General features: G+C 52.5%; 12 protein-coding genes across 12 annotated transcripts; 6 read left to right on the forward strand and 6 right to left on the reverse strand.

Moving 5' to 3' along the window:
• Positions 1 to 7800: 7800 nt before the first annotated feature.
• On the reverse strand, positions 7801 to 8900 carry UCRPA7_4417 (putative class ii aldolase protein; the record flags this gene model as incomplete). Its single annotated transcript, XM_007917002.1, has 2 exons — positions 7801 to 8615; positions 8771 to 8900. 2 exons carry the CDS (start codon positions 8898 to 8900, stop codon positions 7801 to 7803), a joined length of 945 nt encoding a protein of 314 aa, XP_007915193.1.
• Positions 8901 to 10645: 1745 nt separating this feature from the next.
• On the reverse strand, positions 10646 to 11952 carry UCRPA7_4418 (putative mitochondrial carrier protein; the record flags this gene model as incomplete). Its single annotated transcript, XM_007917054.1, has 5 exons — positions 10646 to 10857; positions 10912 to 11064; positions 11126 to 11314; positions 11371 to 11589; positions 11685 to 11952. 5 exons carry the CDS (start codon positions 11950 to 11952, stop codon positions 10646 to 10648), a joined length of 1041 nt encoding a protein of 346 aa, XP_007915245.1.
• Positions 11953 to 14007: 2055 nt separating this feature from the next.
• UCRPA7_4419 (putative mitochondrial carrier protein) lies at positions 14008 to 14476 on the reverse strand (the record flags this gene model as incomplete). Its single annotated transcript, XM_007917015.1, has 2 exons — positions 14008 to 14092; positions 14145 to 14476. 2 exons carry the CDS (start codon positions 14474 to 14476, stop codon positions 14008 to 14010), a joined length of 417 nt encoding a protein of 138 aa, XP_007915206.1.
• A 585-nt stretch (positions 14477 to 15061) lies between these two features.
• On the reverse strand, positions 15062 to 17828 carry UCRPA7_4420 (putative hexose transporter protein; the record flags this gene model as incomplete). The annotated part of the gene is made up of 6 exons (XM_007916986.1): positions 15062 to 15456; positions 15512 to 16224; positions 16277 to 16759; positions 16820 to 16897; positions 16955 to 17352; positions 17730 to 17828. 6 exons carry the CDS (start codon positions 17826 to 17828, stop codon positions 15062 to 15064), a joined length of 2166 nt encoding a protein of 721 aa, XP_007915177.1.
• A 4491-nt stretch (positions 17829 to 22319) lies between these two features.
• Positions 22320 to 23491, forward strand: UCRPA7_4421 (putative chitin synthase export chaperone protein; the record flags this gene model as incomplete). Its single annotated transcript, XM_007917016.1, has 5 exons — positions 22320 to 22350; positions 22398 to 22433; positions 22656 to 22743; positions 22797 to 22890; positions 22943 to 23491. The coding sequence occupies 5 exons, from the start codon at positions 22320 to 22322 to the stop codon at positions 23489 to 23491; spliced, it is 798 nt and encodes a 265-aa protein (XP_007915207.1).
• Positions 23492 to 24216: 725 nt separating this feature from the next.
• Positions 24217 to 25784, forward strand: UCRPA7_4422 (putative tfiih basal transcription factor complex p47 subunit protein; the record flags this gene model as incomplete). The annotated part of the gene is made up of 2 exons (XM_007917001.1): positions 24217 to 24827; positions 24902 to 25784. 2 exons carry the CDS (start codon positions 24217 to 24219, stop codon positions 25782 to 25784), a joined length of 1494 nt encoding a protein of 497 aa, XP_007915192.1.
• A 308-nt stretch (positions 25785 to 26092) lies between these two features.
• On the reverse strand, positions 26093 to 27169 carry UCRPA7_4423 (putative 4-hydroxyphenylpyruvate dioxygenase protein; the record flags this gene model as incomplete). Its single annotated transcript, XM_007917004.1, has 1 exon — positions 26093 to 27169. The coding sequence occupies one exon, from the start codon at positions 27167 to 27169 to the stop codon at positions 26093 to 26095; it is 1077 nt and encodes a 358-aa protein (XP_007915195.1).
• A 1189-nt stretch (positions 27170 to 28358) lies between these two features.
• Positions 28359 to 29168, forward strand: UCRPA7_4424 (hypothetical protein; the record flags this gene model as incomplete). Its single annotated transcript, XM_007917041.1, has 1 exon — positions 28359 to 29168. The coding sequence occupies one exon, from the start codon at positions 28359 to 28361 to the stop codon at positions 29166 to 29168; it is 810 nt and encodes a 269-aa protein (XP_007915232.1).
• Positions 29169 to 30005: 837 nt separating this feature from the next.
• UCRPA7_4425 (putative 60s ribosomal protein l27 protein) lies at positions 30006 to 30811 on the forward strand (the record flags this gene model as incomplete). Its single annotated transcript, XM_007917055.1, has 4 exons — positions 30006 to 30068; positions 30246 to 30484; positions 30642 to 30739; positions 30804 to 30811. 4 exons carry the CDS (start codon positions 30006 to 30008, stop codon positions 30809 to 30811), a joined length of 408 nt encoding a protein of 135 aa, XP_007915246.1.
• Positions 30812 to 31720: 909 nt separating this feature from the next.
• Positions 31721 to 33161, reverse strand: UCRPA7_4426 (putative triose-phosphate transporter protein; the record flags this gene model as incomplete). The annotated part of the gene is made up of 5 exons (XM_007917039.1): positions 31721 to 32095; positions 32149 to 32556; positions 32611 to 32843; positions 32894 to 32961; positions 33022 to 33161. The coding sequence occupies 5 exons, from the start codon at positions 33159 to 33161 to the stop codon at positions 31721 to 31723; spliced, it is 1224 nt and encodes a 407-aa protein (XP_007915230.1).
• Positions 33162 to 37727: 4566 nt separating this feature from the next.
• On the forward strand, positions 37728 to 39698 carry UCRPA7_4427 (putative udp-galactopyranose mutase protein; the record flags this gene model as incomplete). The annotated part of the gene is made up of 6 exons (XM_007917058.1): positions 37728 to 37738; positions 37834 to 37903; positions 37970 to 38050; positions 38117 to 38467; positions 38523 to 38948; positions 39006 to 39698. 6 exons carry the CDS (start codon positions 37728 to 37730, stop codon positions 39696 to 39698), a joined length of 1632 nt encoding a protein of 543 aa, XP_007915249.1.
• A 2394-nt stretch (positions 39699 to 42092) lies between these two features.
• On the forward strand, positions 42093 to 43564 carry UCRPA7_4428 (putative histidine kinase hhk1p protein; the record flags this gene model as incomplete). Its single annotated transcript, XM_007917005.1, has 3 exons — positions 42093 to 42208; positions 42269 to 43442; positions 43562 to 43564. The coding sequence occupies 3 exons, from the start codon at positions 42093 to 42095 to the stop codon at positions 43562 to 43564; spliced, it is 1293 nt and encodes a 430-aa protein (XP_007915196.1).
• Between the last annotated feature and the right edge of the window lie 14928 nt (positions 43565 to 58492).

A 58492-nucleotide genomic window follows, 5' to 3' on the forward strand; every position in this document is an offset into this window, starting at 1 on the left:
GGGGGGGGGGGGGGGGGGCCAGGCTGTGTGACCCATCCACCTTCCAAGCCATCCAGACATACAAAAGAACCATGCCTCCTCCTCTCTTCTCCTCCATATCAACCTCCTCAACTTCGCTCTCCAACAGGCCTTGGATTCGTCTCGGGCCCCTTCACTCTGCTCACCAACAACTCGCAAGTGATATCTTCGCCTGCAATCCCTTTTCATCTTCGACTCTTAGTCTGCCTCGCAGTTCTTCACCTTCGGTCCAGCCTGATTGAGTGTCTCTCACCAGCCTGCTTCCCTCGACACCCTCGCCGGCGTCGACGACAACTAGCTCTTTGAGTTGAGAACGACTTCTACTGTGTAGGAGCCTTCGTACTTGACTCGACAAACTCCATTTATCAACTCTACTCTCTTCACACACCAACACATCAATACTCTCCTCACAATGTCTTCCGACTGGGCACACGCTTTCTGCTTGACCTGCGACAAGCAGACGGATGGTACTACGTACTGTTCCGAGTCTTGCAGGCTCGCCGACTACGAGACCACCTCGTCAACAACGAGCTCGGGGCCGAGCTCGCCATCTTTCACCGGCTCAAGCTACCCGTGGTCGTTCTCTAAGCCGGCAACATCCTCCACCAAGTTCTACCTCTCGCCTGCCTACGACTTCACGACCCGACAGCCGTATGGCTCCACCACCCAAACATCATCAACCAAGCGAAACGACTCCCTCACACCTCCCAACCGAATCCTCTCTCCTTCCAGCTCTCACAGCAGCCTGTGCTCGATGAGGAGCAGCTCCTCAGCCGGTGCCGATGCCGCCCAACAACTCTCTGAGAAGGCGAGGAAGGAATTGTTGGCATATGCCAGCTCGTTCGAGAACGTCCGGTCACAACGACGACGATCATACTAAAGCTTCGTACTTTGACGACGGCGCCGATGGACGCCAATCTACGCAAACACCTTGACTTTTTTTCCTTTATACCCCACTCGAAACGACAACAATGACACATCTCGACCACTCTTCTCTTCTTCCTCGATACTTAGCAAATACTCGTTGTTCTGCTATCGGTTGTTTTATGTAACACAAAAAAAGCATCAACTCGGAGCACAGCATTATAAAAAGTTTGGCCAACACACGGTTTGGGATTTTGATTTGAACAATCTGGCTTTGACGAAAGGCGTCTAACCCGGAGACTGGATGGAGACACACTTTGCTTGTTCTGTACCACGCAACGCTCTGGGGGAACCTCATCATATCATATCATCATCTGCTACAAAGAGAGCATTGACATTTGGTCGCAGCCGCTAGGATTTTTTCTTTTCTTTTTATCAAGGGTGCTTATCATAGCGAACTGTTTGAGCCCGGGAAGCGGGCTATGGAACGGACTACTATGGGATGGAACTGGCGTTGGAAGTCGGCACGACAACTGTTGTCTGTCTGTGATACCAATATGTTTTTTAACGATCATGTCAGAATGGCTGCTGTACTCCCAAGGGAAAATCAATTGTTCACACCATCGCCCAGTGGGGATACTGGGAAGGGCTTGCTTGGGCAGACATTGGGAGGAAGGCATATCTAGGGCAAACTACCTTAGCAGCACACTCGACTGTGTCCCGTCTCGGGATAGGTCAGTGATGAAATGGAAATTCAGTTTCAAACTGGCCCACCACAAAAAACGTTTTCACCAGCAGCACTTGGCTCCTCCGTTCCTGCCTGTGATTACCATGTCTCTCAATCAAATACCGGCGCCAATGGGCATTGACACGCAACCCCAGGAGCTCAGCCAATTGACCACTGGCTTGGTCCGCTTTATTGACCAACCTGCCTTAACCTCAGACTCAAAAGGCCCCGCCTATGTACTGTACGCATTTTTCCCTTACCGCGCCTCTCTTTGCATGTTGGTCCTCTCCCCATTCTCTTCCAATAGGCACACATCGGATGCTGCCCAAGGATCACTCACTAAGAGAGGGTGGCAAGTGAAAAATACCTTGGTGAGCCAACAACGGCGCTGCCTGCAAGCTACCTAATTCCCCACATCCACCTAGAGCCAGGGCGGTTGCAGACATACATTGCAGCTGCTTTCTTGGAGGGGAGCGTTTGGGTAGGACTACAGTAGCACTAACTGCCACTTGCTAGACGGTTTCGCCCAAAGAAAAAAACGAACGACAGAGCTGGATGGCGTGCTACCAGCGGCTGGGTCCACTTTAGGCCTTGGGAACTTTTGTTCCTTGTTGGCCCCGTTTTCTCCATTCTCCCTCTCGAGTCCGGCTCCGCGCCATGACGTGAGCCTCAGTGAGCCCAGCCAGACTACCAGAGCACACCAAAGACAGTGTCATTAGTCTAGCGTGTGCCTTACAGCAGGCAGTGAGTGACTGGCCTGGCTCCCTGGGAGTGAAGGAAAAACTAAATTATTGTGGGAACTCTGGCGGCCGTTTCCACCTCGCCCCAACTTCCCCTTGCGCCTTACTACTGGATGTTTTGTTATTGCCTTCTGGAACTTAAGGTTTCCCTTAGCTGATATTGCCCCCTTCTTCCCACTAGCAGGTTAGGTAGCTGGTAGGTAGTCTAAGCTGGAGTTCCGTAGTGTCTAGACTTTTTCTTCTTTGTGAGTAAGAGAACTGGGGCCCCTCTACTCGAGCGGCAGACAATTGAATGAGCTGGGCCTTTGTGTCTCTTTGTCTTGACGGCTCCTTTCTTTGACGCTCAATCAAAGTCCGGCCGGTTTCCTTTTCCTTTTGGGAAAACAAAGAGCACCCACCGCCCACGCAACACCCACGGACGGGACAGAGAGAGAGATAGAGAGACGGGCAGCAACCCGGCTCCAAGGCACGGGAGAAAGGGAGAGGCAGGGGAGAGGGCAGAGGAGGGTGGGAAGTCCGTGGGACATACAGTACAGCACCTACACAGACAGACACACACGCCACGGGAAGCGGCATCGTGGTCACCAGGAAAAAGTTAACAGTTACAAAAGTTCCACTTGGCATTGCATAACGCCCCAGGTTGGCCAACGGGAGCTGGAGATGGAGGCACGAGAGTGAGAGACAAGAGATGGCAGTGATGTGATGTGGACAGATAAATTGCACATTTCTCATCATGACGGCCCTGCACGGCAATGCACTACACTACACTACACTACACTACACTGCACTGTACCTTTCTCCACGTCTCCTGTTCTCCCATAACAACATGCTATTTCTTGCGTTATTCCTGAAATTCCATGTCACGCCCCCTCGCAGGCCCCCATCTCTAACCCGCCCTAGCACCACTCGGTCAGTTGGTGTTTTACGTTGTAGCAGCCTTTAGGCTTCATGCTAAGCACGACGGCGTCTCGCTGGGCCCTTCGCTTCCCCGCAGTCCGCAAAAACCAAGCCAGCGAGCGAGTCTTAACGTTAGCACCACCAAGAAAAGAGGGTTTCCCGGAGTCACGCCCCTCCCCAGTTTTTGCACTTGGCCTTCCTTATCCATAGTTAGTTACCTGACATTTACCTAAGAGTAATGAATGAATGACCGACTTGACTGACTGACTGATGAGACGACGACTTCTTGACTACCGAAGCATCAAGAATGAGGGGAAGAGGAGGGAGCTAATCACGCGTACTATGCCATACTATGCCCCCCTACCCTATGCTGTACGAGGGTATTACCCCAGGTTTTTGTCAAGTCGGCTTCGGCATTGACATCCATTTTCCTTGACTAATCCTTTTGCACCATTCATCGATCCCATCCATCCATACGCCTCTCTGCTGACAGCAGCAGGAGGAAGATGAGGAGGAGCTACTATGCAGTAACTACGCTTCACTTCCCAAGACGCCTGCCGGAAGCGGTTACAAGATATGAAATGGTTTCCTGTTCGTTGTTGGCATAATCCCAGGGGCGCAGCCAATCAGCATCCGCCTTCCGTGGCCAGTCAGGGCCTGTTTCAGATGCGGAGATTGAACGTCAGTCAGTACGTTAGGTGTACTGTACTGTACGGTACAGTAAAGTAATAATGGCATGCCCGGCAGGTCTCTTGGAATTTGTCCTGCCCAGTCCAAGTCCTGGGCATTCATTTGCCGCAGGAGGGAGCAGAGCAGCGCAGCACATTACGTACAGATTATACCACAAAAGGTGCGAGCATGCACTCAATGCACGTTGAAACGAACGATCTGAGGCAGGCGTAATAAGTTAATTAATTACACATGGTGGAAATTCTCTGCACGTATGGTGTTGGCTCGTCTCCTCTCGGTCACGAGCAGGCACGCAATCGCTGGAGCCCGTTTGCTCAGACTCTGGGCAATGTCACCACTTCCCCCCCCTCGCTCGGGACACGCACGACAGTCGATGACGAGATGACGTCGATCGAGACTGATCCAAAAGTATCTCCATTCATCGAAAGGGAGCGAATCCAAACACAATGGCCTCTGACGGCCTCGGCTTCGACGATCTCTGTTTCATCTTCTTGTTGTGCTTTTGCCAGTGCCACAGCCCTCTGGTACTAAAAAATTTCGTTGTCCCGCGGTACACCCCGTTCGTTGCCTTACCAGGCACAGGGCCATCACCCATCGTACAAGCGCTGAGCAGATTGGCCGCCGGGCTGGCTGACGTGGGACGAGTTACACGTCAGGACAGGCTGTGAGCGTACTGACCGAGATTGGCAGGGGTTGGAGGGCATCTCGAGAGGATTCCAGACTCCCTACATTGCAGTACATCTGCACCTTGAACTACAGTGTGTGAACCATAATCATCAAAATGCAACTAATTCAGGCAACCTTTGCTGTCAGAGGCGACGTTACTAAAGTCTGATGCAATATCACTGTCATTTAGAAAGCGTGGGATTTCCTTGATTTATCTGGCATAAATGAGAATATGTGCTCTTGATAATAGCCGTGATTATCAGCAGGCATAACACGCATACTTAGAGGGGGGTGCAATGGTCAGTGGCCAATATGGCGCCGTTCCCAGCAGCAGAGAAACGAGAGAGTCGTCAATCTAGCCCAGCAGGCCTCCAGTGCTGGTGCACCACCTATTACACAGTCCCTCTGTTGAATCTCGTTTTGGCACCCCAACTTCCCTCTGGTTTCAAGACCTGGTTGTCATCAATCTCAGAACGAATGGCGTGTCGCCCTCGCTGCCGGAGGATCCCAACAGGGTACTGGGGCGCTGGGGACTCAGTAGGGCTCAGTTTATCGACAGGGGTCCTTGCAATAGGCGTTCGGATAATTTTTTATATTGATTGATCTCCATCACGCGTTTCTTACTTCAGATATCAGGCTATGAGAGGACGAGGATGAGGGATCAGGGAAACAAGCAGCAGAGTTTCTGACGGGACACGACGCAAAAAGCATGCTCAACCACTCGCTAACAGAAGATTGAGCGGTCCACCCGCAATTTGCATTGATGTCTGTTTGCGCCAGCTCACTGCAACTCGAAACAACCGCAGTGGGGAAGAGAGAGAGAGAAGAGGCCCATCAAGGTTTGACGGCAGGTGTTCCAGTGGAACCTGCTCATCGACGATGATCTCGGCTCCTGCCGGGGCCATCCCAGGTACGGCCGAACTCACTTCTTGTTGTTGTTCACTGGGGGTTTGGCCTGTCTCCGCTGCCGGTCCGGGGGTTCGTCCAAACGGAACGACATCCCCATCCCTCTTCAAATGACAATGAGACGTCCGGATTTCCACTTCTACTGCCGGGAGTCGCTGTCTTGGAATTGTAATTCGCCTTTTGGCTCACAGGATCAGCCCACTTCATGCCAGAGGTGTCAGTCACTCCCAGTACGAGGCATTTATGGATCTGTCCAGGAGGGCTGCCGAAAACCAAAACAAATGCCTCGCCCGGCTTCAGAGGCGGACGAGCCTGCCAAGGTGTGAGGGCTAAGTTAATGCTCGGATCCTCGTCCGGTGGCTTGCGTGTACGGCATTGGCTTTTTTTTCTTCTCAGAAAGTTTTCCTCTCGGCTCTTTTCCAGCGCTGTCTCAGCCGCGAGTTCGCGGCCGCCATGTCTAACCTAGGGATAAGGTACCCCGATGAAGGGCCTGGGGCTGGCTCATCGAACGTGCAATGAACCTGAAGTGTTCCTAGAGGCGGCTCGTCGCTGGTGACGCAGCCTCAGGCACTGGACGTCCATATGTCCACCAAGCTGCGCTGTCTGACACTGTCCGCCCTGATTTGCAGGGCTACCGGCACCTAGGGCCAGGGCACGCACGGTACGATTGCGATCTGTGTGAACCCTGCCTGCTGCGGATCCCGCCTGGGTGGGTGAGTCAAAAAGCCGCCTCAACATGTGTAACTTGAGCAGACTCTGCCGCATCATCAAACAATGGGCAGAAAACTCTGCACAGGGCTCGGCAGCACGGGAAGCGACCAGACTGGCACAGAATTGTGGCCCCTGAGCGGGGACCTTCTCTCAACACCCCAGGAACAGTTTTTCCAAAGGGACAACGCCGACAGGACCAGGCAGCTCGTGAAAAGTTTCCTTGCTGATGACTGGACTGGGACCGTGAGCATGAAAAGTGTATGACTGGTCGTGGTGGAGAGGTTGCATTGAACAAGGCAGCGGAAGCTACTGCGGGAACTAGAGCCTAGTCCGCCCTACGTGTTCGTCTGTCGTCGTCCGGCTTGGCCCCCAGGGCTCCAGTAGGCAACTTCATCTGTGGAGCGGAGTGGAGTGGACTGGCGAAACTGGGCTGGCTGGCTGGCTGGCTGACTGACTGTCTAGCCTGCCTTAGTGCCATGGTGCGGCTGTCAAATGTCAGCTCTGGCGGCCTTGATCGCATCATTGGAGAATGGAGATGCGCCAGCACATCGAAGATCCAGGGACGACGAGTGCAGGCTCAGGACCGCAGGAGTCAAGACAGAATGCAAGCCACCCATGCATCTAGATTCCTCGATGGCGTTTCTCAGGTTTGCACCATCTCCGGCTGTCTCTTCTCTGTTCTTCGCTGTGATTCCTCGACCTGTTAAAATTTCCATGTGTTCGACATGCAGTGCTTTAGCTGCGTGTCTCAGCGCCTCCTGTTCGATGACAGACGGATGGCAGGAGAATGATGACCCAGCTCAGAAGATCTGTGGAATGTTGAAGCGCTGTTTTCGGCCGTGTCTCTCCAAACGGGACAACTGTTCGTCGAGCTGGCTACACTACACTCCACCTAGAGCGGAAGTGCCTGTCTGTCCATCGACACCTTGGCCTTGGAACGGGCTCCGGTGTGCCGTCTCTACTCAACGGCATTAGATGCCATGTCTCGGTCTTAGCCAGGTCTACGTAGGCTAGCAGAACGCCCTTGGAATTCAGGGTCCGCTTCATTTGCTTCATCCCTCGTGTGGGGGTCGAGCAGTCAGTAGCCCCAAGAAGCTCCAGGATAGTTTGAGTCACAATTACTATTACTGTCTCCTCATCCTTCAGGGCTCACCTCCGGGGGTCTCGCGATCCAAGACAATCATGGCTACATCAACACCTCTCTTTGTTTACGCCTCCAGGTGGAGTTGAGATCCACCGGGCCCGGGGAGCCAGACGAGTCTGTGATTGTGCGAGAATGCATGCCGTCTCTGCCTCTTTGCAAATTCTTCCATTCCTGCCAACCATGCCATGCCCCGTCCAGCCTGTTACACTTGGCGATCACAATTCACGTAACAGGTAGCAAGTGTGGAAAAAAATTTTCTCTCCATGTCTCACATCGAGGACAGCACAAGTCTTATGTGCAACTCTTTTCGTTGTGTACGGCGTAATCATCGTCTATGCAAGTGTGGGCCCCTTGTATCGTGAGCCATAATGAATGATTATGCTTCCCGCAGACCAATTCCATAAATTCATCAGAACACAACGAGCATGCGTGCAGACTCATAGCTCGATCTTGAGGGTCTCAAAACCCCTGGCCAGCACCTCCGCTCCGCCGACCCTTTCAAACTCCAGCTCGAGGTCCGGCTGCGCCTCCCGGTACAGGGCGTGCTTCTCGCTCGCCATCTTGCAGTTGTACGCCGCCTCCTCGTCGCTGATGATCCGCTTCTCGAGGCCGTTGGCGGCGGCGGCCTCGACCTGCAGCTGGATGGCGCACGAGCGCTCGAGCAGGCCGAACATGAAGCCGGCCTCGTCGACGGTGGCGCCGACCGTCAGCAGGCCGTGGTTCATCAGGATGACGCCCTTGTTGTGCGGGCCCAGCGCCTCGGCGATCCGCTCGCCCTCGTCCGTCGCGAACACGATGCCGCCGTAGTTGGCGTACACGGCGTGCGCGTTGTGGAAGTTGCACACGTCCTGCGTGAGCATGTCCAGCGGCCGCGCGAACACCGACCACGCACGCCCCGCGGCCGTGTGCGCGTGGCAGATGGCGTGGATGTCCGGCCGCCGCTTGTGGATCGCCGAGTGGATGAAGTAGCCGGCCAAGTTGGCGGTGCGGCGCCCCGTCGTCTTGTTCGGGTTGCCGCCGACGATGCGGCCCGTCTCGATCTCGATGGGCAGCATGTCGCCGGCGGTGAGTGTTCCATAATGTTTGCTTAGCGGGTTCATCCACATCACCGCCGGGAATTCTGGGTCGCGGACAGAGATGTGTCCGGACTGGCCCTCGGCATAGTTCTGATGCGCCCATTGCCTGAAGGTCGCGGCCATGTGAATCAGAATATGCCTTCTCTCCTCGGCGAAGGAGGGGAATGTGGGAATGCCTGATACAACAGTAAGTCTCACGCCATGAGGACGTCAATTTCTGTAGATGTGAATTCCTTGAGTGAGTTGAAAATTCCCAAACGCCATCTTTTTCCAGCCACTCCTATTGTACAACGATCACCAATGCTACCTCAGAGGAAACCTTGAATCTCACCTGGCAGAACCTCTCCCAATGAAATGGCCTCTAGCGGCGTCTTCTCATGCTCGACTTCAGGAACATCCTGCTTCTTCACCGCCACAGCAGTGGTGGACTCGAAGGACTCCCTGATTGCTGAGGGGGCCATGTTGCTGCGTGTGTATTCTCTTCTATCTGAGGTGAGCTGAATCTTTACGCGTCCTTTGCTCTTGTCGGATACGAATCTGAGGCTGTCGCTTCTTGTGAATTCGTCGTTAGTGTGGTCGGCAAAGATTTTGAGGTCTCGGGCATGAACAGAGGTTAAGATAAGACTAAAAGGCATGCCGTCTTACATTCGGAGCGCGCTGGTAGGTCGCCGTTGCGGGTCTGCCGGTCCCGGAGGTCCACCCTGAGAGGGGAAGGCACGCCGAATTGATAGCGTGGCGAGACCCTAGAGTTCTGAAGATAGCCTTGATAGCTTCCCAGCTTACAATCATCAATGACATTGTAAGTGTGGCGATGGCATTATTGATAACAGCTGATTCCATCCGCAGTTCTACTCTAGTCTAATCGGTTATTAGTCTTTAGAGTAAACTATAACTCAAGCCACTTGTGTCCCAGAATCCCGAGTTGAGAAAACATGACTTGGCAAGCCCTTTCTGAAGATCAATTGTGCTTGAAAGAGAAATTTGTAGGGTGAAGCAACGACATAAAGGCAACAGCAAGTTGTCAAGGCATGAGTTCCGATATTATGAGCAGACTCATCAATCCCTAGAGTGAGACCGACGATCCAGAGTTTACTTGCAAGTTTAAAGACAACCACAATTTTCATCTGCCGGCTTTGGACTTCGAAGCCATTGAGAATTGAAATTCGAGCTACCAACCCTGATATATGCAGATGGGATGTCCATCACGAGCTAGAGTCGTAGGCCCTAGAAGCTCATTTGTATGGCTCTCAACCACTCTCACTCGATACTGTGCGAGGCACCTGTCTGTCGGCCATCATTATAAGGGGTTTCTTGAATCAAATTGAGTAAAATTCTCATCGGGTTTAAGGTCTTCAAAAGTGCTGTATTTTCAAGACGTCCCGGTATGCTGAAAGGTCACCAAGAGGCTATTCAGTATGCCGAGTGGATCCAGGGTTAAAAGGCTTCTGATTGAGTCCTATGGAATTAGTTGTTCCGACTACGAAATTTCGTGAGCTGCTATCTGTGATTCTGATGATCAACACTCTGTAAGCCTGGCTACGGTGTTCGAGCCTCTTCTCTCTATTGCAATGAGACTTACGTAATATTTATCTTTCGGACTTATAAAGGAAGTTAGGCCGTGTTCAGTTCCATAGCCTTTTGAGAGCAACTTATGGTCTCAGAGTAGAACCATAGTATCGACAGTTGCTCATATGAGATGTCATGCTGGGTCCCAAAAGTCGTTGAGTGCTCACAAGCTCAAGACAGCACTCACTACCCTTCAGATCTCAAGTTTACCCTTCACGGTGAAGAGCCTAAGGTATGTCTTATCCGGAGGAAGAATTCCGATGCATGTCACTGAGCCGAGCAAGAAGTATAACCACACCTCGACGTAGACCACGTGTTTGATCAAGCAAATATTCATCTAGATCTTTTTTCATATTTCGCCGGCCAGTCGGCCCGTAAACTAGAAACCCAATGCTATCAAATGTGCCGAAACTTACACGTAAGCCAGACGAAGTGTTCCCCACGGCCCTGGATAGCGACAGACCCGAGCCTTCGTCCACAGATAGCTCACACACTCTCAACCAGACCGTGAACCGTTCGAACGCCACATTTCCCTTTGTATGCAGCCGACCAAGTTTATACAACTTTGGTTCTGTAAAGTAAATCACAAGAAACGTATGAATGAGCCGCCAAACATGCTGTCACAGTGATTGAGCTGACTTCAATGATCTTCGAGAGCATTGATGCGCTTCTTCAAGAACTCAAAGGAGGAGAAAAATATCGCATTGACCGCGCAGGAGCGGCCCATGGACACGCCGAGACCGCGGTACATCTGCTTTCGGAAGAATTCGATCTTCACCGGCTTGACTTTCTGTCCTTTCGAGTACATGAGGCAGTTTCGCTGATATATGCTCTTGGCCGAGTCGATGGGATCTACTCTTGTTAGGCTGGGTGGCTATGGGAAAGGGGTGCCAAGGCTTGACTTACAAATCATTGCCCATGAGACAATACCGCAGAGACCACCAGCGACCAGGACAGCGAGAGGGTTGGAATGTGTCCCATCACCACCGAATGTGGTCAGAAGTTGCTTGCTACTCTCGTAGGTCATGAAGTATATGCCAGTGCCAAGCGTATCTCTCACTAGCCAAGACGTTAGCTTTCCCGAAACCACGACAGGCTTTAATCTGAAGGGCAGTCCTACAAAGATGCAGGTTGAAGCCTGTGTACAGGCCCCCGAGTCCGCGGTGTTTGACAATATTTCTCATTGTCTTGAAAGTCCCCTTATTCTGATAGCTCGCCGCAATCTTTTGACTCTGAGGCTCGGGGCAGTTCTTCTTGTCGGCCAAGAGGACCGAGACTTGAGCACTCAGTTTGGTCAACTCAAAGGGGCCTAAGCGAGGCAAAAGTCAGCGAAGGCACCTTTGATTTGACTCTCTCATCACTTACAAGCTATCAACGTGATGCATGAGCCAGCTGTGGCACCGGCCGCGCCAAAGCAGGCAATTGAGGACAGGTTTGGATATGTCCCCCTCTTGTTGACGTGCCCCAGCACATCGATTCCGAAATTTTTCTTGAGCCAGTCGGAGTAGGCGTATTTAGAGCGTTGATAGATCGAGAAGGAGACGGTTCGGACGAGCGTCACACTTGCCATTGGGGCAGTTACGCCTATAGGACCCCATGGGTAGATGATTAGCAATGAGGTTCAAGATTCCGTGGACCGGGACGGAGACTGCGCTCGAAGGGACAAGGGACGCTCGTACCTCGAAAGAAACCTCTCAGCTTCTCTTGCTGGTAAGTATGGCGCACGCAGTCCAAAAACCCTGCGTACTTGTACGTCTGCATGCGTGTCTTCACACTATCGAGAGGGAATGCAGACACCGTCGACAGGACACTCGAAGCACTGGCGGCGACCTCGGTGCGGTAGCGCTTGATGAAGCGCTTCTGCCCCGCGGGGCGCTGGTGCTGCTCATTCTGATCCCGATCTTTCTCTCGTCCCCTATCTCGATCCCTGCTGCCGTATTGAGGCATTCTCGGCGGCGGTTGCAGTTTGATACCATCTTGGACGTGGGTCTGCTCGGCCGTCGCTGTCATCTCTTCCCGCGGCAACTCGGTTGTTGGCCTTTCTCAGCAGCCGCCTTTAGACAATGGTCTCGGCGGAGCCTAAGACCAGAGTCCTCAATGCGGTCGCGGTACGGCCAGTTGCCAGTAAGGGAAGGTCCATGAAGAACCCCGCGACGCGTGCGGTGTTCCAGTGAGGGTAGGCTGTCCTCGATGCGTTGAATCCGGCCGGGTTGTCTTTGGTGAGAGTATTAGTCGTATGATTTGTCGGGAGGGATTGAGAAAAGAGGTCCTAGAGGGGATGTTGTAGAGGGAGGGGAAGGGAAGGAGAGTGTCTCCTCAGAATTGGTATCGCCGTCCTACCAGATCAAAGTACAATCGGTTGGACGACCTGGTGCATGTGTGTGTGAGCGTCTTCTCTGTGGTGTGTGAGTGGTGGTGTGTGTGTGGCACGTATGTATGTGGTGAGGGAAAGGCTTAACAGTAGCGTAGGTGCTGCAGTGCTGTGACCAGTTGATTGCGGGGTTGAAATGTACAAAGAAGCTCCCTCCGTTTCTGAGCACCTGGTTGGCCACACTGCTGTCGGGCACCCCACCCCACCTCCCTATGACGAAGATCTCTCTACAATTGAGATAGATAGATACTATGCGATAGATACCTACCTTGCCTTAAGGACCTTACTTGGCCCGGGATATCGTCCGATGGGCCATCACAGGAGACCTCTCACTGAATTACCTACCTGCAGGTGGTGAAGTGCAATGTAGAGAGGATGTATCACAAGCTGATAACAGAAAGATGGACAATTCACAGCGGCTCAGTCAGATATGTTCCGTGACGAGGATGATCCCTTCTGCTTGGCTTAGTCTGGCTTGTAGCTTTGGATAGGTACCTAACCCGAGAGGAGGTAAGCCGATGCATGTGTCCAGCACAGCACCTATGTCTACTACGCAGGAACCTTGGGGCAGACTGACTCAGAGCAATTGGTTGACCAGCTAACCCAACAGACGTTTTGTCCATTGTCCGCTACTCATCCCTTATCTCTCAGGAGAAAGCCATGGCCTGACCTCAACCTAACTCACTGCAGCTGCTGTGTGGTAGAGGATCGCTGCAGGTCGGCCGTGAACAGCGGCTGCGCAGCGCTCGTTGCTCGTTGCCGACGTCATGCTTGCAGCCAGGCTCTATTAAAGATCACCGGCCTGCAGCAGCCTGTGCCAACTCCCAACGTCTCACAATTGCCCTTCTCGTTCTCCCGCCCGACGGGCTACAAATTGAGCAGGAATTGAATAGAACATCCATAGGTGTCTATCTGCATTTACGGTATGAGCATGATTTGCAAATGCAAGACCCCAGCTTCGACCCCCAAACGGGCGAGCGAGCCGCGATGGACCCTGAGGCGGCAACGGCAGACAAGCAACGAATCCGTACAGGGAGTGTAGCACAGCCAAGGGAAGGCCAATGAACTGTCATTCGATTACGGGTATGCTAAGCAACCTGCCACACCGGCTGTGGAGCAAGGCGAAGAGAGACTGGGGGTTCGTATTGGTGTCCATCAGTCCACGATCAACAATGCTATTCCCCGCGCGCGAGACCTGCAGGTCTCACAGTCTTAGCATAGCACATGCAATCCAACATGCCCTTTTCTTGAATCTTCTTCAGTCTCCCAGCCCCTAACTGCCTTTGCTCTCATGATCTGACATACGTCGCTGCATTCTTGTTCGATAGGAATCAAGTGCTCAAAGAGGAGGATCGCAGGATCTGACTAGACTTTTGCTATAGGAAGCTCTCCAGACCGTTTCGGGAAGACCGCACTGGCCAATCGCAGCTCATTGTACCAGTAGTTGTCCATTTTGAGCACAACAGGCGCAAAGTAGGGCATAAATGGGGGTTACGTGATGCTCGTCTCGGTGCTGAATGTGACTGCTGTGTATGCTGCCCTACATGAGCTCCCCGGATCGGCCAACTGAGCCGGCTTGGCCCCGGTAGCTCGGCACTTTGGGGTCGATTAGAGATGACTGGGGAGCTCGTTCAGCGCAGACACAGGCCCATGGTCTTGTTGAGCATAGCAATCGTCATCTCATAATGCTGATATGCCGTATCTTTGATCGTGTTTCTGAACATAGACGTCAGCCAAATGCAGAGGGGGAGAGATGAAAAAAACTAACGATTTCTTCGGCTTCCCCTGCGCATCCCGCGCCTCCTTCGCGATGACCGACCACTTGCGCGCGCGCACCTCGTGCTGGCGGGCGTGCGCCGTGCGCAGCAGGTTCTGCAGGATCTTGTGCTCCAGCCCGGCCTCGACGGCCGCGGCCTTGAGGAACAGGATCGTCCGGTATACGGCACGGGGGTCGAGCACCGCCGGCGCCGCCTGCTTCTCGCGGAACGCCGCGCGCAGCTGGTCGCGGGCCACGAAGCGTGCCGGCTTGGAATACTGTACTGCCCGCAGCAAGCCGCGGTACAGGTGCCGGTAGGCGCGGATAATCTCCTCGTTTGACATGAAGCCCTGTTGATCCGTGTGGTTTCGAAGTTGAGTTGTGGTGGATGAAAGGAGATATAGGTTATGAGATTTTATATGGAGATGTGAAGTGCCTGAGGTAAGTGCCAATAACAAAGAAGCACCGGCCACCAGATCCGCAAGGACTACCTTAACCCCTTGAAGAACGCTGATAGTTCTCAGCCATCCACTTCACTTTTCATTTCACTTGTCACGAGCTATAATTATTCTACTTATAAGATCCCTTTTCACTTGCGAGGATACATATATCAATGTAAATGCGTCTGAAATTTGCCCTATACATAGCGCTTAGACTGCGCCCTAAATCTGCATTCCGAATGTTATCCGCGCGTATCCAATGCGGAGACCCAATTGCCCATCTCTATTAATACAAACGCTCGCAGCATCCCATGACACTGGGAGCGTTTGAGACATGGCAAGTCTATGCCTGGTCCTGCCTCTGGAACCTCGTCACACCCCCGTGGGCTACACTCTTCTCTCCGGGAACATGAGCGCCTTTCTATATGCAATATGGTCTAATCATGGCCATGTGTCCGTTGCTTTCCACCCATGGTCGTATCGTTTCGTTTAGTCCTCTCTCTCGGAACGCAGTGGTGCGTATCTTCCGCTGCGCGTGGATGCACTTCCTGGTGATCTCGTGCGGCTAACGACTCTTGAAATCCATCCGGCAATACCACCGTCCCTCTCGCTCTGAGACCCCAACTGAGGCTTTCCGTCCACGATGGGTACATGAGGCGGGTCAATGTCAAGACCCGGGAAGTTGTTTGATGGGCCCAGCAAGGGGCGGCCGCGGATGTCGAGAGATGGAACGGGAGAGCCAGACCGCACAAGAGCTCCGGACTGAGGTCCCATAGCAGGAGTGCCCATGGTGGCCGGAGTTCCCATTGCTGTGCTGGCATCGCCAAAGATGGAGTCCATATCTTCGAGCCGGACACCACTGGTCTCTGGGTAGATGAAGTAGACTGCAAAAAATCAGTTTTCACACTTGCTTTGGACATCAAACCTCTCAAGACTTACCAATGACAAAACTAGTAGCACAGAAGAATGCATGCACCAGATACAGCCTCCACTTGATCCACTCCTGTAGAATCGGTGTCATCTCACCGACAAGCCAGTTGAATGCCCAGTTTGTAGCTGTTGACAGAGATGCGCCCTTAGATCGAATGGTCAACGGCAGAATTTCGGGAGGGTACAACCAGGGGATTGGTCCCCAAGAGTACCCAAAGGCGGCGTTGTAGATCATCACGAACACTACAACAAGAGTCGGCGTGGCCCGGATGTCGAGGAATATGAAGTAGGATATCATGGAGAGTGAAACCGTCATGGCAACCGCTCCAGTGAGCAAAATGACGCGGCGACCCCAGGTGTCCACGATGTACCAAGGTGGGATCGTGGATAGGAAGTACGTGATGCCGTTGATACCCGTCATCAAGATAGCATCATGGCCCACCCAGCCAGCGGACTCGAACACGTATGGAGCATAATACGAGATTACGTTGATACCGTTGAGCTGAGCAAGAGCTTGGGCGGACATCGCGATGAAAACACGAGTCCTGTACCGGCGGAACATCTCGGCGTACGTGCGCTCACCTTCCTGTCGTGCAAGCAGAACATTCATCTTGATCTCGCGGTATTCCTCTCGAGCTTTGTGGTTGTGAATATCACCGCCACCATAGAGGTCGGCAATGACAACAATGCCTTCCTCGTCATGGTCATTGTCAAGCAGCCATCTGGGGTCGTCTGTCAATATTCTAGCTTGATGAGGTTATAAATGGAGCATACCTGGGAGATTCGACAATAACCAGACTTCCTAGACCTAGCAGCGCGCCCATGACACACTGCATGAACAGTGGCAGCCGCCAGGAGTAGTTGCTCTGGATAAACCCACAGAAGTAATCGACCCAGACAGATGTCGTGTAGCCGATGATGTTTCCTGAGAACTCAATGCAAGCCAGCTTACCCCGATTGTGGGGCGGAGAGATTTCGGACTGGTACACGGGAACAATCGTCGAGAGGGAACCAACACCGAGACCGGCAATGATTCTGCCCACCATCATCATGGTCATCGTCGTCGCAGCTGTCTGCAAGGCGCCGCCAACGAAGAAGATGATGGAGCCATAGAGAATTGTTCTTCGACGGCCGATGATATCGCCAATCCGGCCGACCATTAGAGATGAAATAAAGGCACCAACCTCTAGGATGGCTACCATGGTGCCTACATAGGCCTTCGAGGGGTGATTGAAGGCATCTAGGAAGTATGGACCGCTGGACGACACGTTAGTCAAGGTACATACAAGATAGGTGGCCTATAGGTGAGGAACGTACGTGATAATACCGGACATCACACCTTGGTCATATCCGAATAAAAAAACGCCTAATGAGACGAAGATACTTGTGAAATAGCTAGACAGGAGATTAGTATCGATGGGATAGTCTTGGGGGAGACCTAGGAGATCTCACATCAAGGGCTTGCCGGTGAGGCCATGAACGGAACTCCCTCCTCCCGACATGATTGTGGCCAGAATGCGTTCTGCTCTAGAAACTCTTCGAGCAGCGACGTCTGGGATCTCAATTGCCTCTTTACTAACGACTCCAGATTGGTAGGGGGAGTGCCGGTCGCGTGCGTGACGGCCGCGGCTGGACTCGGCGTCGATGCGGACGTGCTTCTTGTTGGGGTAATGGTGCTTGGGGTGTCTCTTCAGAACGCCAGCGAGGATCTCGTCATCGAGCGTGTCGTTGAGGCGGTTGCGCAGGGGGTCCTCGTCGGCAAGCTGCTCCGCGATGTCGCCGGTGTCCGTCCACGAGTCCAAGTCGGAGTCAGAATCGGAGGCGTGCGGGCGGTCGACGTGGTGGGCTCCCTGCGAATTGGAGTACGAGTGCTGTCGGCCCAACAATGACGTCGCCTGCTCGTGTCCGCGTTCACGATGCTGGCCGGGCAGTGCTCTCAGGGGGATATTCGCGGGGGGCCTCGAGCTGGAGGAAAAAGGAATCTTGGATGGTGATGTGCTGGGAACGGGCAGCACTCCCGCAAAGAACGTGGTTGTCTGGGAATGGTAACGTGGAAGAGGGAATGGAAAAGGGAGATGCGGACGCACGAGCTACGACGCCGTTGCGGTGGATAGCCAGCAGTGCAGGCCAGTCAATCACAGGGTCCCTTTTGGGGTGTCCAAAGTTGGGAAAAGGTGCGACCTGACCACAGGAGACCACAGTTGCACACGGGATGGCCAGGTATTACCGTATTGGTATGCTCTGGGGGAGCCGATGGGTCTCCTGGATCCGCGCAGCGCGGGCTGTCGGGCGTGTCCCAGCCAAGATTGCACTGGAGAATGCCCATAAGCCATTAAATTCGGCGGTCACTCACTACCAGATCTGTCAAGCCAGCAGCCTTAGCCTCTCCACACGTCTTCCACCACGCATCTCACCGCTGCAGTTCAAGACCAGAGAAGGGCGCTGATTTGACGCGGGCTGTCGCAAAAGCGGATCAGGTGAAGTCTGTTGCTTCCCTGCGCCGCCGTCTGCCGCCCAGAGCATACTCGTGAAGTTGAGTTTCGGGGGCCTTTGATATGTAACTCTGACCGGTATTATGCTGTCGGGGTACATCTCGTGCAATTGGCAACCCCCTTGGCCGCATGAGATGGAGTCAGATGAGCTTGACAGCCTACCCAGCTGGGCATGACCGAGGCTCTTCAGGCCTTGCACGCGACCCCGTCTTTCTCCAGCTTTCCCCTCTTCCTATTTTACACAAGCCGGCAACGAGGATCGTGTGAGTGTGTGTGTGTGTGTGTGTGTGGATTCAGGAGCGAACTTGTCGTTGAGCTATGACGCAATCTGGCATTCGAGGCAAAACGGCCTTGGAAAGCAGCCCCCGTGTGGGGGTTGGCCTAGCGCCTACCTATCTACCTGGGTAGCGGCAGCCATCGTGACTTTTCGGCTTGCCGTTGGATTGCAACGCCCCAGCCAATGGACTGCTTCCCAAAACGCAGCCGGAGATCTATTAAGATCTTGATCTATATTTTGCAAAAGTCTCTTCAGATAGGCCCAGTCTCAACTAATCTCTCAGAGTTTGCACCCAAGCTTATCTTAGGAAGTTTGCTCGTCTCACAATCAGCCGTAATAATTACGAGATGGTAACGTGATCTTTCTACGTATTGGATATCGGACAACGGAACGAGGTCCCAGGAGTAGCGATTGTTGAGCATCAGCAGATACCTCAGGCAGATCTATTCAGAGGACTGTGAGAGCAAAGAGTAATAGCACAGAAGCAATTATTAGTGAGCTGTCGATTATTCAGGTGCCTTGTCACACTTGGAGTGATGAGTTGCCTGAACAATCTTTCACTCTATAGTGCCGACACTCCTCTACCTGTGCTGATCTCTGATCCCTCGACATTACTTACACACCAAATGAAATATGAGTACCGTGCAGTCCGGCGTCGATTTTTGGGAATTCATGATACTAGCATGTGGTGTATATGACACCCTGGCGGGATCTGAGAAAGCCCGGCTTTAGAAGCCCTTTAGGGATGCTAAAATTGCAGTGCAAATTTAATGCACATGCGTTTCGATCAATGAGAAGCAATGCCAAGAGGTCAACGTGTCTTCAACGCCACTCGCTCAGCTGCCATCGACCACAAGCCGCATGCGAGGCTCTGGTTGCGGGCAGCACAACAGCAGTTGACACCTAGTCGACCTTCAAAAGAGACCTAGACCATGGTCCTCGTAGAGGTTGCCAATTTGGCAAGAGGCTCTACGTCTGCGATTACTAAAAACAACAGCAGTCTAAGCGTTCTCAAGCACCCTAGAGGGGAAGTTGATCAGTGCTAACGATCCAGTTGGCGGAGCCAGCCTGCGGAGCCATTTTTTGCCACCTGCAAAGCACAGCCACACCCAAGCTGAGGGAGTCGTAAGCTCGTGGCAGTGGCTTGTAACCGTTGGCCAATGACACCCCAAAGAGATGTTCTGGAGCTGTGTAGTCCACTGGAAAGCTCTCTAGAATGGCTTGACATGCCAATCGATTACTTGGATAGCGGGGAAACGGGTTGGCCTAGCTCGCCTTGGTTGGAAGCCAAGATATAGAGGTCGGCAAGTCGGTGAGGGCGACTTTTACTTCTGTCGGGGAGCGGGTACGTGGTTTCAATGGGTTTGGACATGTTTGTTTGGCGGCGCATAAACCGTGCTGCTAAGCCGCAAAGTTTAATGAGCATTGAACACGCGCTCGAAGGGACGGGCCTGCAAGGATTGTCGCCTTGATGATGATAGACGCTGGGGATAGCCTCTCCCTTCGCTCACTCCTCAGTAACGGTGCTCAGGCCATGCCAACAAGAGAAAGGGATCTTTGGCTCAAGCTGTTATCAGTGTAACTTGGAATACGGTGAAAATGATAGACAGCACCTCAATACACTAAAGATTGATTAGCTCCTCCGAGACTTCATTAGCTAGGTGGCAATGGCCATGTCGCTGAAGAGACTAAATATTGCTGAAGAGGGCACGACTGGCCAGGAGGCATCGAGAGAGGGAAGCCACAAAGTAGGTTATCCGGGAGGATGCAACCACTGAGGAGGGCGGAGGGCCAATCGGTCGTGGCTGAAACGGCCGGACCCTTGCTTCTACCTGATAGCGGCAGAAGGATGGAAGAAACGGCGCGGGCCAGCATTGGAATTTGGAGAAAGAGTATCGTGACCTACCGGCCCGTTAATGTGTTGTTTGAACGGAGGTATTTCCCACGAGTCAAGTATGGACAGATCGAGCTGAGACTGGGTACATGGCCAGGTAGTAATGTTGGCAATTGCTTCGTCAGACATGTGCATTAAGCTTCCGAGCCGTTCGTGTCAGGGAGAGCGTTGTACAGGAAAGTTTGGCAATGCAGACTCGACCGCCGATTCCAAACAGGGGTCGCTTGATGCCAGCCGTCTGTACGACAGATGCCGGACTAAGAGCAATACCGGGTCAGCGTAGTGCGGCGTTCACCACCAGCAGGGCGTCTCGAATGCTCGTGACAGCCGAAACATGGGGATCTTAGGTTCGCCAGCCGTTTACAGAGCCACATCTTGGATCCAGGACTGGGCCGCATAGCAAGGGGGGAGGGCGGGCAAATGGCATGAACTCGGAGTGTAAGTGGATTGATTCCTCGAAATCCCCACGGATTGCTGTCCGTAACGCCCACCTGAGAAGCAATCGACTCGTCCTGACGGACCCAAAATGACCTTTGGCTGCCTCTTTACCCGGCTTTTCAAGCTGCATGCTGCAGGTCATACTGCTCTCTGAACTCAATTACGGTGAAGATCTGTGAGGAGACGCGTCCACTGCTCGGTATGGGCTGCACCTGCCGTGCGCCATCGGCTTCTAGACGGCTCATCATCGACGGTGTGCAGGTTGCCTTGCATAGCTTGTCGAGCGTTGCTTAGCTACCTGACACGGTATCTTGGGTTAGACGTAGCCGATGGATGCAACAAGGATGCGGCCAGACTGGGGAGGCAAAAAGGGCCTCTGGCTGTGGCCAAGTCGATTGGTGCCCAGCCATCGGTGCCCTCCAGCGCATCATGCATGATGGCCCATAAAGATCCCAAGATTGTCCATAGAGACCACTTCCCTGTAGAGATCTGGCGGTCTTTTTATATAGCCATGTTGTGCGCACCCGCTGGACTTGTTAAGATCCGTCCTGCTCCCACAGCCGCAGCGAAACCCATCACCACTGTCGTGTCTGCCGTCACACACTGTTACAGCAGTAATACTCGAGTGGTATCACGGCCGTCGAAATAGACACTGTGCCCTCGAGAGACAAACGAATCAGCCGGCGACGGGCCAAACCACCGCCATCTCCGTCATTTCCCTGGCCCTTGCTTCTGCTTCCCTTACAGGAAATTCGCCAAAGCTGCTGGCCAATCGCAAGGTCTGCTCGTCGCAGTGGGGGCTTTAGGGTCGGCTCAAGCCATCTCACCGGGCCACTAAGACAGGCAAAGACACTTGCAAGCTGTCGTGGGCCAGTGGTGCAGTGGTAGCTCAGCAAAAGGAACAGGCACAGACAACAGCCAGAGCCATCCATAATACTAATAATACGGACTGTGCAAGGGCCTCCCTCAAGCAGCAAGGACCATCAGGACCACTGAGCCACACCAGCCTTTTGCGGTTCCTGCCTCAGGTGGATTCCCCCAGGTACCTAGGAACAGGAAACCGAAGAGCATTAAATTTTACAGTGCCTTCTTTAGATTGCGGAGCCAGGCCTGGGCTGCCAATTTCGCCAGCCAAGCTCGCTCCTTCCCTCCCCCGTCACCCATAACAACACGCTGAGCAGTCCAACCTGCGACACCTCCACCTGATTTCTCACCAGAACAACTTTTCCCGGGCTCAATCAAGAGAACGATCAAGTTGACCACCAGCTAAACAAAGACATCACCAACAATCAAGAAGAAGAAGAGACAAAGTGACATAATTGAGGGGGAGAGACACCCGACTGTTAGCTTCGAGACACTGCGATCATCGATCACCCTACCAGCCACCCACACCCACCCGGCCTAACTGCTCATCTCATTTCCTTGGACCTAGGACCAAGGACCGTCACCCGCCGACAAGGTCACATCGTATTCATCCCTCCTTGTCTCGACTTTTGCCGTCGCAACCACTCCAGGCTGGTCGAAAACACATCTTCACGACTTCAATCATCTGTGCGATTGAAGAGGCAAGCTCTTCCATCACAACATCGTCACCTTGCTAGCTCGATTGGCGCCACCTTCAATCCCATAGTGCCGCCTGGTTACCCACACCCAGCGCCAGGCGCTTCACGATCAAATGGGTTCAACACAGTTTGGGAATTTCGGGGTAAGGACTCCATGCACGCTCCTGTGTCATTGCACATATCGAGTGCGTGCGCACGCAATTGATTTCTCTGCTAACTTGCTTCTCTTCAGCATTTCTGCCGAGATTCTACATTACCAGTCTGCAATGTATGTGTGACCCGAGCGATACCTATGTCCTAGGAAACGATCAATTGGTACACCTGACTAACCTCGACGATAGCTCCTCAGCTCGAGTCACAATCAAACTGGGCCATGGGGTGGCTGCGAATTGAGGGGGATTTCGCTCAGTGGAGGTAGACACCTGGGCAATTTAGGTTCGTTTGCGCGTGGAGCAATCAAGAGTACGGACCGTACTGACAAGTATCACAGGCTCTATACTACTTTGCGGTGTCGCTATCGCAACGAGCATCTACTTGATTCTGCGCTCAGAGCGCAAGAAGGCGGCTGTTGGTCGGAGGTGCGTTGACTGTGTATTGCTGTGATGCCTTCACCTGCTAAATTTGCCTTCAGAGAAATGCAGCTGTTCCTTCTAGGATACATTGTCATCGAGATTTGCGAGATATTTACCGTGGGCGAATTCCCGCTCAAGTCATCAGTCCGGATTGTAAGCTCGATATCGTGCAGAGAAGCCCATATTTGTTGCTAATCTCTTCCAGGCTTTCACCGGTATTCACATTGGCTTTATAATTGCTACAACATGGATTCTCATGCTCAATGCTGTCGTTGGATATCAGATCATTGACGATGGCACGCCTATGTCACTGGGCCTCATGATCGCCTCCGCGCTCGTGCTCCTTATCGGCACTGGCTACATTGCGCTCGATACCGGCTTCAGCTGGACCAACTACTGGGACTCCAGCTACGATGCGCCAAAGTTCCGAAATATCGCCCTATATGTGTTGTATCAGCTAGCGCCTCTGGTCTTCCTCGTTGCGTTCTTCGTGCTAGAAGCTATCCTGGTTCTCCGGGTCCTGGGAGAAACCAGGCCAATGATTTACCTGGGCGTTGCTGCACTTCTGTTCGCCTTGGGCCAGATCTTCAACTATGTGGTCAGCAAATACATATGCGATGGCACCTCTGGCAAGATTGACGGCGCAATGTTTGAGACACTCTTCACACTGCTGTCAGTGGTAACGATCTGGGTCTTCTGGTCGAGCATCACTGAGGACGACTGGCCGATGCCAGTAGGCAACACATACCCATGATAAAGATATTTGCATAATTTGTTTTGCCTCTGGAGTCGGAGTTCTGGCTGGAAGTACCTACACTGATAATGCATTCGACGACGCCTACGGGCCTCACGACCTTTATGCCGAATCGAATCGTACATGGCATCTTATTTAATTCATTTCACGAGCTGGCAACGGACGTTGGAAATCAATGCGAGAGGAGAATTGGATCATCATCTCGTCGCGAGACTGTTGGTCTAGTGTTGTAGTCGAGGGGGTGGATTTGCCGTCGAGACACTAAGATCTTGTTATCATTGTTCGTGGCACGTTGTATAGCGGTTTAGAGCATTACCTAGTATACCCAATGGATGGACGGCGACTGATGCATATGAAACGGTCGCCATGATAGAAGAGATAATAAATCAGCCTTTCGGCACAATGAACATTAAAAAATCCGGGTTTGATTCCTACCTTATCTCTTTGCTTAGCCTTGTAGTTCCTCACACCTGTATGAGACCTGTTAGCTTGACTGTGCAAGGGCAGCATGTGCACCAGCCTTGAAATCGCCCCGCACTGTGTTTCTAAATAAGCACAGCTTACTGGCTCAAGGGAGCTCTTAGGCAAGGCTGATCTTAGGAAATCGAGAAGGCTGCAGTGCACGACAAGAAGCTTTCATCTTCCTTCGTTCCTCACCTCCATCTCGACACACTCTCTTAGAATCTTAAGCCCCACTCTGTAGCTCGACCATTTTGGCCCAGCTCATGGATTCAGATGGTGAATATGTCGAGGACCGCAGCGACGATGACATTGCCGACCACCAGGTGACGAGCGGCGGCAACCCCCACGAAACTCGAGCCGTCACACAGCGCCAGTCCAGACATGACAGAGGCAAGAGGAAAGGCGACAGGCACAAGGGCGGTGGCAGGTCCAAGGCGGCATGGGAGGATATCCAGAGGAGCTGGGACACCGTCCTCGAGGGCGCCGACGGCAGCCTGGCGGTCGGCGACCTGCTCGAGGCCGAGAAGAGGAAGCGGCTGCTGCGCGATACGACGCCGCTGCAACGCGGCATCATCCGCCACCTAATGCTGGTGCTGGACATGTCGTTTGCCATGGCCGAGAAGGATCTACTGCCCAACCGGTACACGCTCACGATGCACTACGCGGTGGACTTTGTGCGCGAGTATTTCGAGCAGAATCCCATCTCGCAGCTAGGGATAATAGCGATGCGGGAGGGCATTGCGGTTAGGATAAGCGACATGAGCGGCAACCCGACAGAGCATATCGAGCGTCTGAGAGAGTGGGAGACAAAAGAGGAGCCAAACGGGAACCCCAGCTTGCAGAATGCGCTGGAGATGTGCCGTGGCGCGTTATTGTATGCTATGCCCATGGCCTTTGCAAGACATATCTGTCTATGAACAATCACTTACATGTCTAATTCCACTCCAGTCACGCTCCCTCACATGGTACTCGAGAAGTACTCATTATCTACGGAGCTCTTCTATCGAGTGACCCAGGCGATATCCACGACACCATCTCCAATCTGATCGCCGACCGCATCCGAGTCTCGATTGTCGGGCTCGCCGCACAAGTAGCCATTTGCGCAGAGCTCTGCTCCAAGACCAACGCGGGCGACGACAGCTCGTACTCCATAACAGAAAATGAAACACACTTCCACGACCTCTTCCTCGCCGCCACCACGCCACCCGTCACCCGCACACGAGAGCAGAGCAAGGCCTCGCTCTTGATGATGGGCTTCCCCAGCCGGACGCTGGCCGCCGGCGCAGCCGACAGTATATCCGCCTGCGCGTGCCACAACAAGCCGACGAGAGAAGGCTATCTATGCACGCGGTGCCAGACGAAGGTCTGCCGTCTGCCCGCTGAGTGTCCCGCCTGTGGCCTCACGCTCATTCTCTCCACGCACTTGGCGCGGTCATATCACCACCTGTTCCCCTTGCGCAACTGGGTGGAAGTGTCTTGGGCAGAGGCCGTGAAATCAAAGGCTTGCTATGCATGCCTGTCGCCTTTTCCGGAGGTGACAAAGGCAAGACTGAAGGGCAAGGGAAAGGCGCCAGCCATCATGCCAGGGACTTCAGATGCCGCGGCCGCCGCCAAACCGAAAGCGGCCGAGCCGGTAAAAGGGGTCAGTGAGAGTGGGCGATACGGGTGCGAGGTGTGTGGCAATCACTTCTGCATCGACTGCGATGTATTTGCACACGAAGTCGTTCACAACTGTCCCGGCTGCCAAAGCGATACGAGAGGCGCGGCTCAGCTAGCGGCGGAGATGAACGGCAATGGCCATGCGAACGGGGACATGGACATAGACTCATGACAGGTAGAAATCCTGCTCACGTTACCAAGGATATTTTGGAATGATTTTCTATTGTATAGGATGATTTCAAGCACTAGGGTCATGAAAAGGCGTATTAAGGTCTTCTACTATCTGGCTACTGGCCTACGGTGGGACATTGAGAAAGCATAGAGCATTCCTTGAATCAAAGAGAAACCACCAAGATGGTGTGTATTTGATACCATTCTGTATAAACACTATGTATATGCACACGTGAATGTTGGTTTTTGAACCAACCGGTATGGGGATTTTCCTTCAACGTCAAATTTACGTGATTGGATGTTACACATCTACAGATTACCACGCTCCGCCTGCTCACGCTCGATAGCCTCGAACAGGCTCTTGAAGTTGCCAGCACCGAAGCCCTCGAACGCATTGCGCTGGATGATTTCAATAAAGACTGTGGGGCGATCCATGAGCGGCTTGGTGAACAGCTGCAGGAGGTAGCCCTGCTCGTCGTAGTCGATGAGGATGTTGAGGCGCTCAATGGTCGCAAAGTCCTCCTGCAGCTCCCAGTTGCGCTTCTCCGTCTTGAGGCGCTGGCGCATGGTATCGTAGTACGTGATGGGGACGTCAATGAACTGCACGCCGCGGGCGCGCAGCGCCGACACGCAGCTGATGATGTCCGGAGTCAGGATGGCGATGTGCTGCACACCGGCGCCGCTGTTGAAGATAACGTACTCCTCAATCTGCGAGCGTTTCTTGCCGGGGGCCGGCTCGTTGATGGGCATCTTGACGATGTTATTTTCCGAGGCCATGACGATCGAGTTGAGGGCGCTGAACTCGGTGCTGATCTGGCTGTCATCGACCGACCAGAAGCGGTGGAAGGACAGGCACTGTTCGTAGAATGCGCATGCAGCAACCATGGCGTTCCAGTCTTGGTTGCCGACGCAGTGGTCGATACGGGCCATGTTAACGTCTGGCAAGGCGATCGCCGAAGGCTTCTGCTCGACAGCGCGGAAGCCCGGGAGAAAAGGACCGGTGTAGTTCTCTCGGGAGATCAAGGTGTGCGTGGTATCACCGTATGTGCGAATAACAGCCGTGGTCACGCTGCCGAACTGCTTGTCTTTGATCGTCTGAGGCGGTTGGACTGAGTTGGCACCCTGCTCAACAGCTCGGTAGTAGACAGCATCGACATTGTCCACCTCGAAGGCAACGTCCTTTACGGCATCGCCATGTCTCTCGAGGTGATCATGAGCCTCCTTGAGAAGCGCCTTCTCAGACTCGGAGATAGGCTCGTCCTCGGGGAGATAATTGTGTGAACGGATAGGGGACGTGAAGACGAAGCGAACATCACCGTTGCCAACGACATATGAGGTGAAGTATCGACTGCCAGTCTCCAGGCCACGATATGCGACTGTCTTCATACCAAAGAGAGTGCTGTAGTATGCCGCCGCCTGCTTGGCGTTGCCAACCCACCAGGTAACATGATCATAGCCATTGAAGCTGGGAACAGGGTGGCGGACCGCAAAGTCCGCCTCAGTTGGAGGTGTGGAATATGCGCTTTTCGGGGAGTCAGTGATGGCAGACGGGCTCATTATCACTCAGCAGTTTTCTTTGCTTGACGCTGACTATATCCAAGGTCTAGATATTGATTCTTGTGAGCAGACCAGTTGTCCTTGATGAAAGTAGTGAAAGATATTGGAGTGGAAAGGAAATACTCGAGACAGCCGCCAACTTATAAGGAATGTTGACGAATGGAATCAGAGATGGTTCGGGCCTCGTAATGATGTCTACCTTCCTTTTTGAGTTGTGTGTAAATGCAGTTCAAGATACAGATGTATTCCGTCATGCGGATAAGCCGCCTTGTATATGTCTTCGAGGGGGACCACCGAAGACCATGTCTTTGATTCAATGAGAAACGCCGGGCTACCCGTCAATTGGTGCACGCGGCCGCCAGCCGGCATAGCCATTATGTGAGACCTCATCAATTGGCACAAGACAGGATCCATCTGCAAGACTATGCTTTCTGTGGCAACTACCACAGTCAAGTTGAGGGGGATTCGGTCAATGGACCTGTCATCCTTCACCTCCTTAAGCCGTGAGGTGCTGCGGAACTAGCCCGATAAACGTCAATCCCCTCGGCAGCCGAACCTAGCCGACAGAGGCCGCGAGCCGCATCCAAGAGCGGAAAGCTTACTGAAGCCAACACGCTTAGCAGACTGTCAGGTTTTGGAACAAAAGCAGTGTAGGAAGAACATGTACCCCACTTCCTCGTGTCATTGAACGAATCAAGGTGAGTCGAATTGAGATGTTGTTGCTGGTGAGAAGACAGAGGGAACAGAAAGCGATGTTGGCCCCCCCAGTTTGCGTTCCGGTGGGGCGCAATACCGTAACGTCACCTGCAGTCGGCTACATATACTCAAAAGTCCAGAATCTCACGAGGCAAATCGAGTCCACTTGAGAAATAATTGTATTGATTCTCGTCTTTGAAATCTTGTCTCTTCAACAGTTAGACTTCGTCGGAGCATTTTGTTGCGCAGGAGCCTTTGAGACGCGTCAGTCGACGATTAATCATCTAGAGATAAGCCACTAAACAACCGATTAAAGTTCGCCATGGCATATTTATCATTAAGCACGCGTGACCTCAACGTCCTTGAAAAGATCAAAGATCCGGAGTCCGATCCATCCACATCAGTCTTCGTCGATAGCGCCCTGCAAAAAGACCCTCATATCCGGGACTCTGCCGAATATGATCGAATCGTTGCCGCAGAGCGGCAGGTAGTTCTTTCAATGCAGGCTCTGGAGATGGAACTGGCTGGTCTTAGACCTAGATCCACGGCAGATCCCATCGCAGAGTATAAGGGATGTGTACGGAAGCTAGGTGACATCATCTCTGGTCAACCAAGTTACGCGAGCGCAAGGAACAACAGAGCCCAAGCGGCGAGACGCTTATATGGAGACAGCTTGCTCCTATCTAGATCTCAAGGAGCGCAGAAACCCCTGATCTCCGTCCCCGAACAAGCTGAGAGAGTCCACGCTGCAAGTCAGTGTCTGGCGGACCTCGACGAGGCTATCATGCTGCTCACGCCTGCGAGTTTGTATGCAGGAATTTCGCCTGTGGCTGCCAAGACGCTGTCCCTGGCGCACACCCAAAGAGCCGCCATTTACCATCTAACATCCAAACTGCTTGCTTCCGACACTCTTGATGTCGACCCGGAGAGAAGAGAAGCTTCATGGGGCAAGCTCGAATTCGAGGAGGCTGCATCTCGCGACTTTGCGATGGGTGGAAGATATGGGAATGAGATTGCCAAGGGGCTCGCTGTGAGCACAAATCCCACTGCGAAGCTATGTGGACAAATGGTCAGAGAGGCAATGAAGAGAGAATATGGCCCGGACTTCGCCAATCAAGTTAATGGACGGTAGAGCGATGGATCAGAATAGAACAAGCTCTCAACCGCGCGGAAACGAGAAGTCGGAGAGCGCCTTTGCTATGATATATGACCACCATGAATGCATCATGAGTTTCGAATGTAAGGATAGGAAGAATCTTGGAAATGTGTTGAGAAGCATTCTTAGTTTCTGACCATGGGCTCGTTTTGAATCGAATATATCGGGATCGACTAGGTCGTTTTCTTGGAAAATCCCAAGCGTCTAGAATTTAGGAGTTAGTTTCTGTGTTCCTCAATGCGTAATACTTAGCTGAGAAAGTATTAAGCGAATTTGCATACCTCAGACCAGCGTCAATTGTCTCAGATGTGGTCCGTCCCTGCTCCTTGCCTTCACGATTGATTCTTGTCGCAGCAGCGGAGAGCCCAATGAACACGGCGAAGATTGGGTCTGCGACTCTAGAAATAATGTATGTTGGCGGCGCCATCTTAGAGTTGCTAATATTTGACGTATATGTTTTGTATGAGATCAAGGGTCGATTCTAAGTTGAGAGATTTCACTTGAGCTTTTCACACAGCAGAATCTCATGTAATTTCTGTACAGGGGAAGCTCTCATGTTTCGAGCCTCGGGGCCAGCCTCCAGTTTCCTAGCCCGACTTACCTCCCCAGCTTACATAAGGGAAACTGCCACTGCCGCACGGACCATTTGAGTATTCAGAAGTCACGTGTAAGATCACCTGTAAGTGGAGTCTCTCTCTCACTAGCACCGAAATTTCCCTGCGCACCGCACATTTTGGGATTTCGAAAAAAGTGACGACCGCCAGCCGCGAAGATTAACCACACTCAGCAACAGCTTCATTCACCACCGACACAATGAAGTTCCTCAAGGTCGGCCGAGTCGCCATCGTCACCCGCGGTAGATATGCCGGCAAGAAGGTGAGAAATCCAATTCCAGTTCTGTCAGTGGGATCGAAGACCGAGGGGAAACAAGGACGGGATCGGAGAGGAAGAGTAGGATCTTGAACTGTTCGCGGATGGGGACGACGACGAGTGCAACAACAACAACAAAGAAAAGGAGGGATTCAGGCTGACCAAGTTCTTTTCCTTCTACAGGTTGTGATCATCCAGCCCGTCGATACCGGCAACAAGTCTCACCCGTACGGCCACGCCATAGTCGCCGGCATCGAGCGCTACCCGTCCAAGATCACCCGCCGCATGTCCAAGACGAGGCAGGAGAAGCGCAGCAAGGTCAAGCCCTTCATCAAGGTCGTCAACTACAACCACTTGATGCCCACCCGTTACACCCTAGAGCTCGAGGGCCTCAAGGGTGCCATCTCAGCAGACACCTTCAAGTTAGTCAACCCCTGATGGATTGTGGGAATTCCTGCCTGAGGGGTCTCGGGAGGGCTGGCGTGCGTGGCATTGGCATTTTGCAGATACACGAAACGCACCCTGCCTGGACCTCTGGGGAAGGTGATTCATGGGACTCGCGCTGACAAGTTTTAACAGGGAGGTCAGCCAAAGAGAGGAGGCCAAGAAGACTGTCAAGAAGACCCTGGAGGAGCGCTACACGAGCGGCAAGAACCGGTGGTTTTTCACCCCTCTGAGTATGCTGCTTCGTACTGTCCCGGGGAATACTGGACTATTGTCGGCTAACATAACGTCTCACAGAATTTTAAACGCATCTCCTTCATCTTCGGCTTGGGCGGGGCGAATGGTTAGGGATGAGCATCGACGGCATTAAAACCAAGGCTTATTACGAGCTAGATTCATGGCAATTGAGTCACCGCATGGCGTTTTTCTAAGACTACGTACGATACAGTGGGCTGAAAAAGGAAGTGATGATGGCCCCTCGGAACGTGTGAAGAAACGGTGCCAGTCGGGTGTGAGGAAACGTAGTTACCGAATACAACTGCACAAATCCAACAAAACGGCCCTCAACCGCCGAGTATCTTGCTTTGTGATTCTTTCTCACCGTTTGATGCCAGTCGACGTGCAAGTTCCGTGATCAGATCTCAATTCCCCACACTTGAGCATCTTTAATGTACCAACTCTAGGAAAGCGAAATTCACGTCACAATCGATTCCTTTTCTATCTGGGTTTAGCAGACATAATCTAGTCGTTCAATCACGCGTACAAGAGCAACAAGAATGGACATTTTCAGTTTTCATTTATGTCTACTTCATCGCGCGTACGTACAAAAGCTCTTGGTTTGTACACGCTGTCTAGAGTTACATCAATTAAAGCCATCATGCTGTGTGTGCTTCATGCAACCCGAGATAACAAGAAAGCCATCGTGCTCTACGCCGGTTTCATTCTATGACAAACACGCGTCCGTTGCCCTGTCTCCTTCCAAAGAGTCCCTATCCCCCTACACCTACAAAGGAAAGCCAAAGCTCCGTAAAACAACAAAATGTGAAACATGATGGTTGAACTCGGAAATGCGGCGAATATGTACGCGGAAAACTTGCTGTTTTTCAACATGACTAGGGAAAGTCCAGCAATTGTAAGATCCCAGATTAGTCGGTGGTGACCGATATTAAAAGGTGTATCGGCAACAGTGGGAACGAGTGAATCTCCGTCACTGCTCATGCACCAGTAACCCCGAGCTTGTTTGCAGCCTCGCTGAAGTACTTGACCGGGTCGTAGTCAGGGGCGTAGGTCGGAGCAAGTCCACCCAACAGCAGGAATACAAACAGGGCGGCAGCAAAGATGACGATGATCTTACGAAGAGCGGGGCGCTTCGCTCCAAATTCGGCCCATTGGCGGCCACCCTCGGCAGCGTAGCCCTTGAGGGCATCATAGCCGAGCTTGTAGTAGATCATACCTCCAAGGGCAATGCTGTAGCCAAAGAACTGTAGGCCAGTGACCTGGGTGCGCCAAATGAGCATGGAAGCAGCCACAAGCAAGACATCCTTGAGCACACCGCAAAGGGTGAGCACAAGAGATGAGGTCTTGCCGATCTAGATTGGCTGTTAGCTTGAGAGTCATGTTGGGGTTATAGGGAACGCCTTACCAGCAGTACCACCGAGACATTGAGCAGGAAGGCGCAAAGACCGTTGAGGAAGAAGGTAAAGAGGCCAACATGGTAAACCTCATCCATCGTAACTTTCGGAATCTCCCAGCACAGGGCAACAAGGAAATTCATGACTGCGCAGACTGGGGCGAAATAGTAGACGGAGACAATAGGGTCCATCTTGTACTCGGCCGAGCTAAGCAGGCGCTGGACCATGGTGAGGCGGATAGCCTCAAAGATGATGCCGCCAACCTGGAAGAAGAAACCAATCCACACGAACTTGATTTCACCAATAGAGGCAATGATGACACCGACCACAATGGCGGAGACATTGAGGAAGACCTTCAGGCTTGGCTGAGAGACACCCAGAGTCCAGCTCGCGAAGAGGACGGCGACAGGGGTAGTGGCCTATGAAGACGTAAGCGATACACGCATGTCAACTCATAGATGATGGGAACAAACCTTGAGCATTTGGATGAAAGCAACACTGAGGTACAGGTATGTCAAGTTTCCACAAATCAGACTCAAGCTGAAGAACAGCCCAATGGGAACAATGGCACGCAAGTAGACGCGTCCAGTCATCTTGACAGTCTTGCGCCCATCAAGAAGGTGTGTATAGCGCGCGAGAAGCTGGGTCATGATTGTCGCAAAAGTCAAGTGGTAGGTGGTCAAGATGACCGGGTAGTCTGCCTTGTCTTAGTCCTTGTCCTCACAATCTTTCATCACAATATCGTGGGGGCCTTACGGAACTTCAGTGTGTCCAGAATCCACTTGTTGAACAAGATAACCGAGGAGCTCACACTGATCCAAGTACTACAGAAAGCCAACAATTAGCAATTGAAATTATGTTCCACCATCTGTCGCCAGACATACATGACATAGATAGCAGGGTGTATCGAAGCCTTGGGAGCCTGCGCCTTCTCAGCGTCAGGGTTGACTGTAGGCAAGATGGGCTCATTTTGCTCTCGCGGCGATTCGCCGGAGACTCGAGTCTTCTCCTCAACGGCACTCATTGTGATCGATGGACTGGTTGCGAATTCTTGTTGGGCGATCAATTTGGTGATGCGTCGAAGCAGCTCGCTTGGGAGATTCGAAGCGACAGTGGCGATAAGAATGGAACAAGAGGGCGAACGACAAACGACAAACGACGCAGTCGGCAGATAGATAGAATTGAGGGGCGTAACGAGCGACGAAGAAGATAAAAAGGGCCAAGCCTGCTACAGTACCAGCGGCGGGGGAGATGCTGGCGTCAGTCTAGAATTAGCGTTGAAGGTCTGAAACCTGTCTTGCTGTCCGCATACGACTAAGTGATCTCTCGGTAGTGCGTTTTTGCGGTCGGAGGTATATACCCGGCTGCTGGCTGGATCCCAAGTAATATGAGTCTATCGCGAGAAACGAACGCGGGCGTTGCAGCAAAACGGCTCCCAGGTTTTTGACGAGAAAAGGAAGAGGGAGGGGAGGGACGAGGTGGAAGGATAAGGTCAAGGCAAGGTTGAGGATAGAATTCCCGTATCAGCCAAGGTGCATGCAGTGCATACTGTACAGCACTGGTCCAGACAGGGAAAGGCCAGGACGGTCCAGGCAGGAGGTACCTTGTCGCTGGCGGTTGTGGTTCTCCTAATGAAAAATTATTGATAGCAGGAAATTGGTAGCGTCGCCCAGTGAGGGCCCCCACCAGCCCGCCGCATGTGGCACTGGGAGCGACCGCTGAACTGCAAAAGTGGGTTTCTACGGCCACCAGAAGATGGATGTACTCTGGTACCAGGTACTTGCCCAACCCTCCAGGACACCATCGCCCTCACTTACTCGAGTAAGCGAGATGGGGGGTGCATTCTACTTCCCCAGCGGGTGGAAGACGGTAAATACTTGGCACGCCATTGTGCGCCCATGATAGATTGGATTAGCATGGATCGCACATGCATCAATCACAACCGCAGAAGACTCCAGGGGGGGCATTTAGGGGCATCTTCTAGAGCTCTTTAGTATGGAAGTCCGTCTAGTTCTCTACTATGCAGTAGAGCCACCAAACAACAAACCAACAGACAACGAAGGAGCCGATTGACGCAATGGCAGATTCAATGGCGTGCAATTGCCAGCCCGCCGATTGGGCCAACTCTCAAACTACATCTCCTCTACGATGCTAGTCGTCCTGGCTCCTACGCTTTCAGCCGTGTCCATGAATCTTGCAAGGCGTCCTTAGCTGAGGGCTTGAGGCTCTAGTGTATATCTAGAGACTGGAGCGATTCAGGATTGGGTGCGTGTACCGCGGAACTACGACAACACTAACGATCGGGGCCGCTCCTTTTTTTTGCGCCTTCTTTCCATCGGAAGGTCATGTTGATCACTGGGACGGTAAAGAGCCGATCAGGCTGTATATGTGCATCTACAGTGTTCGGGCTCGATGGCCTTGGCCGTTTTCGCCCACTGTATATGCTTTAGTGTCAAGACCGAGCCTCTTGATGGGCGAGATGGGGCAGCAGGACGCGCGGCGTTGGTTGGAGTTGCAGGTGTTGTGCGGCAAATCAGGGCAGCAAAATGTGGAAATGGTGGACTCCCTCTCGCCGCTGTCTCGGTCGTACATCTTCGTTCCTGGTGAAAACCCCACGATGGCCCGCTAAGATCTGAGAGGCACAGATGACGTAGCTTTTCGCGACTTCTTTCCCAGTTGCTGCTCGAGCCTCCTCGTTGTTCAGCTCAGACGGCTTTTTCACGACAACTCTGGTATATGTGTGCTATTCACAGTCATTCGCCGCTCACAGAGGCTGTTCCTGGCTCTCACTTTGAGACCTCGCCCGATCACTGTACCGTTCCTTGCAGATAGGATCTTTACTTTCGGCCTTGATTATGTACTTTGTGTCTGCGTTTCCCGGTTGAAGTGGCATTGTGGCAAGCCGGCTCGCAAGCAGAAGCCATGCAACCAGCCAGATTTACACCACGAAAAAGTCACCTGCAGCGCTAAACTGGTATCGATGGGAAGCAGGCCAGGTTTTGCAGCTTGGAATATGTTGCCGCCTCGTATTAATCGATACGGTTGCCATTGACTTCCTGCCTCTGCCGTGTTGGAAGGCTGGGCTAATCTATATTGACGCTTCAAGTGCCGACAACCCCCGATGCCTATCTGCCGGCCAGCCTTGTATGATCAAGGTCAATTTGAACGGTTGTGGCGGCATCGAGGTGATCTCGTGTCACCTCTCTTTGTATTGTAGACCGCGGGAGATCTGAGTCTCGCCAAGCCTCGCGACGCTGCCGTCATCCATACAGCATGCTTGGCCTGTCAAAATCGATGCTGTGCAACGGCAGCCCCCTTTTGGAGTGACACCGCTTCCACAATGCCCCGGATGAATCCCCCGAATGGAGGAAGCTATAGGTACAGAGCTATGAATCATGTCACCCAGGCCTGTGAACAAGTTTACAGTATCGAACAGTACTGTAGTGGAGTTGCTAAGTTCTGCGATGTCCATCTGCTAATCGAAAGATATGCGCTTGTTTCAACATCTCAAATTGTATTAATAGAAGTATCTGAATCATGCTGAGCCACACGGGTCCGAGTCAGTGCCGAGAGAAATTTCCGGTCGAGGATCGGCTCCCGCCGCACTGGCGCCGTCACTCCGTTGTACCGACCACCAGCCCGGGTGCTTGCTTGGGAAGTGTCTGTTTGAGCATAGGAAAAACTATACACAGATAGACAGACTTCTTACTGCATTTGGCTGCAAAGGGGTAACTGGAAACGGACGGCATACGTTGGTCTTGAGCGCCGTGAGATTGTACGGTCACTGGCCTACCTCCCTGCTAAACCTCACGGGACAGGAGCACTGTTCTCGAATTAAAATTACATGCGTTGCGAGCAATGGTTTTCGAAAATCCAGTGCGGTCATTGCCGTGGGGGATCGTCAACCACGAAAAGCAAGGCTCAGGAGCTCTGCTCTTACTTGTCAGCCGCTGGGAGATGTGCAACTTGCATCAAACAGCCGAGAGCCAAGTTTGTAGGCTGTGCTGCTACAGTGGAGATATTGGATGGTTGTCACCACTAGAGGCGAGATGTGACAGCTGAAGCAATGACAATCGGTATTTTGGAATCGCTGATCATGGATGGTGAAACAACTCCACGCACCCACTGAGGCGCCGAAGAACTGGAGATTCTTTAGCCGTCCCACGTTTGAGCCTTGAGGCCACGTACGGACATGTACTAGGTCTGTGTTAGAGACTAAGGTTGGGAGAGCCGAAACGGCGCTGTACAATCGCCTACCAAAGAGCCAAGAAATAGTCCCTGTACAGCAGATTACTCGTCCTTTTCATATCAAAGGATGGAGACAGCGTAGCACTTTATCCATTTCTAGGGTCGTCTGACGCAATAATAATGTGCGGGAATCTCCCTGTCGACACTTCACAGATACCGGGTAGGAGAGAGCGGGACGGTAATGTCATTATCGATGAGCCATTTCAGTTGCCGCCAGCAACAAGGAATAATGAGTAGATGGGAGAGTCGCCTAAGGGAATTGGATAGAATCTCTAGGCCGTTCGTCGTGTTTGGCGTCGGTAGCCTTGCCCGATGCGAACGTCGCGTTATTAGCCTTCATCTTATGAGATTGCCCTCACTACGCACCCGGCAGGGAACCGCAGTCGCTACGTGAGACCACTTATCCCGGACCCCTGAGAATATCTGGTGCGTAACGGACATCCTGACAAGAAGAGCTCTCGGCCAATTAAGCGGCCACGCCTTTATCTGTGGGTTTGCCGAATCTCTGGCGATCTGGTCGTGGCTGTCTTGGAGTCGACCTCACCGCCCAATGAACCCTAGGTCATCTGTGGCCAGCTTGCCTCCCTATAGTCACCTAGGTCGTTAGTAAGGAGAAGAGAGAAAAGGGGGGCGAGGGTGCGCGAGTAAAGGGGTGAGCAATGATGGCCACTTGCTCAACAGCTGCTACAGATTTGGTGACAGTAACGGTACTGCATGTATTCCAGTGGGGAGGCACGCCCCTAATTAGCAGTGTTTGGTGGTGGTGGTGGTGGGCAAATGAGCACGGCGCAGGTACCCGATACTTCCAATGTGTGCTCTCGAGAGGGACACAAGCAGACAAGCACAGATTGCAACGACTCGCACGCTAATTTAGGGGAGACCAAAGCTTCTCTCTGCCATGTGCACCCCTGCACATCTAATAATTTTAGCCCCTCCATTCTGCAAAGCACTGGTGGTGGACTTGGATCAGGGTGGATACTCCTTTTTCACAAGCCGGTGCGGCAGGAGGACCAAGGAACCACATATCCACTTGCTACCTCTCTATTGCTGCTCTTGTTCTCTGCAGCAACCGAGATACCACTCTGGCGTGTGCGCGTGTGCTCCCTCTGATCTACCTATACACACTACACACTCTTTTTGTCTCCTACAAATTTGGGTTTTTTTCAACTTGCAATTTGCATCGCTGCTGCTGCGCACTTGATCTCTCTCTCCTGCATCATCGTGGGCAAAACAAGCACCTAGGCTTCTCTTTTTGCTGGACCCTACCTACGAGTGAGACCAGCAGGCGTCATCCTTCCCCCACCAAAGAACCGCCCCTCGAAATTATTCTAAATCCCCCACCATGGCTGATACGTACGCAACATTCCGTTCCATTTCAGGGCTACAATTAGGAGCAATTGGCGCCCATGGCCAATCGCAGCATGTGACACTGACTCTCTCTACTGCAGGAACGTTGATGTTCTCGTCATTGGCATGGGCCCAACTGGTCTGGGTGCCGCCAAGCGTCTGAACCACATTGTACGCCTCACCGCCCTCCAGCTCGAACATTTTGGTGGATCGTGACACGACTGACAAGCGCTGCAGAATGGCCCCTCGTGGTTGATCATTGACTCAGACGAGAAGGCTGGAGGTCTTGCCTCCACTGATGTTACACCTGAGGGTTTCGTAAGTCAATTACCATCGTAATCTTTGCTTCTATAGCACACCTAGCTAACAAAGTCGCTGCTCTAGCTGTACGATGTCGGCGGCCATGTCATCTTCTCCCACTACAAGTACTTCGACGACTGCCTCGACGAGGCGCTCCCGAAGGAGGATGATTGGTTCAACCACCAACGTATCTCCTATGTTCGCTACAAGGGCCTCTGGGTGCCGTACCCTTTCCAGAACAACCTCTCCGTGCTGGACAAGGAGGACCAGGTGACTTGCATCAACGGCTTGATCGATGCCACTCTAGAGGCCCGAGTCGCAAGCACAAAGCCGAAGAACTTCGATGAGTGGATTCTGCGCACGAGCGGCGAGGGTATTGCCAACATCTTCATGCGTCCATACAACTATAAGGTCTGGGCTGTGCCTACAACCAAGGTGAGAAGCACACTGTTTCAGGGCATATTGTGAGTCGATGCTAATCGGGCAATAGATGCAATGTGAGTGGCTAGGCGAGCGTGTTGCTGCTCCCAACCTAAAGGCCAACATCCAGAACGTCATTCTGAACAAGACTGCTGGTGGATGGGGCCCTAACGCTACCTTCCGTTTCCCTGCCCGTGATGGTACTGGTGGTATCTGGATTGCTGTCGCCAACACTCTGCCCAAGGAGAAGAAGCGCTTCGGCAAGAAGGGCGAGGTCACCAAGGTGGATGCCCAGAAGAAGGTTGTCACTCTGGCTGACGGAAGCACCATCGGATACGGCAAGCTCATCTCCACCATGAACCTTGACCAGCTTGTTGAGAAGATGGGCAACCAGGAGCTGGTTAGCCTCTCCAAGGAGCTGTTCTTCTCTTCAACCCACGTCATTGGTGTTGGTCTGCGTGGTGCTAGACCTGACCGGATTGGCGACAAGTGCTGGGTAAGCTTTACTAGATTCATGAATCATTTGAACAAAAGCTAACAAGTTCGCCTTAAGCTGTACTTCCCTGAGGATAACTGCCCGTTCTACCGAGCAACTATCTTCTCCAACTACTCGCCTTATAACCAACCTGAAGACAGCGTCAAGCTGCCTACCATTCAGTTGGGCAACGGCAGCAAGCCCAGCTCGACCGAGGCCAAGGAGGGCCCATACTGGTCAATCATGCTTGAGGTGTCTCAGTCTACTCTGAAGCCTGTCGATGAAGAGAACCTCCTCAAGGACTGTATCCAGGGTCTCATTAACACCGAGATGATCCTGCCAGAGGACGAGATTGTCTCGACCTACCACCGCAAGTTCTACCACGGTTACCCTACTCCTTCACTAGAGCGTGAAGGTGCTCTTAAGCAGATTCTGCCCAAGCTGCAGGACCTGGATATCTACTCCCGTGGTCGCTTCGGCAGCTGGAGATACGAGGTTGGCAACCAGGACCACTCCTTCATGTTGGGTGTGGAAGCCGCGGACCACATTGTCAACGGCGCCGTCGAGCTGACGCTGAACTACCCCGACTTCGTCAACACTCGCTCGAACAGCGAGCGTCGTCTAGCGCAATCCTTTGGCTTCTCCAAGGCCCTCGCGCCCGCAGAGAAGGTCATCGTTCCCGACTCGAACGGTGTCCCCACGCGAGAGCGCGCTTCTTCCAAGGTCTCCGGCAGCACCCACTCCCGGAAGTCTTCCAAGCAGGTTAAATAAGGGGGATGAAAAATGCATGTCAGATTAGGGATGTCACATGGTCATATTCGAGCGCTTGGGCAGGATTTACACGCGGAGGAGTTTTTCTCTTTTTTTGCATGGATCCCTCGAGAAAGGGTGTTTGACTTATCTACATTCAAGTGGCATTGTTGATACAGCTGCAGGATCTTTTCGTGTCGCCCGTTAGTATTGCGAGACGTACTGTTCCATTTTTCCCAGTTTCCCCCTCCTAGAAGATGAGGTCCGCTGGGGGGCTGGGCTGGCAATAGAGCTTGCCCGGCATCTCATGAAGACAAGACAGCTAGATAGAGAATAGAGCCGCCCCATGTTACATAGCATGTGAGCACATCGTACCACGCGATGCCTTCGTCCAAGGAAAAGTTGTCAGAGTGGCCCCTGAGCTATTTCACTTCCAAGGTTTTGTGCCCGCCCTTGCTTGGAGGAATGCGGAAACGGGGGGGGTGGGAGGAGGACCCTTAAAAGACCCTTAAACGGGTGCGGCACGGGGTGCGGGCAAGCGGTGAGGATCTTTGGGGGGAAGCCCCCGTATCTAAACACGGCAGTCTCCTCTCCTGGTGAACCTTTCTCGAAGCTATTTCCACGTGGATTATTGGCGGCGATAAGACCCGTCTTGGAAATAGATGCGGTTTGGGTGGCAGGAGCTCGAGTCAAGACGCGCTCCACTGCAGGAAGGGTCTCTGCCAAGTTGGTCAACTTGCTGCCCAAGAAAAGGATCCCGTTCCCAAAGTTGGTAAAGCAGGTAGTCAGCACCCATGTAATTACCTGTTGAGGATGTGCACTAGCATCTATCTCCAAGGCGTTTATTGCCCGGGTGCTATCGTGATCTCTTATATGCCCTATAGCAAGGTGGTTAATAGCATAAGGATTCAGCCCAAAGGAGATGAGTAGCAATCAAGCCTTGATCACTTTAGAACCTCGATTAGCCAACCATCCATCCATGACAAGGGCATTCCTTCTTTAGAAGTATTGATTACCCCAGGTATGTTCAGTTGAATGCGAATTGGGTAGGGCCAGAGAAGGCCAGTTCGCACGAAATTTGGCTGGTTAATTATGCAGAATGTGCTGCGCTAGGGGGGGTCAGTTGAAAGGGCCGGAGCAGCAGCCGATTTATTTTTGCGTGAGAGAAACCCAAGATCCAATGAGACGGAGCCGCTGACATCATTAGAACATGTATGACGGCAGGGTAGCTGTACTTGGGTGGTCTGCTGCACGAAGACCAGTGTGCAGGTAGCCGTACTGTACGGCTCGTGCGTGCGTCCTCATGCCGGGGGAAACAGCCAGAACAGGGAGGGTTGGACGGGATTGCGTCCATTCCCCCCAACTTCTGCATGTACGTGTGTGTACGTACCATACCATACTGCGTAGTAGTACTGCCCCGGGGCTGGGAGAAAGCGATGTGACTGGGGTCCGGGTGGTGCAGTTTGAGTTCTCGCTTCAGGCCAAACCAAGGTCTCCAAGATTGGCATGCCCATTCCAGCAGCGCAGCTTGCCGGTGCTCCTGGATGCGACAGACACCACGAGAACCTACCTGACCTGACCGGACCTGACCAAGGAGGAGGGGCTTCGTGGTCTCATTTGTTAGGAACTCCCTGCGTTACACCCAGTTGTCTGCCCTTTGGCCAAGCTATACAAGTAGTTTTTCTACCTAGCTAATCTGACTTTCAAAGCTGACGACCCGACTTACTACCTAAGGGCCTTGCCAGAGGCTAAAAGTAATTAACGAGCTGAGACTAACGGCCATATCCATATCCATATCCATATCCATATCTCACTAACCTCCTCCCGGGTCCCCATCTAAAATACCAGCATCTGTCTGTCTCTCTGTATTAGTCGCACACCACACCGCTGAGTAACCCACGACAGAGGCACAAATACTTCACCTTACCCGTGCCTCGCCCTATCGCAAGTTGATCTATTGGGCTCTGTTCACATCTCCTCAAACCCCCTCCCCCCCCATACACGTTGTCGATAGGAGCCCCTCGCCACGCAGGTTCAGGTCGTCTTGAGTCGGATCCCTTCCGAGAAAAGGAAGCTTAGCTGCTGGTCGCCTGTCGATCCGCCATTTTGGGCTCATCGGTGGAATTCCTGTCCCTCCGGCTCCAACGCTAGGTTTTGTCTTAGTTGCTCATCCCGGCGCTAGACTAACGACAACTCTTCTGCGTCAATACTCACACACACACACAAACCGCCTGTTCCCTTTCCTCCAACGTCCCGATACATTGCGATCGAATCGAAATCCCGCCTGCCAGACCGGCGAACCATGCCTCAACCGATTATGACTAGACGATATTGCGAACAACCTTGAGAGCTGCGTGGTCTCGATAGACACCACCCGAGCAGCGCGCAGTTGCCGCCCGCCGCGCGCCGCACGTCATGGAGGCTGATGAGCAGCTAGACCCGCCGGCGAACCTGTTCGCCCGGCTGCGGCAGATCGCCGGCTACACTTGGGACGATTCCAAACCGCTACTGCATTCAAGCTACGATAACTGGTAGGTTCTTGTTTTTGCCGCGGCTCATCACCCCCTGAGCTCTCTCTGACCTCGAGCTAGGCATTGCTGGGGCAATCGATGGGCTTCGGCGATATCATCACCCTCGCCGAATGCTGCCACTAGCTCGGCCGCGCTGGCCAAGCTGCTCCCGAGCTCTAACCGCCCGTCGCCCTCCGAGCCCGTAGCGTCCGCTGCGCAGAGCGAGGAGAACAGCGAGATCTCTGCGACGTCACCGCCGGTGACAGCGGGCAACGATGGAGGGCTGGTGGAGGAGCCCGTGGTCGCACGGGTGTCATACCACGTCCTCAGAGAAGAGAGGGCATTCCAGACGACTAAGAGCCTTATATCCACCTCAGATCCCAAGGGGGACCACATTGTTAAGCCTATCGACCTTATCCGACTCGCGCCGCAGCCTGGAGATCGAGGCCCCATCATTGTCGCCATATATCAGTTCCCAGGCCCTAACTACATGGACAAAGTGATAGACATGGGCCCTGCACACTATTGGTCTCACAGGGTTGACGAGAAGTGGATTCCCGATGTAAATGAAGACAGGCAGCTGGATGCCCCCATCAGCTTGCAGAACTTCCTCGATTTCGCTATTGGAGCTACTCAGTGTCTGGAGTTGATACATCATGGACAGGGTATAATCCACGGAGAAGTTCGCGGTGACGCATTTCACTTCAATGTCGAAACGAATAAGGTCAAGCTGATTTCATTCGGTTCCGGCCTAAGATCCTTCGAGCACGGGCTGACGAGCACTGGCTGGTCAAGCCTGTCCAAAGAGCTCGGAGCCAAGAACAAACTGCTATATATCAGCCCCGAGCAAACAGGCCGTATGCCGGCGGAGCCTGATAGCCGGACCGATATCTACTCACTCGGTGTCTTGTTTTGGGTCATGCTAACGCAGCAGCCGGTGTTCGAAGGCGATAACCCCCTGGACATTGTGCAAGGCGTACTTGGACGTCGTATCCCGAACGTTGCCTCTATTCGCCTCGATGTACCGGATGTCCTAGGTAGAATCATCCAAAAGTGCACATCGAAGAATGTTAGCGATCGATATCACTCAGCGAGCGGATTACGCCACGACCTGGTCAAGGTGCAGCAGTTTCTAGGAGATGGTGACTGGCTGGCATTGAAAGAGTGGCAGATTGCCTCGAAAGACGTATCCTCGTTCTTCATGTTGCCAACCATGATGATCGGCCGAGAACAAGAGCGAGCAGACCTATTGAAAGTGATTGAACGAGTTGCCAAGAGTCACGCAATGAACCAGAAAGGAGGGCTGAACCGATATTCAGACGGGTCAAGCCTTTCCAATGAGCAGATACTTGAGCTTTCTGGTGACGCTTCTAGTGAAGGGGCCAGCTCTGATGGCAATCGGCGCAGCGGGTCTTTCACCGCTACTATTGCCTCGGATCCAAAGTCAAGGAATAGCATGGCCCCGTCACTCCTATCGAGCGATGTTCAGACGATCTCAGGAGAAACTATGTCCTCGGCCAACTCAAATTCCGCAAGCGTTGCCAGAATTAACAGACCTTGGGAGCGCCACCAATCGGTATCGTTCGAGACTAGAAGTCTCGCGGACAGCAATGGCGAGGGCTCATCGTCGCGTCATATCCCCACTGCCGATTCATCTTCCAGCCTCTCGCGCCAACTTGGCTCAGCAAAATTCCGTAGGCGTGGGCATTGCGAGATCGTGACCGTCGAGGGAGCGGGAGGATTAGGCAAAAGCTGTCTCGTTCAGTCTGTGCTAGCAGAAGCTCGGCGGAGAGGCTATTGCGCAACCGCCAAATTCGACACCGCAAGGCGGACCGCGTATGGTCCTTTACTGAAACTGCTTTCTTCGCTCTTCAGACAGGTTTGGGGGGAGCGAAATACCGAGACCCCTTTTCATCAGGCCCTCAAGCAGTATGTACGACCGGTGTGGCCAATGCTACATAAGGTGCTTGGTCTTCCAGAATTTCTCCTGGGCCCAGTAGACAACAATGTCAACAGGTCCATGTCAATCACGTCCAGTTTAAGTAACAGGAATTCAATGCGCGGGATCAAAAGACGCGGATCCTCACCCGGGAGCTCTACTCCTAGCTCACATAGGCATTCACGTGCCTCAACAACGAGTTCCCAAGAGTTCCTTCGAGGAGGCTCGTCCACCAAGAGTATGAGGTTAATGAACACGTTCCTGGATGTTCTCCGCCTCTTCGCACACCACAAATTCATCTGCTTCTGTCTGGATGATCTACACTTTGCAGATGACGAATCGCTTGAGCTTATATCTCAGATGATTGGGGCAAGGCTAAGAATGGTCATTATCATTACCTATCGGCCGGACGAGCTATCTCCGGAGGCGGTGCAAAAGATCATTACGCCTCCCGAATCCGAAGAATTTCCAAAGCAGGGCGGTCCTACCGTGACGCGGATTACGGTATCTCCCCTTAGTGAAGACGACATTGTACAATATGTCTCAACGACTCTCTGCCGTCCGAAAGAGGAAGTTCTCCCACTGGCCCTTGTGATTCAATCAAAGACAGCCGGAAACCCATTCTACATAAGAGAAATGCTTACGGCCTGCCATAGAGGTCATAAAGGGCAGAGATGCATATGGTACGACTACAGGGATAGTCAATGGCATTATGACCTTGATCGTCTCTTTGAACAATTCCAGGGAGAACAGAACTACGACGTTCTTGACACGGATTTCATCACTCGACGTTTGAGTGAACTCCCCCCCGCATCGAGGTCCATCCTAGCTTGGGCTGCACTCCTTGGGTCCTCCTTCTCATTCGATGTGATTTGCCGACTTCTTAGCGGCGAATTCCAGTATATCGACGAGCAATGCCCGCAGCCGCACTCTGAGCATTCTCACAAAGCTTACTCACAGCAAGACGCAGTGGCTGGTCTCCAAGCTGCCATCCAAGCCTATATCATTGTGCCAAGCGAGGTGGATGATAGATTCCGCTTCGCTCATGATAGATATATCCAGGCGTCGCTGAAACTCAATGAGTGTAATGTCAGGAAAATGCACTTTGTCATTGCAGAGATACTCATGGTATGTAATCACTTTAACCCCTTTTCGTAACCTGTACAAGTACCATGGCTGTGTACTACTCCAATCCCAATTTTCATTGCATACTCATGTTCTGCAACTAATCCACTGTCTGATAGAAATACTATATAACCGACGCAAAGTCCAGGGACAATACTGCAGCGCATATATGCGAGTCAGTCGATATCATTAAGCGACGGGTACGGTATCGCAAGCCCTATCGTCAGCTGCTGTTTGACTGCGCCAAAGAAGCCACGGAGAGCGGTGCGAGACCAACAGCCGCAAAGTTTTATACAAATGCGGTTGCTCTTCTTCAATCGAACCCATGGGACGATGGTGCCGAAGATGTTTCTTATGAGGAAACTAATCAGCTCTACCTACAAGCCGCCGAATGCTACTTGTACATGGGGAATCATGGAGCTGCCAATGCCCTTCTTGGAACCATCTTCGCGAATGCTAAGAATTCATTCGACAAGGCCCCAGCACGCGTCTTGCAATCCCGGATCTACGCTCAAAGCGGAGATGCTAAAGAAGCTTTGGAGTGCTTGAAGGTGTGCCTAAAGGCTCTCAGCGTAGAGTTCGACGAAGAGATTTCGTTCGACAAATGCGATCAAGAGTTTGAACGCTTATCTATCAAGATCCAAACCATGGACAGGGATAACCTTATCAGTCCACCAGTCACAGATGATGTCGGCTTGTCCTCTATCGGAGCAGTTCTCGCTGAGGCAATCAGTGCCGGATGGTGGAGTGATTGCCTCTACTTCTACCACCTAAGTTTGATCATGGTCAATCTGCATCTCACACGTGGTCCATTCCCAACAAGTGGAATGGCCTTCCTCCACATTGCCATGATTGCATTGGGACGGTTTAACATGACCCATTTTGCAACGGATCTCTCATCAACATGCCTCGACTTGTTAGACAAGCACCGAGATCCGTTTTCGATGGCAAGAGGCTACATGATTTTTGCCAACTTTGTCGGCCATATCCAATACCCAATCAGCGTCACAGTTAACCAGCTCGAGGGCTCTGTCGACTATGCTGCGTCTGCAGGCGATCGGATATCGACAATACTCAGCTTTGGTCTTTTGGCCCAGCTTAAATTCTTCGCGAGTGAGAACTGTGCTGATCTAGAGGCGTTCTGCCAGTACGGATGCGAAGAGATCCCAAACTGGCATCAGGATACTCGCGGTGGTACCCTATTAATTGCCGTTCGGCAAGTTTCCCGCGCTCTACAAGGCAAAACACGAAACGCCGATGCAGAAGAGGTCATGAACGAATCTAGCCACAACTCTGCTTCGTACAAGTCGTGGCTGATGGCAAATGCCAACAACGGTGGACGGTCGATATTGTTCTACGAGACCATGGAGATAGTGCCCCTATTCCTATACGGCCACTATGAGCGCGCAGTCGAGATTGGCAAGAAGTGCTTAGACGAAAGCCATCTGATCTGGTCTGCCCGTAACACTCGGCTTGCGATGCTGTTCTATGGGCTGGCTCTGACGGGACAGATCATCCGGCAGAAGCAGGATCCTATTCATGCAACCAACGATATAGAGGCTCAAACTAAAGACGCCCTTGAGAAGCTTGGGCTCTTGACAAAGAAGATCAAGGACTGGGAAGTGGTCTCGGATGTCAATTACCTATCCTGGTCAAAGTTGCTTGAAGCACAAAGTTCGGAGTTAATCGGCAACACTGGTCTGGCAATTCGACAGTACGAAGAGGCTCTCGACCACGCTGCGGAGAACAACTTCACTTTCGAGGAAGCCACTGGCAACTACCTAATGGCTGGCATCTTCCTCCGTCAAGGCGCAAGGCGGTCTGCTAAATCAGCATTACGAGATGCTATCGCGCTGTATCGCCAGTTTGGTGCCACTGGCATTGCCGAGAGGATCGAGGAGGATCACCACTTGCTCCTCCACGGTCCAACTCGGAACCATAGGACGGCAGATGCCTGTGTGCAAACTGACTTTGCAGGTGATGCGGCGCCGGTACAATACCGGCCCATCGACGGCGAGGCAGATGAGGCTGCCCAGGTTGCCACACAGGCCAACATGGTCGAGTTGAGGGGCGAGCGTCTAGGAGCATGGAGAGGATCCATGCAGCCTACGGAAGCTGGCGCTGGACTTCCCGGTAAGTTTCGCGAAATGTCTCCTTACGATATGCCACGCGAGAATGCTAACAAATGATAGCTCTCGACATTATTGACCTACACTCGATATTGGTGTCCAGTCAAGTCATTTCTTCGATACTAAAGGTTGACGAGCTATTGAAAACCATGTGTGATGTCATTCTGCAGACTTGCGGCGGTTCGGCAACATTGGCAGCCATAGTTGTTCAGGACGAGGACCAGTCATGGTGTGTGGCTGCCAGCGGAGATCCAGAGAAAGGCGCCGAGAATCATATGCCTCGCCTGCCTCTATGCGGCACACCACTGGTAGCAGAAAATGTCGTCCTATACTGTACACGATTCAGAGAGGCAGTCTTCATCTCAGACATCATAAGTGATGAGCGCTTCGGCAACGTTAGCGAGTTCTGGCTCCAGAGAAATCCCTTCAGTAAGGCCGTCATTGCCATACCGATCTGCCACGGTTCAAATCCTCTACTAGGCGTCCTATATCTGGAAGGTCTGTCTGGCTCATTCACTGATCGGAACGTGACTGTTCTACAGCTACTCGTCAACCAAATCGGTATCAGTTACTCAAATGCCCTGTCTCTGAAGGCGATAGAGAAGGTCTCAGCAGAGAATGTCAGCATGGTCGCCTTGCAGAAACGGGCACTTGCAAAGGCTATTGAAGCGGAGACCAAGGCTAAGGCTGCTGAGGCCGAAGCTAAGAGGAACGTCAAGATTGCCGAAGAAGCCGCAAAAGCAAAGTCTATCTTCCTTGCGAACGTCTCACACGAGTTGAGGACACCTCTCAATGGTGTAATAGGCAATTCAGAGCTCCTGCGAGACAGCAACCTGAACAAGGAGCAACTCGAGATGGCGGACTCCATCCGTGTCTCGGCAGACTTGTTACTCACGGTCATCAATGACATTTTAGACTTCTCAAAGATGGAAGCGGACAAGATGAAGCTATACATCATCGCTTTTAATCCCGAAGAAATGGTTCGAGAAGTTGTGCGAGCAGCTTCCTACAGCAACAGGGAAAAGAACAAGAAAAATGTCAAGATTATACAAGACATCAATCTTGCCCCGATGCTTATCTATGGCGATCCAATCCGGCTTCACCAAGTTCTTGGCAACCTCATTGGAAATAGTCTGAAATTCACAGAAGAAGGCTCCATCACCATTGGAGCGCGCATCGACTCCGATACAAAAGACAAAGCCACATTGACATTCTGGGTCAAAGACACCGGCATCGGTATCCCTCCGCAACAGCTTACCAAGTTGTTCCAGCCTTTCAGTCAAGCAGATGCAAGCACCGCTCGAAAGTATGGCGGAAGTGGCCTTGGTCTCAGTATTTGCAAGTCACTCATTGAGACCATGATGAAGGGTGTAATTCAGCTCGAGAGTCAAGAAAACGTGGGCACCACTTGCTGGTTCACAGTCACTTTTGACAAAGCTAGGCCCGAAGTAGTAGCCGGTGATGTGCAACAGAAGCCAACAGCTTCTCTGCCGGAGGCGTTCTCGAGGCATTCATCCAACCACACCCAGCGTGAACCGTCCCCAAATCCCTACCTGGATCTCACCCAGATTCCCAAGGATCAGTTACGAATCTGTATTGCCGAGGACAACGCTATCAATCAGAAGATTGCTATCCAGTATGTCCAGCGATTGGGTTATCCAAAGGTCGATGCGTATGACAATGGATTGAAGGCGGTGGAGGGCTTGCGTCAGAAGGCAAGAGAAGGGAATCCATATCACGTCATCCTCATGGATGTCCAAATGCCTGTTCTTGATGGCTACGAAGCAACGAAACTTCTCCGAAAGGATCCGATCGAGGTCGTTCGGAAGATTCTAGTCATAGCCATGACAGCCAGTGCGATTCAGGGTGACCGAGAGAAGTGCCTCGCTGCAGGCATGAATGACTATCTCGCGAAGCCGGTTCGCTCGGATGTTTTGAAGAAGAAGCTGGACATTTACACTGGCGGCCACCACGCGACAGATAATCACTCCCCTGTGGTTTCGCCTATCAGCTCTCCTCCGCCTAATCCTACACCTTCTACCAATGGCACTCCTGTGACTCCAGTGCCGATGGCAATACCCATACGGGATAATCCAGCGTACAGCCAGCCGTCAGGGACGCATCCAACTCCTAGCCGGACTTCTAGCGACAACCGGCTATCCGATACGGGATCTCTGACTGAGAGCGTGACTACCAATACAACCACAAACACGAGTGCGCTGGCGAAGCGCCAGCCACGTAAACTCACCAAGAACCGCAATAGCGACGCGAGCGTGGAACGACCAAAGGCAGTTCTTCAGAAGAAGAATTCCCAACGACCGGGCAGCTTTACTACAGACGGAGTTTCCACTACAAACTTACTCAGCACCGACAATGTTCCGTATGGGGCGAACAAGCCCGACGATGCTTCAAGAAGCCAGAGCTTCGCTTCCACATTGAGCTCCGGAAGCAAGGAGAAACTCAATCCTCATTAGTCTCGCGCCCAGGACTTTTATGATCATCATCATGATAATTTATTTCTTGCTTCTCCAATACTTGCTGTTTCAGACCTGAATTAAGCCAGGGAAGCGAAAAGGGCTTTGTTTGCGATTCTTCAGTTTCGGCCATAAACAGTGTGGCTTCATAAATCCTACCTGCATTGCATTATGGTTTCATTTAGGGGTCACGGTTTAAGGACATCGTTGCTCGCCAGCTACGAATTCACAGAGAGAGAGAGGTCTACTAAAGGGGGAGGAGAGTACAGCAACGGGCTTCTGACAATGCATTACTGATACCTGGTCCGGGGACAGCTGGCGGGACTGGCTGCATATTTTCTCAATTTTCACGGTCAAGCTGGGGCTTTCTGGGGTTGGTGGTACGTACACGGAGGTTACGGCCGTCTCATGTTGTATATCATACCGGCATAGAAAGGGCGTCTTCATAGTGCAGCTGCCTCAATCTAGCGTTCTATCATAGTAACTACGAGCACCGTAACTATGTTCTGTGAAATGAAAGCCCTGATGACCCCCGAGTACAAGTCGATTCGGGAGGCCATAGGTTGCCAGGTATCGTCTTCTTGTAAGCCTTTCTCGCCATCTGTGAATCGATGACGAGTCAAACGAACGCAAAGACTATGTCACATACCATGGCCAAGAGTGCACTTGTCCAGCAGGGTGGTCTCGAGTATGTCCATTTGCTTCACTAGGAGCTACTTTGAAGCAACTCTCTCATAGAGGTTTCCCTCTTGAGCTACGTTCGGCTTGGATGGGCTTCCAGATCATGCATGTCTTCGATCATGAACGAATGTGTCTGTTTCGCGTGCACCCGGTCGTATCAGGCAACATCAGACTGCAGACTGTGAGTCAGGAGGCAAGAGCGATTGAGCAAGGTCCCGTTGAGATCTAACGATCTTGCGATCGGAGAGATCACAGCTATGACAGCATGGTCAGGGACCAGCCCAGAAAGGCGAAATGCTCGGGGCAATGTCCAGCGGCACGGACGGCGCAGCGAGTGATCGGATGGGCTTTTCTCGAATTGCCATTCCTCGTCACAGTGACCACGACAGCATTTGCATAACGAAGCATCACTTCCCCGTTATGGTCAAAACAGACGACTCACCGAGCAAGGACAACCCAGCTTTCCTTTTGGTGGGAAAAAGCAACGACCGCAGGACAGGCAGACAGTTGGCAGAGGGGCGCCCCATCATCAACGACCCGCCCCCTTGCCACTGTGGCTTGATTGAAGGATCGCAGGGTCCTTGATGGTACGTGTCCCGGTGTCTTAGGAGACCCTTTTTTGGACGGGAGGGCTGGGTTTAGTTGCTTTTCCTCTCAGTCCTCCCATACACACTCGAGGCACAGTAGCCTACGTCAAGTGTCGAGAGAGGGGTTGATGAAAGTGGCTGTCGAGAAGCCCAACCTCCTGCAGAAGCCCACAATTTGAGGCGCACACTCACTGGTGTTAGGAGGGGAGGCACACGTCTAAGTCAGGGCCCCGGAGCGTTAGCACCAACCGTTTGCGCACTTCCTAATCGAGTAGGAGGACAGCTTCACCGCGAAGGCCGCCGATAGGCCCCAGCGAGCTCTCAGCAAAACCCTGTCCAGCTGCTGTTGATGTGGCTTGAGTCACGCTCCCTGTATGAAGGAGGAGGCTCGGGGGGCAGAGGGCTTCGTCAGGGTAGGCTTGCTAGAAACTTGGAAGCGAGACTTTGGCGAGGAGAGATCGGCACTGTGACCCGCTTCCTACCACATGCGGGCCATGCGGAACTCGTGTGAAGCCCACATGTCAACCAGGAAGCGCCGGCGTGGAGAACGGCCGCCGATCGCTTCGTCAGGAAGTTAACGGGACCAAGGACTTTTTCTTTTCTTCCGTCCGCACGCGGGGCGGTTGAAGCGAGGGGTGCGGCTTGTGGTATGTGCGAGCCTCGCAAGGACGAAAAAGCCACAATGATGCTGCGGGACGAGAGATCGACATCGTCCGGCGCAAGCCACATCAGCGTTCGCTCTTATAATTCGATAACGAGTAGTAGTTGCGAGCTCTACGGAGCGATGGCCGGCTGCGGGCATGTAACTAGATGGTCGATCTTTGCAAGACCTCGCTGTACTTCACTCTGCCCTACCAGCCTACCACTGCTTTTGTAGCAAGACATTCGTTGATGATTGAGATCAGTACGCTTAGAACCGGAGGCTTGTTATGGCGCTAGGTGTGCTGCGATTCTGTGCAGTCAAGCGGCAGGCATATGCCGGTCTGATAAGGGTAAATCGTAATGACACTGACATCAATCTCTGCAAATTCGACCGTTGGGATGGCAGAATGGATTGTAACATCCGGCAGCAGAGCTGCAGTCTTTGCCGATCATGGAGCATAGAAGCTGAATCGAAAGATACCGACCTCATTCGCTCAGTAAGTCGAGTTGTGCATCTCAACATCTGCACGACATATGTTCAATGGCCAAGGTATCCCCCATGTTGACCTCCAATACTTGTGCAGGACTTTCCAGCAACCTCTAGTCCATGCCGAGTTCCTTTGTCTAAGGTGGTCAATATGCCTGGACATTAGACTAGGAAACATTTCGGCGCCACCTGCTCGTTGCTTTGCCTCTAGTATCCTTGTTGGCGTGACGCACCACTCTGCGGCGCCTTACTTCAAGTGTGAGCCACATGCTCAACGCTCGCTCAAAAACGAGGTTTTCGGGTTCGGACGAGGTTGTGACCCCATTTTACGGTCATTCTGCTGTTGGGCTGTCCTGCAAGCCACGTTTTAGGCTCACTGCTAGATGGTCTAGGCAGGGTTCCATCTACATTCTTCTCGAATCTGTTAGATTCGTTGTGGTCCCAATCAGGCAGTAGACGACTCGCGAACTGACTGATATGTGGCGTACGAAGCACGAGGTCAAACTCGGGATAGCTACATGAACTAAGGCTGGCGCCCTGCAGGTTTCGGCCGTTATTATGCAGTCAGTCATTCGGAGCTCCGATCAGAACAAGTGATGATCTCTTCCAGGAGCTACGTTCTGGAAGCTCGAGATTTGTCTGCGGTCTCAGTCCAGCATGGATCGTCCTTGATCCATCTGGCCTTAGACTTGATAGACAGATCCTCAGTCGCCTCAAGGGCAGAGTATGACAGCACGAAGCGGTTGAACCTGGACATTTTAGTTCAATCGGTGTCTCCCGATTGGATCGACCTTAAGCTTTGCCAGTAATCTCAAAGCCTTTCACCTTGGGAAATCAATACTCTTGCACTTAGCTTAACGCGATCAGGCAACCAGAAATTAGCATGCAAGCCATATCTAGCTCAAGCATGATAATCCTTCATGTTCGACGACTTGGAGCCGGTATTCCACGGTAGTCGCCACAATTTGCTTCACCAACATCGAGCCTATTCCAGGTTAGGGCATCACAAGTGAACAAAGTCCTAATAAAAAAAGCTCCCCGGATATCCCTTTTTCTTCCAAATACAGATGTCATAGTCTCATGAGACAACATCAAAGGGCCTTTGAGATCTCTCGCAGTCTTCGGGTAGTCTTCGAGAGAAGAAGCTTCCTGAGCTCACTTGTGTTTAGTTGCTTATAGCCAAGTAAGCTTGTGGAACGACGCCGCAGCTCGAATAGGAGTTGACATGCCATGTTAGCAGTCTCAAAATCTCCGACTGTGATATCACACCAGCCAGAAGCACAGCCAGAAGCACAGCCAGAAGCACAAAGCCTTTAGAGGAGAAAGAAAAATGTGGCGTTCCATCAATTAGTAGTAGTAACCAGTGACAGCGGTCAAGAATTCTCGTCTAGCCGCCTAATGGTGTGCATCACACTTGCCACACCAATAAGTTGCCAACCCTTCATCAGCCCCCGTGCTCACGAGTGAGTCTTTGTATTGGGGTCATATATTACTTTTCGCCGTAGCTCTCCTCTGCAGCGAACGGACTGTGATCCCAGCGGCCGTGAGGTGCGGCAATGACCGGATAAGAGGCGCACTTTCTCCATCGCTCATGTCATACCGTAGATATGCTGGTGATATGATAGTTAGGGCCACGATCTAGGCATCGCGTACACCGTCGAGATGAGGCATTTGACATGTGGCTTGAGGTAGGGCAGGATGAGGCGCCTAGATCCTCAACCTAGCCAAGCGAGTCAAGGTCGCCGAGATTGGGCAATTTGGCCTCCACATGGCCAGTAAATCAAAAGGAAACATGGTGTAGTCCTAGCCTACCCTTCCAATTCCGGACGGCAATCCAGAAAGAGGGGTGAAGAAACGAGGTCCACGTCAGCGGAGATAAATCTAGTTGATAACATGTACTTCATGGCTGGCTTCGGCGCATGGGCATTCGAACCCACAACATCGGTGCCGTGGCCTGTTGAGCGGAGACAGCAGAGACTAGGATGCCACTGATGACATTGACGACGAGCTGGTTCGCTTCGTGACGGACAGGTGACCCCAGATCACCCGAAGACTATAGCTGGTAGACATTCGCTGATCATCACCATGCCTGTTGAATAGGGCAACATGAGAGCTCAGAAACGGTATGAATTTGGCCAATTGAAAATTCAGCCTGGCGAGACCGTCATTCACTTGTCCTCACAACAACGGATGACTATTGCATATGCACAGGCGCCAGAGTGGGTAGCGCTCTTGGAATTCGAGTCAAGGTTCATGAGGCAACAGCTTCCTAGCTCGTTTCTCATACGCGGGGATGTTGAAATGGCGTATCACAACGAGGAAAAAAAGGTGAAGTAGTCGGTAGCGTCGTAATTTTGTAGCAATGCATGCATGAGCATTTTCGGCCGAGCAGGGGCCAGGGCATGTAGTGCGCCTGTCCGTCCTAGGTGGGATCGAGGCACTAAGAGGCTGTTTCAGATTGTTTCTCGATCAGGATTAGGGGCACTTGAGTCAGCCGAGAGAAAGCCACAAGGCATGGGTCTGCATGGGGCTTCCCGGACAGCAGAGGGCAGCCACACTTCGACCGTGTAGTGAGCCTGAGCCAGGCGGTGGGTGCAGGACGGTTGAGCTTTCAAAGACATTCAGCAGTGATCATCCAGGAGGGAGCTTCCACCCCCGGCCGTTGGCCAGCGCCGATCGGATCGGAAGGGCTGTTTTGCAGGTGTGCCTTTCGTCTGTGGTTTCTCAATACGACCAAGCCTGGACCTAGCTTCTATGGGGCTTTTCCACTTCGGGCGAAGGATGGGCACTCGATCGAGCGCCTCTTGTCTGTGATAGCACCCGTGTAAGATCCCAATGTGACATCCCCCTTTGTCGAAGGCTTGGGACATACGATGATTATAGGTGTGAACTCATAGACATCGTACATTCAACCCCGGCGAGAGCATCGGCCATTCTCTAGGTTGCGAATGGCTGGGTTGGACGGCACCCGGATGACGATGTACTGACGATGTATCGTTAAGATCCAAGATCAGATGTGGGACACAAGAGTTGCTGTCCAAGCCAAGCTACCCGCCGCACGATGTCAATGTGAGAGTTGAAAACCAAGCCTCAAATTGGCGTCTAGACTGGGCAGACTGATATTGAAACCTTTATAATGCCTCACTAGGTATAGTGCCGCCTACTGCTCGAGTAAGGTAACATCAGTAGTACACGATAATGATAGTCTGTGGAAGCTACCTAGATCAGTTCTCAATGTCCAGGTGGTCAGGGAGGAAAGAGCATCGAATACCCAATAGGAAGGAGTCATCATTCCGGGCTTGAACATTGCATGCGGTGTCTTCCTCGAGGTAGGTGTTACAATCCTTTTGTTGTAGTTGTCGCGCAACTTCCCAGTTTATGTCGACCCAAGTTGCCATACAGGCAGGAGCCACATTCTTTCGTGGCGGAAGGCGCTCTCCCCCAGATACGACTATACGACTACCTTGGGACTACCGACCCAAGTACCTGAAGAGCTTCAATGCATGGTAATGATACCGTAGAAGAGCTGATGAAGCTTCTTGCAACAGCCCATCCTTCTCTAAACATAAGCTACATACATACTGCACCGAGCATGCATGCGCAATGAGCACTAGCCACACCTGGGCAGCCGTCTTCCCGCGACTCTTCTCCCATCTGGGAAACATCCCCGCCTCCTCAGCTGGTGTGTCCCTGCAAGCAAGACCCCTTGAAGCCAACAGCAACAGATGAAGGGGATGACAGGATGCGGGACGTGCACAAGTCTCTCAACCTTTCCATAAATGCGCGACATTTATTACCGAAGCACACTCAGCCTTTCGCTGGCGGCGTATGCAAGCTGTGTCTGTTTACGGAAAGGACATTCTGCAGGTAGAATGGGGCAAGAAGTTTTCCGGACCGCAACGGGCAACGAACCATTCATCCAGATGTGTTCAACCAGAACGACTACAAGTGCGGTTCTCTGCCCTTGTCATGGTACTAGGGCTCCAAATACTGCAAAAATGTGGTAAGCTAACAAGCTGTCTTGAACGACGACGTGACGACTAATTCCTGTGCTTAAAATCGCATCGCATAGAAGCCCGCCGAACGGGGTTCGGTATGCATGCATATTGTGTGTATGAAAACTCCTATGTTCACCTGCAGGATACCGAGGACACCCTGCAGGTAGTACGTTGGGTACATGACTACAATGCTGTTTATTTACTAGAGGACGCCACGACAAACAGCCTCATACGTCCAACCAGTCCGTCACTCAACCACGCACGTAAGTCGCGCACCAAGTCTCCTGCACTACCACAACGGCCATTCCGTTCCTACGCCATACCGGCGAAGAAATTGGTATCAAAAGAGCGCTCTAGTCTGGCCCCGATACTGGTGTCTGGATGATCTGACGTTGGCATCGGACACAATTCCACAGTGAGCAAAGACCGGGCGGGGGAACGAAACAGGTTTGAGATGAGGGGCGTTTTATCTGTGGCCGCTCCCCGCTGCAAGTTCTGTGCCTGCAATTTGCCAGTGATGCATCCCTTGAACAAGCGCACTTCTCCGGCCCCGTCGGCTCGGCAGCGCAATTCATCACCAAAGAGAGAGCGAATGCACACGTAATGAAACGGTGGGTTTGCGCGCCCTTGTTTGTGTTGGTTATCTCGTCTGGCCATAGCGTCTAGAGGCGAGGGATGTCTTCTGCACAGTGTGTCGACATCTTTCCGCCCAATCTGGACACGGCTGAGGATTCCGCGTTCGCCTCTTATGAGTGCACAATGGGTCACCAGGAAGCTGCTTTGCTACTCTACAGGGCAACAAGATGGCTTCAAATAGCCCAAAGGGTGCTCCATGAATGAATACAAGGCCTGGCAGACTTATCATGCATTACGCTCTTGTGTGCGACAAGAAAATGATCATCCCCGACCAGCAGGAATAGGAAAGCAGTTCGTATCTGTAGACGGAGCACGTAAGGTATAGCGTACAGAATGTGCATAGTTTGTTGCACCAAAGGCCCTTACAAACGAGACTTGGAGAACGAGGACACGGCGCTGGGCCAGGAACACAAGACATGAATTCTTCCGAACCACTCGCGAGCCTGCTGTAGTAGGATCATGAGAAAGCTCCATCAGAAGATACCCCAAGACCCGTAAAATACACGATACGCTCGCATGGCATCGGCCGCCCGAGCCTGGCTTGAACCATGAATGGGGTATTGATAGCCCGATCGTGGCTGGATCGAGGCGGAGATAACAGAGAAGCCAGCACGGACGATAATACGCATTCAGATGCATCCCGATTTGCAACAACGCAATTGTCACCATTTACCGACTGTTCTACTCCCTTGCTGTGCCGGCACTGATCCTTCAAGGCTCCATCGACGGAGAGAAGGCAGGTACATCCTAGGTCTCGGCATTAAGTGAATCATGTCCATAATCCAGCGATGCTTGGGTATGGATCCTGGTACAATTACTGCGTGCATGTACTTTTACAGGAAGCTAACATCAGAGCGAAGCACGGTCCACCAGGAGAAACACACGGCGCCTCCGTCGACATCAGCCACAGAGCGAGGTGCACCCTGGTCTCCCACCCCTCTGACATCAACTGACGTTTCTATCATCCAGGTCTTGTCTCTGGGCACCTAGGAGCGCTGTTCCGGTATGGTACAAGCAGAGCATGATGCGTATTTACCTTGTTTGATGTCCATGAGCTGTTCTCAGGATCCGACAGAGAAAAGAGACACTTTGGCTATCTCCGGTCCTGTGTCTCGGGCATGATGTACATATTCCCAAGACATTCATCATCGTCTAGATGTACTCACATGGTATCGGCTCCCTTGCACATTTCACTTCGACGCCTTCCAAACGAAATACGTCGGGCGTGCTGTGGTTCCATTTCAAATCTCTTATTTCGGCGTCTTTCTCATCACTGGCCCCTCCCGCCACTACCTGGCCTGGCCCGTCCAAAGACATTCGAGGCTTCGCGTAGCGATGGCTGGCCTAAGCAAATTGATCTCCGAATCTCCAATGGCTCATCCACACTCACGCGCACCACCAGCCGCTGCCGACTTACCGCTTTCGGCTCACCTCGTGGGCCACGCAGCCACACGCTCTTCCAGGGACCCAGGGTGCCCTGCTAGCACCGAGCCATTGGTTCTGGACCGCCGTTTCAAGACGTGCCCGCTTTTGGCTGTTTACAGCACACGACAATGCAGTCAGAAGAAGAGGACGGTTACCTTGATATTTCCACGCACTACGGCTTT

Source organism: Phaeoacremonium minimum (genome assembly GCF_000392275.1).
Source record: "Phaeoacremonium minimum UCRPA7 unplaced genomic scaffold PA7_03_scaffold_348, whole genome shotgun sequence".
Taxonomy (NCBI): Eukaryota; Fungi; Ascomycota; class Sordariomycetes; order Togniniales; family Togniniaceae; genus Phaeoacremonium; species Phaeoacremonium minimum.